Source organism: Nycticebus coucang, chromosome 4 (assembly GCF_027406575.1).
Source record: "Nycticebus coucang isolate mNycCou1 chromosome 4, mNycCou1.pri, whole genome shotgun sequence".
Classification (NCBI taxonomy): domain Eukaryota; kingdom Metazoa; phylum Chordata; class Mammalia; order Primates; family Lorisidae; genus Nycticebus; species Nycticebus coucang.
Window position 1 is genome coordinate 143,055,744 of NC_069783.1, and position 71,765 is coordinate 143,127,508.

Below are 71,765 nucleotides of genomic sequence, written 5' to 3' on the forward strand. Positions count from 1 at the left end.
TGAGGCACGGGTTTGTTTCTAATTACTAGCTTATGATATTTTCCTGCTGAGTGGAGGACAATGATTCACTATGTTCTATAGTTATATAGATCTTGTAGATAGAGATATAGAAACTTCTGAGATAGAAGAGATTTTTTTGATATTTATCCATAGACTAATGTTATATTTATTTGTATTTAATATTCTTAGTATGTTTCATGAGGACAAATTCTATCCATACTTGGCATTTGTAAATAAATATGCCTTGTAATTATTTTTCCCTTCTTAACTGTTTAGGTGGGTGGAGAAAGAATTTTTTTTCTTTTAAAAGATGTTGAAAGGTGGTTGCAAAATGATATGCTTCTGCATTTTACGGTGTCTAGCATATAGTTAGCTAATACGACTGTGTAAACCGAAATAGGGTTTTCTCCAGGGGTCCTCAAACTGTGGCCCACGGGTCACATGAGGCGGTGTGATTGTATTTGTTCCCCTTTTGTTTTTTTACTTCAAAATAAGATATATGCAGTGTGCATAGGAATTTGTTCATAGTTTGTTTTTTTTTAACTATAGTCCGGCCCTCCAACTGTCTAAGGGACAGTGAACTGGCCCCCTGTTTAAAGAGTTTGGGGACTTCTGGAAGGGCAGCTTTTATCCCAGTTGCTCTTAGTCAGGAGGAAATTCTTCTTCAATTATATGGCTTAGAAATATGTGTCCTATTCCTTGGACTCTTCTTGTCTTTCGTATGAAGAAACTATGTGTTCCACTGAACCCCACTGTGTTCTTGTTACATGCACATAAAGTCCTTCACGTTTGTCTAAATAAGCAAGATGTGTCTCTGGCGTCTTGGAGTCTCTGGAGGCCTGGGGTTTGGATTTTCAGGTCACTACTTACAGTACTTCCAGAGAGCAAGAGCAGCGGGGGAGGGGCATAAGGCAATGGACAGTTTATTAATGTTAACATGTTAACATGTCATTATTTAAAAATGAATTAAATACATTTTAAAATTTATGGCATGATTTATAATATACTCAATATAATGAATAACTCAAATAAACAAAGATCTTTGCTCTTTTCAACTATTTTTCAAGAGTCTAATCAGATATTTTTAATTAAAAATAAAATTAAGGTAAAGATATTTTATCCAAGAGTCAAGACTAACAACACTTCCATAGAAGAGGGTTGTGGTTAAAAGACATTTCCACATCTTTCCCAGCTACTCAATATTTTGTGCCCCCAAGTGAAAAGTGCCTATGTCAATAATTATATTCTGAATCAGAGTATTTCTGATTGCAGTCATTACCAAAAAGAACTTCAATACTTACGTAAATTATAGACTATTTTCTTTGGATTCCAGTGAAGTTTTAAGTTTAAAAAAAAATTATCAGTGTTTTTACAGCAAACAATGTGGGGGTATGTAAAACATTCCTAGTCTGACATAATGTTTATGTGTAAATTAATATATTTAGAATTCCATAGCATTATACTTTTCTTGAGTAAAATTAAATATGAACATACTTTAATATAAATAAAAATTAATAATAACTAGTATACCCTGAAATAAAAGGGAATATACATGCTTGAAATCTATAAAAAGCATAACGAGTGCAGTATATTTAAAAAAAAAAAAATTGAGCTTCCCTCTGACTAAAAAGAGATGACCCAAAAGAAAATCGTTGCAATTTGAACTTGTTCACTTACTGAGCAGAAGCTTTCTCAGGGAAGTGCTTGTTGCTGGAATCACTGCTGAAGTGGCTACCCACTTACCCTGTGTGTCAAAACTGGTCTCCCTCTGCCCCCGAGGGTTAGGGCTGCAAGGCGGCTCAGACCCCGCCCTTAGGCTACTTGGTCGCTGGGTTACCAGCTCCCACCCAATTCCAGCTCTGCGACCCTGAGGGCGGAGCTTGCCAGGGCAGATCGCTCACAATGTCTGCCTGTGACCCAGAGCCAAACTCTATTAGCTCCGTCTGGCTCAGCGGCTCAGACTGGGGCCCTGGACAATGGCCAAAGTTCTCCGCACTCCCGCTCAGGCTCTCCCCAAGGCAGTTCAGCTGAGTGCCAAGTCCAAAGACACCAAAACAGTTCACAGGTAAGGCCTTTCTGGTTTGCAGTCTCGCTGCTACTGAACTTACAGTTGCGGGCGGGTTTAGGCGGATTGAACACACGCGACCACTTGCCGGTTTTCCACTGTTTTAGTCCTCCTCTTGGGGTCCAGAAGTCTCTCGCTGACTCCCTGTATCCTCTCAGGGGTGATGATAGGCAGATCCCACCAGCCAGAGATGCCTGGAGTCCTATATCCCCAGACTCACGGTGCCCAGATGCAAGGAAGCTGTTACTCGGCTGCCATCTTGCTCCTAGTCCGAAACCTGTCAAATCGTTGCAATTTGAATGCCACAGACTCCCAGCTGTCCTTTCTGACTTAGTGGGTGACTAACAAGTAGACTAATTTAAGTTTAATATCTCTTCTGTTCATTTATTAGTGGTGTGAAGAAGCATTAAAAAGGCCAAAAGTCAGACAACAGGAGAGAGAAATAATAACATGCTAATAATCTGCTGAGCTGGAGAACTGTGCATATCTGGGAAGCGGGTAGACTCATTATCTTATTCCTGAGAAGGCATTCATAGCGCTTCAATTTTAACCTACCAAGTAATCTAAATCCATGTGCAATTTAGTAACTAAATCTGAGTATGTAACAACCAGAAAGACGCCAACATTTCAGCACACGTTTATTTCCTATTTAATTACTTAGAACTACATGCAATTACATTGCAATGAGGCATTTAGTGGTGTTTCACACCTGTTGGAGATTAATGTCATCATCATTTTATAATCATTCCTAATTGGATGGTGTCATCCTACACAGAAGAACAAAAATGTACGTAAGAAACCTGTAGAAAATGATTAAAACTTTAGGAAAAAAACTCTAATTTTCTGTTTGAAAGAAAACACACTGTGAACTACTAAATTAAATGGCAAAGACAATATTAAATTGAGCAATGTGAAAAAATAAATTGTTCCTAAGGCGTTTTAGTCTAAAGATGGAAATCAGAAGACTTGTTTACACCTTTCAGATGTGAAATGCTAATGAGGAATGACAGCAGCTTCTAGGCAGAAGTTTTTAGAGTATGTTTGTGTCATACAGATGAAAAGAAGGCAACTATAATTAGGCAAGCCGTTCTGATCGCTGGTTTGAAGATCAACAGTCCTTAGCCACTGGTCTGTGATCAGTGATTGTAAGACAACCAGACTACTGAGACGACAGGTGTTGTCAGACTAACTGGAGAAAATGGAGAGAATGCAGAGAGCGTGTGTGAACCAGAGCAGCGTTGAAATGTCAACACTTCCATAGAAGAGGGTTGTGGTTAAAAGATATTACTCATTTTAGATAAAAAAAAAAAGAAGTATCCTAATTGTACGAATGATATGCAATTCTATGAATAAGTACGTGTAAAAGGCTGTGGGACTCTGGTTGTGCCCTCCTCAGGTATAAAAAAGGGGAAAGAATATTTTCCCCTCAAGTTTGCAGTGAGAATAATTTTCTTGAATTATAAGAACAAAATGATAAGAAAGTTTTTCCTTGAGTTACACAAGTTTCCATTGATGCAATGTCTAACTCACTCAAAAATATGTTCTCAACTCTCACACATAAGAGTGTGTCCATGTATAATTTTGGAAATGGCAGAAGACTCTCCTGAAAGTTGGTATCTTTGATTCCAGATGTTCTGTAGACTAATGTTTGGGAAATGTGGCTACAAACACATTTAAGGGGATTCTTTGGTTCAGGACCTTTTCAAAGCCTATAAGATGCCTGTTCCTGGTGACTCTACAAAGTTGTGTGGGAAACAGATTCTGAAGGCTCCTAAGTGACCCAAAAATCTTTCATTCACTGAGTATTTGGGAGATGGACATGCAAAGCTCACTGTGGAGTCTGCTGCTCTTGTTTTCAAACCTGAAAAGCAGTTGCAATGTCTGTGATGTGGGGCAAGGACCATGCAGACAGTTTGCTTGGTTTCATATCCCGGCTCCTCCACTTACCACGTTACTTTCTCTTCAGCCACAGGCTGATGAAGTTTTTGTTTTATTATGTTATGCATGTTATTTATGTAAATCTTGTTATGTTGCATAGTACACATGAAGTTATCTGAATAGCACCTGCAGTCCTTTTAACTCATTTAAAAATAAACCACAGGTAAATTAGTGTATTAATTTTATTACTCACATATATTTTTATGTCAAAAACAATAATATTTCTTTCTCATGAGAATTATTTTTTGGTTCAGTGATCTTAATTATGGGTTTTTCTTCTTTTATTTTCAAAATTCACATTGACCTTCTTCAGTTGACAACATATTTAGAAACTCTAACCTCGAATTGTCCCTTGTTAGCTACCAGCTAAAGCATGATAAAGAATGGTGAAATTTAGTCAACATTGATTAAGGGGTCTTCTGGCTCCAGATAATCTGCTCTTAAATACTGTGCCATGTTCTTTTTATTCTAAGAGGCTTCAGATCCATCGTGACATGGACAAATGTTAATACCTACGCAAGTTTTGAATTTATAGAGAAAATGGACTAGAATAGCAATAATCAGAAGGGTGAATATTACTAGAAAAAGGAAATGTTCAGTTTTTTCATTGTTTAGTAGTGACGAAAAAGTCCTAATTGAAACAAAAAGTTTTTTCTTAATAGACATCCTAAAAGGCGGTATCTCATGGTTATAATTTACATTTTGAGGATCATTACTTATGTAAAGCATCTTATATTTGTCTGCCATCTGTATGTCTTTTTTGAAGTAATTTCTATTCCAGTCCTTTGCCCACATTTCAAATTCTGTGTTAAATCATTGCTAAGTTGTAAGCTGTTGAGCCCACATCACATGTTTCATTTGCAAATATTTTCTCCCATTCTTATAGGTTGCCTTTTCCTTCTGCAAATAGTTTGCTGTACAGAAGCTCTTTACTTTAATAAAATCCCTCATATTTCATTCTGTTTTTGTTGTTTAAGCTTGTGGTGTCATTTTCAAGAAATCATTGTCATACTATGCTTGTGACTGGGAAGAATCAACATAGTTAAAATGTCTATACAACCCAAAGCAATCTACAAATTCAACACAATCCCCCTGAGAAGACCAATGTCATACTTAGAAGAACTGGGTAAAATAGTTTTTCTTTCATATGGAACTAGAAAAAATAAATAAATAAAGAAGTAGCCAATGAAATCTACAAAAATTAACCCATGCTATATAAAAGATTTAAATCCAAGACACAAAACAATGGAAACGCTAGGAAGAAACTATGGGGAAAACTATTTACAATATCTGCCTTGGGGCGGGGGGGAATGGGGAAGAAGACACTATTGGTAATTCCAGCAACAACGAAAGTAAAGACATGGTATCTGAACAAGTTAAAAAGCTTCTGCACAGATAAGGACACCATCATCGAAGCAAACAGACAATCTTACAGTGAGAGAAGATACTGGCATTCTCTCAATTGAACAATGGGCTAGTGGCTTATGCAAGGTTGGTATGACTGTGAACCTTTAGGAAAAAAGTGCCGAGAATCACCAAAGAACTCAAAGTACACTTCCCATTTGATCCTGCAATCCCATGACCAGGTATCTACCCAGAAGAAAAAAATTATTTTATCATAAAGACATTTAAACTCATATGTTTATAGAAGCTCCATACACAATTGCAGAGATGTGGAAGAAGCCCAAGTGCCCGTCCATACATGTCTGGATTAATCAAATGTGGTATGTGTATACCAAGAAGTTCTATGTAGCCACGAAAGATGGAGACTTTGTGTCTTTTATATTTACCTGGATGGATTTGGAAAACATTGTCCTAAGTAAAATATCTTAAAAATGGGAAGGGGAGAGGGCAGGAGGGTGGGGGATTGCCAGACTCTCCCCTCATGGGCGCAATGCAGGGTGCACAGCACACCCCCTGGGGAAAGGGTTTAACTACAGCTTGAATGTTACCTAACAAATGCAAACAGTGGAACCTAATCTTTCGTACCCTCCTTTTAATCTGAGGAAAAAAATGAATGGAAAGCAACCATCCCATGTACCCAATACTATGTTGAAACTAGCCGATCAGTCACTACAGGCCTGATTTAGAAAAACATAATGAACTCAAGAAGAGAGGAGGGGCAGGGAGCAAAGAGGTCCATTAAGTTCCCAGCTGGGGGTACCATGCAGGGGTGTGTCCCATATCCAGGTTCCCAGCTGGGGGTACCATGCAGGGGTGTGTCCCATATCCAGGTTCCCAGCTGTGGTACCATGCAGGGGTGTGTCACATATCCAGGTTCCCAGCTGGGGGTACCACGCAGGGGTGTGTCACATATCCAGGTTCCCAGCTGGGGGTACCACGCAGGGGTGTGTCACATATCCAGGTTCCAAGCTGGGGGTACCACGCAGGGGTGTGTCACATATCCAGGTTCCAAGCTGGGGGTACCACGCAGGGGTGTGTCACATATCCAGGTTCCAAGCTGGGGGTACCACGCAGGGGTGTGTCACATATCCAGGTTCCCAGCTGGGGGTACCACGCAGGGGTGTGTCACATATCCAGGTTCCAAGCTGGGGGTACCACGCAGGGGTGTGTCACATATCCAGGTTCCCAGCTGGGGGTACCACGCAGGGGTGTGTCACATATCCAGGTTCCCAGCTGGGGTACCACACAGGGGTGTGTCACATATCCAGGTTCCCAGCTGGGGGTAACACGCAGGGGTGTGTCACATATCCAGGTTCCCAGCTGGGGTACCACACAGGGGTGTGTCACATATCCAGGTTCCAAGCTGGGGGTACCACATATCCAGGTTCCCAGCTGGGGGTACCACGCAGGGGTGTGTCACATATCCAGGTTCCCAGCTGGGGGTACCACGCAGGGGTGTGTCACATATCCAGGTTCCAAGCTGGGGGTACCACGCAGGGGTGTGTCACATATCCAGGTTCCCAGCTGGGGGTACCACGCAGGGGTGTGTCACATATCCAGGTTCCCAGCTGGGGTACCACACAGGGGTGTGTCACATATCCAGGTTCCCAGCTGGGGGTACCACGCAGGGGTGTGTCACATATCCAGGTTCCCAGCTGGGGTACCACACAGGGGTGTGTCACATATCCAGGTTCCAAGCTGGGGGTACCACATATCCAGGTTCCCAGCTGGGGGTACCACGCAGGGGTGTGTCACATATCCAGGTTCCAAGCTGGGGGTACCACGCAGGGGTGTGTCACATATCCAGGTTCCCAGCTGGGGGTACCACGCAGGGGTGTGTCACATATCCAGGTTCCCAGCTGGGGGTACCACGCAGGGGTGTGTCACATATCCAGGTTCCCAGCTGGGGTACCACACAGGGGTGTGTCACATATCCAGGTTCCCAGCTGGGGGTACCATGCAGGGGTGTGTCACATATCCAGGTTCCCAGCTGAGGGTACCATGCAGAGGTGTATGTCACATATCCAGGCTGAAGGACTCAGCTGGTACTCAGACTTTACAAACACAAATAATATAATCTAATTGCATTTACTCTCATATTAATACAAAATTTTAAAGAAGAAACTTTAATCATTAATTTTTTCCCCAATGTTTCTTCTAGGAGTTTTACAGTCTCAAGTCTTACAGTTAAATCTTTAATCTGTTTTGAGTTGATTTTGGATACCTATTTTCCAACCTCCCTTTGTTGAAGAGAATATCATTTCCCTATTATGTATTCCTGCCAAAGATCAGTTAATTTTATATACATAAATGTATCTCAAATAGCCCCAAATTAAAAGTATTGCTCAAGGGTGGCACCTGTGGCTCAAAGGAGTAGAGCTCCGGTCCCATATACTAGAAGTGGTGGGTTCAAACCTGCCCTCCGGCCAAAAACTGCAAAAAAAAAAAAAGTATTGGTTAAGATGTGGAAAAATTAGAACCTTTGTACATTGTTGGTGGGAATATATATGGTTCAAAGCTGTGGGAAACAGTAAGGACGTTACACAAAGTTAAAAGTAGATTCACTATAGGACCTCTGAATCTCCCTTCTGGGTATATATCCAAAATAATTTTAAAACCCCAGTATCTCAAACAGATCTGTACTCCATGTTTATTGCCAAGATATGGAAAAAAACCTACATGAGTGGATGAACCAATAAAGAAAATGTGGTATATTTTGGAGGGGCAAAAATGCATTTGCATTTTAAGAGATGTTACGTATATATTACTTTTAAAAGTTGAATTGAATTATAGTAGCAATGTGTAGTATGATGCTGGGTCAAAAGATAGGGTCAATCAATTGAACTCTAGTGTAACTATATGACAGGCAGGACAGTCAAATGGCAGAGTGATAGCTGCCCTTGGAGGAGTGCAAGAATTTGGGAGTGGTACTTGAAATCTGAAAACACTGTGAAGGGCAGTGACAATGGAGGCGTGAGTATTCAACACAACCTCTGACACACCTCACTCCTGCTGACACTCCTGATCAGTTTGAGACAAACGGTGTTGTGAAAAGGATTGCCCAGGAATGCAAGTGGAGACTTTGGTCAATGTTGCTCAAGCAGTAGTTCTTGTAACCAGAAGTGTCTGGACACTGACGGTGACCACTTTGAGCACCTCTTGTGACTGCAGAATTCAAACGTGCCTTGTATTCATCTTTTGTTTTTGGCATATACTCGGTCCTTTTCCTTATCACTCTGCAGGTGCCACCATAAGTCAACTTCCCCGCTGAAATTTTAAGCTTGTTTGGTTGTGCCAAATGTGAGTGGGCCTGCAGAGCAAGTGGAACTCTCATATACTACTACTGGGAATATAAAATGGTCCACTTTGCAGAACAGCGTCAGTTTCTTTAAAAGTTCAACATGCACTTATCGTATGACCCAGCTTTTTTACTACTAATTATTTTCTGCCCCCCCAAATGGAAGTGTATGTCCATACAAAGATTTGCAGACTGTTGTTCATCTCAGCTTTTAAAAACAATAGCTTTATTGGGATAAAATTTACCCTTTTAAATTCTACAATTTAGTTTTAGTGTTTTCCCAGTTGTACAACCATCACCACTATCTAATTTTAGAACACTTTCATAATGCCAAAAAGAATCCACGTACCCATTAACTATCATTGCCCAAACCCTTGGTAACCGCTGCTTTACTTTCTGTTTCTATGAATTTGCCTTTTGTGGACACCTGATACAAACAGAATCATAATCTATATGGCCTTCTATGTCCAGCTTCTTTTATTTACCATCATGTTTTCAAAGCTCATATATGTTGTAGCAGGTATCAGTCCTCTATTCCTTTTTATTGCTTAATAATATTGCATTGTATGGAGGCTATGTTAACCAGTTTCATGAAAGTATTTCAAATTATATATAAAACCAGCACGTTGTGCCCCATTAATGTACACAGCTATGATTTAATAGAAAAAAAAACCTTGCATTGTTTTTGGCATATACTGAGTATTATGATTTTAATACAGTTTTTTTTTTTCCTATCTTAAAAGGCATATGCATTTTTGGCACCCTCTGTGCCAAATGGGATGTCATTCAGACTTAAAAAGAAAGACGATGCACCACAGACAACACCACCTACGCACCTGGAGGACATGACGCTAAGTGACACAATGACAAATGATGCGTTATGTCCCTGATAGGATTTGTCTGAACTAGTCATGCTAATAGACCTTGTGGATAGAATGGTGGTTGCCAGGGGATAGGGAGAGGGGAAAATAAGGAGTTTCTGTTCAATGGTCATGAACTTTTAATTACAAAAAATTATCATGTTATAGACACCTATAGAATGACATCATCAGTGTAATTAAGAATACAATATTGTGCACTTAGACATTCATCATGTTAAGTGTTCTTACTGCAAAATAAATATCATTTTTCTTAATTTTTACAAGCATGCCTGGAGCAAAGTTATGGAGTAATGTAAGCTTGCCTTCTTTTTCTATAATTGATACATAACTTTAACAATGCCCAAGCCAGTTTGAGACCCGCCACATCATTATAATGCCAGAGCCCAACTCACGGAAGAATGCGTCCTCCCTACTGCAGGCCCTTAAAATTCAGCTAACTTCCTCCTGGCCTTAAATTTCTGCTAAGTACTGAATTAACTAATGAATAATGAGTCTACATGCTTCACTTTCTGGACCAAACAGGCATTTTGTCATGACTGCCTGGGAAGTACCTTATTTAAAATGATGTTACCGGTCAGATTTCCAGGACTTTAGGTTACTCTTGAGGATATGAAGGTGTTTTTTTTTTTTTTTTTTTTTTTTTTTTTGGCCGGGGCTGGGTTTGAACCCGCCACCTCCAGCATATGGGACCGGCGCCCTACCCGCTGAGCCACAGGCGCCGCCCTGAAGGTGTTTTTTTTTTTTTTGTTTGTTTGTTTGTTTGACATCTAATGATGCTACTGGTCATATTTCCAGGACTTTAGGTTACTCTTGAGGGTATGAAGGTGTTTTTTTTGTTTGTTTGTTTGTTTGACATCTAATGATGCTACTGGTCAGATTTCCAGGACTTTAGGTTACTCTTGAGGGTATGAAGGTGTTTTTTTTGTTTGTTTGTTTGTTTGACATCTAATGATGCTACCGGTCAGATTTCCAGGACTTTAGGTTACTCTTGAGGGTATGAAGGTGTTTTTTTTTTTTGTTGTTTGTTTGTTTGACATCTCTATTCAATGGAGCATTTTGTACCTGTGTGCGCTATGTACCAGGCATTAGTGATACAGAGACTACTATCATCAATTTTAATATGTAGTTGCTTCCTGGATGACACACAGATTAAATAGAAAATAAAGATTGATGGGCGGCGCCTGTGGCTCAGCGGGTAGGGCGCCGGTCCCATATGCCGGAGGTGGTGGGTTCAAACCCAGCCCCGGCCAAATTAAAAAAAAAAAAAAAAAAAAAAAAAGAAAATAAAGATTGATAAAGGATTTACCAAAAAGCCTGTTAGAGTGTTTATTTGATTCATAAACTATTTTAAGGTAGACAAAACATCTGGCTGTCGGTGTCGCTCGGCCGCTGACCAGCAGGGACGAACACACCAACGCAAACAGCTTTCAGCAGGTTTATTATCGGGGGCAAGCAGCTTGTCCGGGGAGAGCAGGATGGAAAAGCCCTTAACCTTGTTTACAGCACTCTATATTTATACTCTAGGACACTTCCTGTTGTCGGTTTCTTGACCTAGATATCTCTCCAATGAACGCAAAGGGCACGGGCAGCAAGGTTGTTGCCAGGGTGCAGCCGGCGAGCAGGTTTCCTAAAGTACGCCTCCGCCATCCTGTTTTTGTGCCTGATCGACACATTGTATAAGGGCCCTCCACATCTGGCAAATTGTTTTTCCTTACTAAATTAAAATGTTGCAATCTTAACATTTTGAATGGATACCACCTGAAACAAAAATCCAATTTACATCACATGATTGAAAATGGTCATGTTTATATCCTTTGCTTGAATACTACTGATAATGCACGAAATAGTTAGATATTAATTCGATATATGGAGTTCAAGGTCTATCTCTTTGATTCGTCTTGCCATTTACTCTGTTTGTGCCTTCTGGAATTAAAAGACAAGACATCTTCTTTCCCATGACAGCCCCTTCAAAACCTTCTACACTTTGATGTTAGGATCAATGATTCCCAGACAACTTGAACAGAAATATTGCGTGTGTTATCAAATAATTATAGAAATAGTTATCGGTGCACTGAATAGTAATGAACTTCAGCAGTGTGAGAATATTAACACTGAGATAATTCCCTTCCCTCACTTTCCTTCTTTGCTTTCTGTTAAATAACTCTAGTTCCAACAGCCTATTTTTTTTTGAGACAGAGTCTCACTATGTCACCCTCACAGCAACCTCACAAACTCCTGGGCTCAAGCAATTCTCTTGCCTCAGCCTCCCAAGCAGCTGGAATTGCAGGTGCCTCCCGTAACACCCACAACATTTTTTTGTTGTTGTTGCAGTTGTTGTTTCTGTCCAGCTGGCCAGGGATGGATTTGAACCCTCCAGCCCAGGTGCATGTGGCTGGCACTCTACCCACTGAGCTACGGGCGCCGTCACCAACACTCTTTTTATATGACAGAGTTTATAACCTTCCCACCATTCTATACCATCTCTCTTGTTTAAGTGTTTCCTGTAATATTTTAGAATTCCTGTTGAAGTGTGCCACTCAGACGCACAGTTACTGAAAATCTTATACAAAAGAGAATAATTCAGATTATCTCCTTTAAGGTCATGGGAATCTAATTGTCCTACCATGAGAGAATAACTGTGATAACTTTTCTGCGTGAACTACCTTCCAACCTGGTTAATACATTTTAAAGTAGTCAATTCATTCTTTCATCCCAGATAAATGGGATTATATTATAATGCATACAGTTTGTATGCATAACTTAATGGCTCATTTCATATTCACTTTCTATTTGATGAAATATCATGAGTATTATTTCTTTTATTCACTCTTTCTTTTCATTCACTCATGAATGCACTGGCTAATACCAATTCAATTTCATCCACAAATTTTAATCCTGCTTTCTGTGATATTTAAGTTAAACAGAGGGTGAGTAGCACAGATACTTTACCTTACTGAAGTAAACCAGTTTTTAAAATTCAATCATGTAAATAGTTATAATTTCACATATTTATTATCAAAATTTTATTAGGCAATCATTCTCACTAGAATAATATGAGAAACGAAAGCCAGAGACCAATTGAACCCAAGACACAACAAAATTCTTATGTTCCCAAAATCTGACACAAACTCTTGAAGCATAAATCTAATCTATTATAAGATGGAGAGAAATGCAGCAATGGAAAGAATATTTAAAACCTCAGGAGGAAAAAAGGAAAAAAAAATCACTTATGTTAACATAAACTGATTTCTTTCACATTATCTCTAAAAAAATAAAATGAAATAGTCTCTAGACCCAACTGTACAGTCTCTATGGAAAGTAGGATGGATGTATCTTCAAAGAACAAAAAGTAGACTCACTTTTGGACCTGCCGATCCCACTGCTGTGTATTTACTCAAAGGAAAACAAAGTCATTCTGTTAAAAAGACATGTGCACTTGAATGGAACTGGACGCCATTCTTCTAAGTGAAATATTGCAAGAATGGAAAAACAAACACATGTGTTCAATCCTAAAAGGGAACTAGTGAATCAATACTTATAAGCACTTACGGAAGTAAAACTCAGTGAAAATCTAACGGGGTATGGGGAGGAGAGGTAGGGTAACCTCACCCCTAACTGGTCAGCACACTTATTCTGGGTAAAGGGCACACTTATAATATCGACTTCAAATGTACAAATGCAAATTATACTCTAAAATTAATAAAAAATTAAAAATAGAACCCAGTAATACTCTAAAAAAATTAAAAATATAATTGAATTAAAATTAAATAATCATTCCACATTTTAGGTTTATTAGAATTATCTAGAAGGCATGCTTGAAATATAAATCACTAGGTCCTTCAAGCTAAAATTATTAAAAGGTAATTTCAAGAAATAGCACACATTTATCGTATTTTTAATAGTTACCAAGTGAGATCTAATTATTTCATCAAGATCTTTAATCACAATTTGAAAAATCAGTTTGAGATGTACTCTCTGGACCCATAGGAATATTTTGGAGACAGATTGAAATACAAGGCTTAAAAATAAGATATACTACCTATGTTGATTTTATTGAAGGGATAAAAAAGCTGAACATAAAGAGATTTGTAAGAAGGGTGTTGATATGATATACATTAATTATTTTACGAAATTAACTATGTAACTGGTGAACAATATGACACAGTCCTTTCAGAGGAAGGAAAAACCATGAATTACAACCAGCGGTCTTCAGAGTGGAAACTTGAGGAGTGCCTGATCATTTCATTTCAATACATTTCTGAAAAATTTCAAGGATCTATGAAATACTTCGCATTGAAAGGAGATGATCTTCTAAAGAGAATGGGATAAGGGATGAGTCCAATTTTCAGAAAGCTAATTTTACACTTGCTCTGCATCCTCTTAGATTTCACATAAATCATTTTCTTTTCATTAGTAGAATTCTTCACATTACATAATAATTGCTTTCCTGTAATTAATTCTGAGGAAAGTTTTGTACTGGAAAAATTGAAACATACAATTCAAAAATCTCAGGGCTTTTCACATCAAATTATTCTCATTATAATAATTGTTTTCATATTGCATGTGATAATTATGCTCTACTCATATTTCGAGGGATTAACAATACTGTCCTGACTAATGTGTTCTCAGGGCTTCTTGTGTTATTAGTTGGTATTATGATTAACTGTCAGTATGCTGCGTATGTAGCTGGCAATTCTAACATGTACCTTATCTTATTTCATTATACCTTTATTGTATGTATAATAATTTATTTCATTATATCTTCATTATTTGAGTACTTATAAAAGTATATTATGCTTACTTATTTTGTAATATTTTATAATAAAAACTTCCACAAGTGTAGCAAAGTTAAAAAGTATTGCAAAAAACACCTATATGTCCACTGCCTAGATTTTATCATTAACATGCCTATCTATCAATTCATTTTATTTTTGGATGCCTTCCAAGGTAAAGTGCAGACATTAGCATATTTTCTTTAAATACTAGAAGTCAGCATTTCATTTCTTTCTTTCGAGATAAAATAAAATCCATAAATCTAAGTGTACTTTGCCTAAATTTTGATAAATGATTCTACTTGTATAATCAAATCCTCTGTCCATAGATAAAATATTACCTTATTCTTGAAAGCAAATCCATGCGCTTTCCACATCAATCCCAATTTTAGTTTTCCACTGTTCTAATATGTGTGTCCATTCTAAAACTTCATGTTAATGGAATTGTACAATGTATGAGCTCTTTTGAGTAAGGCTTCTTACCCATGTCAGATGTCATTGCATTTAAATAGCAGGCACAACTTTCATTATGAAAATATGTACATAGAGCTACTTGGGAGGCTGAGGCAAGAGAATCACTTAAGCCCAAGAGTCTGAGGTTTCTGTGAGCTGTGATGCCATGGCACTCTACCAGGGGATGACATAGTGAGACTCTGTCTCAAAAAGGAAGGAAGGAAGGAAGGAAGGAAGGAGGGAGGGAGGGAGGGAGGAAGGAAGGAAGGAAGGAAGGAAGGAAGGAAGGAAGGAAAAATATGTAAATAGAAACTTCCTGAAAACTCATTACATTCTACTACATTTGTTAAGGCAAAAAAACCTTGAAACTACATGGAAACAAAAATATCCTAAAATTATACTAGTGACAGAAACAATTTTGGGAATAATAGTTTTATTAAATGACAAACATGAAGAAATTGAATTTGAATTTGCAGTTCAACTCATTGTTGGATGGTGTTTCGTTTTCCAAGGTTTTCTTACTGGCAGAATCTTAATTATCAAGAATATATTGTTAAAAAGTCCATGAGCATTTTGAGAGTTAACTGAATAACATAAACTAGACAAACTGTCACAATTGTGTGATTATGAATCTACAGGAAAGCCCGAAGGTATTTGCATATATAACAACACCCAATATCAGATATGTGCACCTCTCAGTGGGCCAGCTGTTTGCTACCATCCCTCCAAACCCCCAGAGCAAACTGAATTTGCTATCTGATAGACCAATATCCCTAGAAAGACAATAACTCTAGTTATAACAGAAGGAATATCTAAACAAGCAAAAAGAAATCATTAATAATAAAATATTTGAATAAAAAAATAAATATATGTAACATGGTAAGAATTATAAGCATTATAGGAGGTTCTAGAATAAACCTGTGATATGAAAGAGTTACAGCTAGATAGCAATAGTCACACGCAGTGTAGATTTAAAATAAACTTTGTTGGGAAAGTACTTCAGTGAAGTTTAAGTAGAGGAACACAACAATATCAAAAGGTTATCCTTGAGCTCACAACTTAGGCTATCACGGATGGGCTGCATCCACGATAGCCGACTTTCCAGTTTATAAGTCCCCACTTTTACAATGATTCACATTATGGGGTCCACAAACAGGGAAGAGTCATGCAAACACGTGAAACTAGAAGTTCTCCGTCTGAGAAAGTGGCCTGAGCAAGAAGGAGTGCTCCAGGAGCAGCCGCCGGGTCAGCCTGTCCCTGCCCGGCTACCCCCGACCTGCTGAATCAGCGGTTTAATAATCTGCCAAGAAGAGAAGAAATGACCCTCCAGGACTGTACAGACCCAGCTGTCCGGAGTCCAGACTTCAGTTCTCATAGAACAATTCCACGTTTCTCTGTTCATCTCTGCTTCATTCCAGATCAAAGAGGTTCTGAGACATTTGGGGGATGTGAGATCAATGATATCTCCTCCAGCGGATAACATGGGCAGTGACATACGTAACATGGTGAGAAGGTAACGGTAGGACCTACATCCTGGGAAGACGACAGGAAGCTGACTGGAGATTTTTGTGCAGACTCGCAAGGAAGGGATACATTTACCCCCTCCCCCAGCCTCCTAACTTCTCCATGATTACATGACGTGCTGTCTCAGGAATGAGACGTGTTATTACTTTGACTTTTTCTGGAGGAGTAAGTTGCACAGAAATACAATCATTATTATGTAGTTCCCATGCTTACCATCTGCAGACCCAGGATATCAGCTGTCACCTAAAGGAAAGTCTGTGTCCTCTGTCATGTTTACCCTGGTGCACACCGTCTGAGCAATGACAGCCAGCTATCTGCTGAGGTTAAAGAAAAAAAAATAATTAAAAAGTTGCCTTGATCCTTCCTTTAACACTCTTGGGTGCCGGGGTGGCGCCTGTGGCTCAGAGGAGTAGGGTGCCGGCCCCATATACCAGAGGTGGTGGGTTCAAACCTGGCCCCAGCCAAAAACTGAAAACAAAAGACAAAAAAACACTCGTGGGTGCCTAAGAACGCAGCAAAGAGTGTATATTCATGTGCATTTTACAATAGCTGAATAGAAGGGACTGGCTGATCTTACATGGTTATCACTGAAAAGGCTGGCCGAGTTGGTAGTTTCGTAAGCCAGAAAAAGAATTATGTTGGTTATTTCAGGGGGTTTTTTTGGTGGTTTCATTACCTTGGTGGTTTACAACGTGGATTTAGTGATTTGCAGAGGAAATGCTGGGTAAGGTGCTTTACTGGCTTTGTCAGTCCAGATGTTTTTCCTTCATACATCACTTCATACAGGCATTTGGAAGTGTCATAGGAAGATCAAATTTGTGAGAAAGTTCTTGCTTGTATTTCTAGAGGAAATGAACCGAATACTTCAGCATATTAGCCCTGGGTAGACCAATAATGTTACTTAGATAAACCATTAGTACCAAATGCCGAACCCTCTAACACACGTTCCACAAAACCCAAAAGCTATGTAAAGATGCATTTTTGTCACTTTTGAAGAGTGATGTTCTGTAGTGGTTGTTCTAAAACGGGGATGATTTTGCTGTAGGGACACATGGCAGTGTCTGGAAATGTTTCTGGTAGTCGCAGTTAGCAGCCCTGAGGAATGCTACCGGCGTCTGGCAGGTAGAGGCCAGGCTGCTGCGGAAGACGTTCTGGTAAGGGAAGTAAGCCAGCACAGAAGAACAAATCTCACATGTTCTCACTCGTGTGTGGGAGCTAAATATTAATGCAACTGATGTTATGATGAAGAGAGTAGAATGCTAGTTACCAGAGGCTGGGAGTGGTGGCAGGGAGTCACAGGGGGATCATTAATAAGCAGAAAAAGTTAGAAAAGCAGAAAAGTTTGTACGATAGGGAGGATGAACAATATTTCATAGCACACACACACATCTAATAGTGTTTTATTCTATATAATCAAAAACAACTTAGGGTACACTTAAAATGAATAAAAGCACGGGACTGGAATGTTCCTAGCACAAAGGAATAAATGCCTGGGGTGACGGACACCCCCATTCCCCTGATTTGATTCATACACATTGTGTGCGTGTATCAAAACTTCCCACTTACAGCCTGAAGCGACACATTCGTCCCAAGGCGGTGGCTGTACAAGAAAGCCTGGGAGGAGGCTGGGCCTGCGCGGTGGCCGTGGCCCGCCCGAGGACCCAGCCCATCCCCACCCTGGCGGGGTCAGCAGGGAGGCCTGCCGGCATTCTGCAAGGAGAGGGAAGCCAAGAGGCTCAGTGCCCGACAGGGGCTCTCGGCCATGGAGTGGACCAAGGTCCGGAGTTCCCTGTTTAAAAGGAGCTCTGGCAGCAGAGAAGCAGGGCGTAAGGGATAGAAGGGCACTTCAGAACAAGGACAAAGGCAGGAAGGCAGATGCAGAGGAGCAAAGCCAGAGCTGGATGAGGACAAGAGGCGGCGAGGGAAGGCTGGAAGCACAGCAGACTGCTGGACACGTGGACGACAGAACGGGCTGCGTGGCCATGGCCCCCGGGAAGGGCCTGCTGCGGGGCTCGCCTCCGTTCCCGTGAAGCTCTGTCCTGCAGCAGAGAAGTGTCAGGCAGAAGTGCCTGAGAAGATTGAAACAAAACAAAACAAAACAAAAGCCTGACCAGAGTTGTCAATGAAACCAGCACCTCCCAAACTCAAAGCATCTGAGCAGCGAAATCCTGTTTTGTTCAATCGTCCTGAAGGTTATTACTTCCTGGCAGGGGGGATTCTGAGCGCTAATGACATTAGTCGGTTTGGGCACTCTTATTTACTGGTAGGTATGGTTTGGTTGTTTTTTGATCCCCAGGTCCCTTGCTCCTCTCAGAAAGTTCTAATAACTACCATGCGGTCTGCCGTGCTCCAGCCCACAGGGGCAGTTGAGGCTCAGGACAGTGGAGCTTTGATCATGGTCAGCCTGTATTTGATCCTGCAGTGTCTGGCCCCAGCAGGTTATTAGGAGTGTTCAGAACAATAAAGCTTTAGGAAACTACAAAAAACTCATGTGCAGCCCTTCAATGTACACAACTACTATCTACCCAAACTAATTTAAAAATAAATAAAAATATTTTAGAAGTATGTAATACCCATAACGGCCCACCCAAAGAAATAATTGTCTATTCCAAAACGTCAGTAGTGCGGAGACTGAGAAACTCCACCTCCTCCTCTCTGTGAAATCCATTGCTGATCCGGTTGGTTTTATAATCCTCCCACGGTCAGCCATAAAGCGCATCTGTTCTTGCAGGAATGCTCTGAACTCCAAATAGTCTGGCCTCCTTTTCTTCTCTCCTGTTCTTCCTACCTGGGGTTTTCATTTGGTAGCAAACACACCTGTTTTTCAACGATCTGCATGCTTTGGAGACATTGCTGAAACCCCCCCCCCCCTTTTCTAATTGCCTCTTGCCTTGGGGTTTTGGTGACTGACAGACTTCTGTGCTGCTGCCCCAGAGTCTGGTCCCTTGGCAGGTCCCCAGCTCTGTAAGGTACGTCTGACTAACTTGTTCTGGAGCTCACAGCCATTGTACATATGCTGTCCTGTTCAGGGTGTGGGGCGGGTTCCTCAACAGCCCTTGTGGAAGATTCCAAGCTGGGGGATTTTCTAGTTGTCACTTGGAAACTAGCAGAAACTCACCACCAGCCTCCTCTATGATCTGCTACAGCCCCTGGAAGGGATGATTTCCTCCAGAGTTTGATGTGTGGGGGTTAAATGGAGACTCTTTTCAAAACCAGGCACATTGAACTGGTCTGTATCCTTGTATTGCCATCACCTGTCCTATTTAGGCGTTACAGCTACTTACAACTAGTGCCATTTGTGCAAATGTAAAGTTTACTGGGGAAAAGTTTCCCAGCAAAAGATATAGTAAGATACCATATTTCCCAAACCTGTATTATTAGGTAGTTTATTCTAATCAGAGATGGACTATCTGGATTGGGGTCCACTTTTCAATTGAAAAAAAAATAAACCTTAATAAACCTTAATAAATAAACCTTACCTATTTATAAAGTTGGTGAATAAAAACTTCCATGTAATTGTGTAATGATGGAAGTTCTCTGATACAGTGAGCCTCTTTCAGAGGGACTTTACCTAACAAATGCACAACGAATCTCCAACAATTAAAAAAAAAAAAAGATTTTAAAATAACAGAATCAGCCTGTCCTACTGAGCTAACTCAAAGCAGATGAACCGAGGTTTTCTAAGTTCCCCAACCCATCGTGTCTGTGTGTTTACGTGTTCGAGGAGGAGGGAAGAGGGAATGAGCTTCCTGAGCATCCAGATCTGTCTCTTCTCAAAAGGCTACAGAAATAAAATATATTTGGAATAATAACCATGTTTAGCAATGTATATTTTTTAGGAGAGAGACCTCTACACCATCACCCATATGACATAATCAATGTGTTCTTCATTGATAATTGAAAAGTTTTACTTGATTGTATGCCAGAGCCATGCTTCCAGAACCATGAAACGTCATGGCTGAATTCAATTTAACTTAATATTGGTGCACCTGTTCTGCTATAAAAGTTTATTGTCTAAATAATAGTGATAAGTGAGGCACACAGGCTTGCGTATATTAACCAGCGTGATGTAAGCATTCCTAATTCTATATGAAATCAGCATGTTGTGCCCCATAAATGCTCTAATGTATATATGATCTATGTGTTTACGATTCAACAAAAAAAGAAAAAAATTACTAGAAAAAAACTAAAAAAATTAAAGAGATGTAGGATAATATTTTCTAAGAGTTCCTTTAGACCTGAAGTATCAGGGTCAGAGATATAAAATAAAATATATTGGCAACATTAAAAAAAATCTGGAACAGTTGGAAGTGCTTGTTTCTTTACCTAGTTTGTGGTCCTTCATGTTTTGAAATTATATCAATCGGTTAAACAAAGTACATGTTGTATATTTACCAACTAGTCAAATTCTTCTGAACTTCCTAAAAAGATATTTCCCAAAATTAATCATCTTATCATTTGAAGTGCATTTCAGTATCATTTATTTACCCACTTAAAAAAAATAAGTTAAACCATGTTAGCCGTTTAGAGGTAGCAGCAGTGAGTCCCTATTTGTGAAAAATTGTCCTAACACCAATGACAGAAACATTTGCATGTGAAAATATCAAACAATTCTATAAAAAATATTCTGCAGTGAGAGTGAGACTGCGTAATACCAAATCTCTAAATTAAACATGACCTGTTGCTGATGGCTTATCTATCTTCCTTCTAATCTCAGATATTTTTATAGTAATGACCATAAAATAAAATCTGAATTTATGTACCAGCAATAGCTTCTTGAAAATCCTGCTAACATGACGTATGTTCAAGAGTCTTCTTATATTATGTTTTTAATTACTATTGTTCTATATAAAAAAAAACTTTCACTAGATTTCCATTAAGTTATAACTATTGATAGATCTATTTTCATGTTCATGAGTATTTCCCATCTGCTTATATATCAATGTACTTCGAATCTCCCTCAGGCTTTGTAAATGACCTATGCTGGTTTTTCCACGGATAACAGATTATACAACATTTCTTTAGAGCAGTCAGGACTCGCCCTACGTGAGGTTGCTTTTTACCGCCTGGAAATACTTGAATATGTTTTACTTCTTCAGTGACTGATTTTTATTTTACTTCTTTATGCAACTCCCACCCCAATTCAGAATTTTAGCTATTTTCTTGAATCACACCTAGCAATTGTGACTAGTATTCAAAGAAATCACTTTTTAGTACTAGTTCAATATTTCAACTTCAGATACCACTGTACATATTTAGGAGACTTCTGCTGTTCCTCATTTCACTACCAGGGAGAGGAATTTTCATTTCATGTAAAATTTGACGCTCCAAAAATTCTTTAAAAACAAATTATATCTATTTTTTCATGACTGCTTTCTAAATTTGTTTGACGTTTTTGTATTTTCCAACATTATCTATAGGTAACCTCTTATTCATTTGTGTACAATTATCTTTGACTTGGCCGTTCAAACTGCCCCATAGATTATAAAAGCATTTACCAGAAATAATATAACTATAGTACCAAATCAAAGAATCCCAGCCATTACTTTTATATAGTGAATTGAGTTGAGAGTGTGCACTGTGCTGATTGAATTTCCTGAGCCCTTTCTTTTGTTGCATTTTGCCTTTTGTTGCCGGGGTTTGTGTTCGTTTTTCTCCAACCACTTGTTGAATGCTCTGAGATCACAATTAAAATTATACACTTTTTCTTGAGTTGGAATATAGGATTGAGTGTGTGAAGAAAATGGTGTGTCAAGTCTGTTGGGTATAATTCAAGAGTTTTGGCGGCGCCTGTGGCTCAAGGAGTAGGGCGCCGGTCCCATATGCCGTAGGTGGTGGGTTCAAACCCAGCCCCAGCCAAAAACCACAAGAAAAAAAAAAAAAAAGAGTTTTGGTTTATCGAGCTGATGACATGAAGCTGTTTTGATTTTCAAAGTCATGCAAGATCTTGACTTTGGTTCTGTATATGAGGGAGTTTTGGAAGTGAATTTTGAGAACTCATGCCCCTGGTGGGGCATGCGATGGGGATGAGGATGGGCTGCGATGCTCTTTTTTTTCCATAAGGTTATTATTGTCAGTATATCCGTATTTCATACATCATATTTTATATGATAAATTCTGTTGGAAGCCAAACACCGTTATTTTTGGTGTTAATTTTTTGTGTACATGGGCAAATGGGATGAGAGACAGGCCCAGTAGCAGAAAGAACTGCTGTGTTTTGTTTAACAAGTCAGGTGGAGTTGTACTCATCTGTACTCTCCTACATTAAATTCAAAGCTGCATTCATGGCTAAGTAGTTTTCTTTTTTATCTCTACAGAGAATGAAGAATTTTGATGTCTTTTATGACAAATAAAATAAAGGTGTAATGAAAGATTGTACATGGTTTATTATTTCTTAGGATTTTGAAGGTTTGAAGTTGCTATCCAAGACCTTGTAAATACTCTGATTTTTTTTTAGACTATATAAATAAGAAGAAATAGTAACAATTTGCTTTAAACGAGGGGACTTTAAGGAAAAAAAAGAAAGATTCATTGATAATTTGATGCATTGTGTGTTTGTGTATATATCTTTAGAAAGAAACAACTATTTTGAATATTTGAATGGTACAATAACCTGTTCATGGCTAATTTAAATTGATGATAGATTTGTCTTTCATTACATCTAAATTGTGGTATAAATTAAGTTTAAAAAAAATACCTGATAACTATTCATTAAAGCAATTAAAATGCACCATGTGTTCTGTTCATTAGAAATGCAGGAGGGATAATTAATTACCATTACAAATAGTTTGCTCACTACCATCTATCATGAAAATCCATTAATTATGTGTTTTATTTTTCATTCATTAAGAACAATTGACTACAGGTTCCGAGTGATTCATAAGTCTAGGTGTCAACAAAAATAATCGTTTAAAAATAAACTTTACCTGTATTATGTCATTAATCCTTAAAAGTATATTTATCAGGAAAAAACAGCAAACAAGGGTCATCAGGCATTCGAAAATTATATAGAGAAGTAAATTAATCATACATTTAATTCCAGTTTACTGAATGGAAATTGGCTACTTGCATGAATGAAACATATGCATATTTTTTCCTTTTCCTTTTCTTTTTGTGTTTTTCTGCTACTTGGGCCTCTGTGTATTGTATCCCAATAGACGGGGTTCATGGCACTAGAGTTGTCCTCCACTTCTCCTTCCCTCTGGATTATGCTCCTTCACCGCTCATGCCCTCTTCTCAGACGCAAACACAAGGAGACGTAGCGCATGTCCTGGAAAAGCGCTGGTGCTCCTCACCCCATCACAGACTGGACCTGGGAGCGGGAAGCCCAGGTACTTAAGCATGTTATGGAAGAATCTGTGTTTCTTTAATGCATCAGTAAAAGAGGAATATTAAATTGTGCTTAATATTAGAGAATGTACTGCACTAATGTTATTTATCAATCATAAGGGATGTTCTCATTGATTTGAGAAGAAAAATACTGCTAAGGTTTATCATTACAAATACAACACTTTGTATTCATTCATAAGCATTATAGTCACAAAAATAATTAAGTCTAGCAATATGTCAGATTATTTTGGGTGCAAGATTTGTTTATTTACACCCAAACTTTGGTATTTCCTAGAAAAGGTTGTTGGTACTCATATATGTGGAAGAAAGTGAATTCTTCTTTTGACTAGATTTTTTCCTCCCTGTAAACGTAACTTTGTGGCTTGTCCTCAAGCATTTTCACATGTGCGTACCACCTTTCCTTTTTTATTATGAGTATACTAGGGAGAACAAGTATTTTAGAAGTTTTCAGTGGAAGGAAATCCCTACAAAAGATAGATTTAGTTGGGTTTTTGTTGTTGTCGTCATTTTCAAAAGCCTTCCTAGGATTTGAGGGTATAAAGATAAAACATCAAAGAGGTTATTGTGAAAACGCAAGTAGGAGAAATGATGGGACAGATGGAGAATCGGAGGAGAATGACGAAGTGTGCTTAGAACGAATGTTCGCAGCAGAACGCAGACTTGCTACAACAAGTGGCACACGTCACAGTGTTAGTAAGTTCTAATGAAGTGTGGTTTGCAGAACAGCCGTGTTAGCTCAGGCTGCAGTTAGAAATGCAGAAACTTGAGCCTCATGCCCAAACATAAAAAAAGGTAATCTCGGTGGAAATGAAACAGGATTTGGAGGTGATTGTAAGAGGAGTTAGAGGCTAGGTATCATGGCTCGTGCCTATAATCCTAGGTCTCTGAGAGGCCACGGCAGGAGCATCACTTGAGCTCAGGAGTTCCAGACTCAAGTAAGAGCAAGATCCTGTCCCAACTAAAAAAAGAAAAAAATTAACCTGACATTGTGGCAGGTGCCTGTAGTCCCAACTCCTTGGGAGCTGAGGCAGGAGGATCGCTTGAACTCAGGAATTTAAGGTTGCCAACTCGGCTGAGGCCATGACACTATAGCCCAGGTAAAAGAGAGAGACTATGTCTCAAAATAATAATAATTAATTAATTAAATTTAATTTAAAAAGAGGAGTTAGAGGTCTCTGAGATTTTTTCTTTATTTACTGTCATGAATACAATGAACAGCTTCATATAATGGCACCAAAAAGGAAAGGAGGGGGAAGAGATTTCCTTAGGAAAATACCCCAGGGTGGGGGATTATTGGGTCTGAGGTTACAAACACGGGAATGGTTCTTGAACAATGTCGGCACAGAACTTAGAAAGAAAGACACCCTTCAAGCATGATTTAAAAGGGGGGGTGGGGGGGTGCTGTGAGTAAACTCAGTCTTGCAGAAGCAGAGGAACCTGTGGGTAAGGCCAGGCCCGCCCCAGACCCAGAACGGTACTGCGGCAATTATGGGGCCACTCAGGCCTGACCAAAGAGGAAAGGACTTGGAGCCCCTCCCCAACTCTAGAGGGAAACAGAAGGTTACGTAGAAGACATTTCTCAGTTAGACTTTATCACTACCAGCTCAGCCAGATTTCCTAAACACGGCAAATTAAAGGGATGTGGTAATTCTAGAAAATGCTCCAGGTTTACAGAAAAGGTGAAATTCCTGGAGTTTCAGTCACTGGCTAACTCCTTGACTAACTGGTCCCACATCCCTCCTCCACTGGGCCCATCCCCTCAAGGCACACTCTAGCCTCAATTCCTGAACCACTGGGGGTGGGGTAAGGAGGGTATGCAGAACCATAGTCCCACCCCAAAGCTGGGACCCGACCGGCCCAGGTCGTTCCCCTCAGAAAGCAGCGTCATACCCAACAGGGTCCCTGTCATATAACCACTCATTTCATCACTGACTTGGCCAACTACGGCCAGCCCCCAGGTCTGTACATGGAAACACCTCCCCATCTCCCCAGAGGGACATCTGAGGTTCACCATTTCCGGGGAATGGCTGGCTCAACCTCCCCTGGCACAGACGGTGGAAGAAAACAGAGATGGGGCTTGTAGCCAGAAACTCCCCTTTCCAAGAACTCCTGCCCTCTTTATCAGTGTCCTGCTACATTCCAGAAAGCTCTACTCACTCCAGTTACAGCAAGAGAACAGTTCCCCTCTCCCACCAACAAGCAGAGGGCTGGACGTGCCCGAGGCATTCATGCAAGGACCTGTTTGCAAGAGAGAAAGTGTGTTGACCCAGACCGACCCAGACCTACGTTCACATCAGCCACAGGGCAGAAGCCAAGAGTCCATCGACTGACAGATGGATTAAAAAAAAAAATGTGCTGCACACATACACTGAACATTTACTCAGCCTTAAAAGGGAAGGAAATTCTAACACATGCTACAAGGTGGATGAACCCCAAAGGGATCACACTTAGTGAAGTAAGTTTGACATGAAAGGAGACGTTCTGTATGATTCCGCTCAGGTGAGGTCTGCAGAGTCATGGCAACAGAAACCAGGAAGGTGGTCACCGGGGGCTAGGGAACGGAGGGGGCAGTTATTGTTTGCTGGTATTGAACTTCAGTTTGGGGAAGATGAAAAGATTCTGGAGACGGACAGCAGTGATGGCTCCCAGCACTGGCAATGTCCTTACACCACTGACTGTACACTCAGAAATGGCTAAAGCGGTAAATTTCACATCATGCACAGTTTCGTTTTTGAAAAAAAGCCAAAGCCCCCACCTAATTTAACCCCTTCCAAAAAAGTTTGGACAACACACACTCAGAGACAGATGCAGGATCCAAGCCCTCTCAGGGCGCCCCACGCTTACTGCCAGAAACAACTCTGAGGGGGAGGCTGACAGCTCCCTGCCCGGCCCACTCCACCTGAGACAAAGGGCCCCTGTCCCTGGAAGGAACATCCTCACAGCTGCCCTGTCCCCGCCGTGGGAGGGCATACGGAGCTTGAGGGAATCAGCCTGAGCAGAGAGAGAGCTGGAAGAAAACGTGGATCCTGTTGGACACAGGACAGGCCAAGGGGCTGAAGGAGGCCTGGGTCAGGACCCCAAGAACAGCAGCAGCTCCCACCTGGGGCCTCAGAGCCCAGCAGGTGGAGTAGGGCCCAGCTTTGTGACCTGTGAGTCCTCTTTCTCTATTTCTCATGCTAGGATATCATCTAAAGTATCAATCGAAAAGAAGAGTTCTACCCTTAAAACAAAACCCTATGGAAAAAATCACTGCCTGGAAATGGACACACTGGGCTTTTCCACCTTGGGTGGAAAAAAGCGGCTTTTCATCTTTCACTTCAGCCTCTTAAAACAAAACAAAACAAACATCCAGCCAGCTCATGAAGCAGCCAACATCCTCTCCCGCTATCTGTCATAACAGCAACTATGATAACAACAATAAAATGAGGATGAAAAGAGTGATTAAGCACTCAGGGCGTGCCAGGAGCTGTGCTAAGTGCTTTTGCCGCACGTACCGGCTCATTTAATCTCTGTGGCAAGGCCCCGAGTCAAGGACTACTCAGGTTTTTATTTTACAGAGGAGGGAACTTACCGTATCTCATCCATTCTCAGACATGCATTTCCCCCAAATTCAATGTAATTCAAAACGGGATTTCGCATCTCTGCCTCATACAATGATAACTGGGATTGTGAGGGGACCTTGCCTGACAAGCGAGTCTTAGAGTGAGGGAAATGTACAGAGCACAGTCTGGAACCCAGCTTTGTCCCCTAGAAGTAGGACCCCTGAATCCCTGTGCCCAACCATTCTTCAAGGGAAGAGCTCCTCACACCTCTCGGCCCAGCCGCTGGCCTCCTGCACTGTGCTCACTTGGAACCATCAGGCAGGAGCACAGGTCAACATCAGTGTCATTCACGGCCTAGCCAGCGCCCAGGCTGGCAGGCTGAGTCCTGGAGATTCCTGCTGACGATGGCCATACCCAGGGCCGGGAGTGTTCCCCACAGAGGAACTACAGGACGCTTGGCAGTCTGTAGGGGTCAGCTGTCTAGAGGGAGGGCTGCCACAAAACCCAGGTGAGCAAGGACAGCCAGGCAGGTGAGCCCAACGGTCAGAACGAAACCTGACAAAGGAAGTTTCCTTGGGAAGTTTCCCTTTCACCAAGAAGCCTGAAAGCCTCCCAGTTAGAGAGAACACTCACCGTTCTGCCAGTCCTTGTCCCTCCTGAGGTCGGCGCCATCCTAGCAATTCAGATAAATGCCATTCCTCACATGTCCAAGCGCTCTACGAACAAGATCCTGATTTATGACAATATAATTCACACCCCTGGTCCAGTAACTATTCAGAACAGGGCATGCAGCATGCAGCTGTCACATCTCTTGGCCAAAAAGCAGGTGCACATATTTTCCTCTTCAATGAGGAAACACACCAAAGGACAAAGTCACAAATGCCCCTCTCTGCCAGGACGAGAGCAGGTGGCCCAGGGAGATTACGTGTATCAGGAGACACAGAGCCGTGCTCACAGAAGGTCACGATCCACAGAGGCAAGTCTGTGGTGCTCATTCCAAAAGCTCCCTGTGTGTCTAGGACAAGAACTGTGCTTCCACTGGAGAGACTGGCAGCCCTGCTACAGAGAGGCTGGCCCAGATGGCAAAAGGCCCAGAGGGAACTTACTCTAGGCCCTGGCAGGCCTGAGGGTTTTCTGCATCTACACTGCAACAAATGTATGGAGCTTCCCAGACACTCCTGCACTCCCTGCTAAGGCCCTGGAGTCCACAGCAAGGTAGGTGTGTCCCTACAGATGCCAAATATCACAGCAGTTCCCAGGGATACCTGTCAGCAGTTTTCAGCCCAAGGACTAGGAACAGTGAAGGAATCCATCTCTGAACAGAACCTACCCTGTGAGGTCTTGACCCTGTACAAGCCAAAGCACCTGCCAATCCTATCGTAGCTCAGATTCCAGGCTGTAAGTGACCTTTGACCATGTGCCCTGAAGGTTTCTCTTCTTCAGCTCCCTTCCCAGGCCTGGTCATACCAGTAAAGGAGAACCAGGGATGAGAAAAGAGAGCCGTGTTTGGGAAAGTGGCAGGCTCCCTTCAGAGACAGGAGGGTCAGGCCTCCCATCCACGCTTCCTCTCTGGGCTCCAAATCCCTGGGGGAGGCGAAGGGCAGAACCCTGATCACAGGGCAGGGAGGAGAACCAGAAGACAGGGGGGGTTGTTCCCTGGTACTGAGAAGAGGAGCCCAAACCTGGAGGTGAGGACCCTTGAGCCAGTCTAGGGATGCACTGGACAAGAACTGCTCCACGACCCCCATCCCAAGGACCCGGTGTGGCCTGGAAGGTGGGACTGCAGTAAGAAACTCTAAGAAAAGGACAATGTCGGGTGGCACCTGTGTCTCAAGGAGTAGGGCGCTGGCCCCATATACCGGAGGTGGCGGGTTCAAACACAGCCCTGGCCAAAACTGCAAAAAAAAAAAAAAAAAGGAACAATGTCCACCAAAAGCCACATGCCATGTGATCCCTTTGTAGGAAATGTCTAGAAAAGTCCAATCCAGAGACAGAAAGCAGATCGGGGGTATTGGGACTAGGGTTGGGGATGGTGCACACTGCAGCAGGCAGAGGGTCTTTCTAAGGGGGTGATGGGAATTTCTAGATCAGACAGTGGTGAGGGCTGCACAAGTCGGTGGCTACACTGACCCCCACGGGGTGGTGCATGTTAGATGGTGAGCTATACAGTGTGTGAGTCCAACCTCAACAAAGCTGTTAATAGAGGACACGAAAGGACAGGACAGGACTGACCTCTCTGGGGATGAAATGAAACATGCCATCCAGGATTAGTACACACAATGGGGGTAAATGCCACATACACTGTCCAAGTGACAGAGGCCAAAATCATACATAATGCACGATTCCATTCACACAACGTCCAGGGACAGGCAAAAGCAAAAAGAGAGACAGCGCATCCGTGGCTGCCACGGGCTGCAGGTGGGAAGGTGTTCGACAAGGAACACGGGCCAGGGAAGGTTTGGACCTGCTGTCTATTTTTTTTCCTTTTCTGAGACAGAGTCTCACTCTGTTGCATTGGGTACAGTGCTCTCAGTCAGAGCTCACAGCAACGTCAAACTCTTCAGCAATCCTCTTGCCTCAGCCTCCCCAGTACCTGGGACTCCAGGTATGTACCATCATGCCCACCTAATTTTTCTATTTTTAGTAGAGACAGGGTCTCGCTCGTGCTCAGGCTGGCCCCTAAACTCCTGAGCTCAAGCAATCCTCCCACTTTGGCCTCCCAGAGGCCTGGGATTACAGGCGTGAGCCGCTATGCCCGGCCATCTGCTACGTATTTTGACTACAGTTGCACAACTCTGTCATAACTCACTGAGCAGACCCGTATAACAAAAAGAGTGACTTTCACGGTCTGTAAATGACACTTTCACATATGTGTACATACACACACACACAAACCTAAAATGACATTATGACATCTTTCAAGTCTTTAATATTTTTCAAAAGGAACAAATAATTTACAAGAAATGCATATGTATTTCTCACCTTTGACGCTAAATTTCTTTTTCCTAATGTGGACAGAAATTCCTATAATTGAAAATCTGTGGCGGTGCCTATAGCTCAGTGGGTAGGGCGCTGGCCATATACACCGAGAGTGGCGGGTTCAACCCCGCCCCAGGCCAGCTAAAACACCAATGACAACTGCAACAATAAAATAGCTGGGCGTTGTGGCGGGCACCTGTGGTCCCAGCTACTTGGGAGGCTGAGGCAAGAGGATCGTTTAAGCCCAAGAGTTTGAGGTTGCTGTGAGCTGTGACACCACAGCACTCTACTGAGGGCGACATAGTGAGACTCTGTCTCAAAAAAAAAAAGGGGGTGGTGCCTGTGGCTCAGTGAGTAGGGCACCAGCCCCATATACCGAGGGTGGCGGGTTCAAACCTGGCCTCGGCCAAACTGCAACCAAAAAATAGCCGGGCGTTGTGGCAGGTGCCTATAGTCCCAGCTGCTCGGGAGTCTGAGGCAAGAGAATTGCATAAGCCCAAAAGCTGGAGGTTGCTGTGAGCCGTGTGACGTCATGGCACTCTACCGAGGGCGGTAAAGTGAGACTCTGTCTCTACAAAAAAAAAAAAAAAAAAAGAAAAGAAAAGAAAATCTGTTAAAAAGAGGAAGGAGAGTTGTTTGGAAAACAAATAGCTAGAGGTGGGAGAGGGGAAATAAATGTAAAACTCTGATGTTAAAAAAAAAAAAAAATCACTGAATTTGTAGACCCATGTTCCTCATACTCACGATGCCAATGATACCAAACAAAGGTGGGGCAATCTCAGTGTCCATCAGCAGATGGACCGATAAACAAAATGTGGTGTTTACACATATAAAGGAATGTTACTCAGTCGTAAAAAGAAAGGAATTCTGACACATGGTACAACATGAATGAATGATGAATGAATGATGCATCTTGGGGACATTTTGCTATGTAAAGTAAGCCAGATGCTAAAAAGACAAACGCTGTCTATTCCACTCACACGAGGTCCTGAACATAGTCAGGTCCACAGAGACAGAAAGTGGAACTGAGGTTTCCAGGGGCTGGGGGAAGGGAAAAGAGAGGGGGTAGTTAACAGATCCGAGTGTTGATCACACAAGATGAAAAATTCTAGAGATGGGTGTTTGTGATGACTGCACGACAACGTGAAGGGACTTCACACCACTGAACTGTATATTTAAATTGGTCAAGAGAGCAAATTTTACGGTATGTGTATCTTACCACACACACAACAAAACCAAAACAAACAAACAAAGCCCCAGTGACTCTTTCCCAGTCTGCCATGTGCACTCTGGGCTGACGAGCCCAGCCCACAGCCTTCAACCCACAACCTTCAACCCACAGCCTTCAACCCATAGCCTTCGACCCACAGCCTTCCACCCACAACCTTCAGCCCACAGCTTTCGACCCACAGCCTTTGACTCATAGCCTTTAACCCACAGCAGACTGAGGCTCTCTGCCCTGCCAGCCAACAGGTTCCAGCCCCACGTTCTCACGAATTCCAGAGGGCCTGATGGAGGTTTCTGGACAGCCGCCCCCATGTGCCTTGCAAAGAGCTGGCTGACATATGAAGCTCCACTGACACTGAAGTTCTAGCATGTCTGTTTTGCATGCAGACCCAAAATACCACGCCATCTGGATAGGTGCTTGCCAACAAGAGGCTGGGAGCCAGGGATCCAGGCAAAGGTGAGCAATGGCAGGTTGTCTGCTGCCCAGCTGGGGGAGGAGCTGTTCAGAAAGTGCCCATGAGCCATGAGATGTCACAAACATACAGTGTGGGGTGCACAGAGCAGGGCTTTTGGCAGCTACATAGCCCACGATCCTTCCATTCTCCACGCCAAGCCCTCTCAGTCCCGTGGGGTGGGGCACACTAGACCACTCCACTTCACTGCCAGCAGTCTCACCCTGAGCTATGTGCCAGCTATCCCAGCCTATAGAACCCTGTGGCAGGCCAGGCCATTACACTACCCCGCTCCTGTGTGCTGCCTCTGCTCAGAAAGCCTCTCCCCCTCCCCCACAATGGTCTAACACACTCCTTTCCATCTGAGTCCATTCAAGACACAACTCATGGGCCACTCCTATCAAGAAACCCTCCTCACACTGACCCAGCAGTCAGTCCCTTCTCAGGGTCTGCTTGGTTCTGACCTTCATTCCCAGCCCCCATTTATCAGTTGCTATGTGTCTATGGATTCCCGTGGGGTTAAAGATGAAGTGAAGGTCTCAGCGTCCAGCTTAGACCCCAGCAGGTGCTACATAAACTTCAAATGAACAGATGGAGAGTTGGAGGATGGATAAGTGGTTGACTGGATGTTATACCGATAGAGAAATGAATGGACAGATGGATGGATGATGAACAGGTTATGGATGGATGGATGGATGGATGGATGGATGGATGGATGGATGGATGGCCGAATGGATGGATGGATAAAGAGTAGATGAATGGGGGCGGCACCTGTGGCTCAGCGGAGTAAGGCACCAGCCCCATATACTGGAGGTGGTGGGTTCAAACCTAGCCCCGGCCAAAAACTGAAAAAAAAAAAAAAAAAAGAGTAGATGAATGGATGGCTGGTTGCATGGATGGATGGATAAAGAGTAGATGAATGGATAGATGGTTGGATGGATGGATGAAGAATAGATGAATGGATGTATGGTTGGATGGATGGATAAAGAGTAGATGGATGGATGGATGGATAAAGAGTAGATGAATGGATGGCTAATTGGATGGATGAATCGATAAAGAATAGATGAATGGATAGCTGGTTGGATGGATGGATAGATAAAGAGTAGATGAATGGATGGCTGGTCGGATGGATAAATGGATAAAGAGTAGATGAATGGATGGCTGGTTGGATGGATAGATGGATAAAGAATAGATGAATGGATAGCTGGTTGGATGGATGGATAAAGAGTAGAATAATGGATGGCTTGTTGGACGGATGGATAGATAAAGAGTAGATGAATGGATGGCTGGTTGGATAGATGAATGGATAAAGAGTAGATGAATGGATAGCTGGTTGGATGGATGGATAAAGAGTAGATGAAAGGATGGCTGGTTGGATGGATGGATGGATAAAGAGTAGATGAATGACGGCTGGTTGGATGGATGAATGGATAAAGAGTAGATGAATGAATGGCTTGTTGGATGGATGGATAAAGAGTAGATGAATGGATAGCTGGTTGGATGGATAGATAAAGAGTAGATGAATGGATGGCTTGTTGGATGGATGGATAGATAAAAGAGTAGATGAATGGATGGCTGGTTGGATGGATGGATGGATGGATAAAGAGATGAATGGATGGCTGGTTGGATGGATGGATAAAGAATAGATGACTAGATGGCTGGTTGGATGGATGGATAAAGAATAGATGAATGGATGGCTGGTTGGATGGATAGATGAATAAAGAGCAGATGAATGGATGGCTGGTTGGATGGATGGATGGTTAAAGAGTAGATGAATGGATGGCTGGTTGGATGGATGACTGGATGTTAGATGGATGGATGGATTATGGACAGATATTTAGATGAATGATAGATGAATAAAGAATAGACGAATGGATGGATAGTTGACTGTATATTATACAAACAGACAAATGAATGGATAGATGGATGATGGACAAATGAGTGGATGATGACAGATAAAGAATAGATGAATGGCTGGCTGGCTGGCTGGCTGGATGACTGATGTTAGACAGATGGATTGGTGGATGGATGATGGACAGAAGTTTGGATGAACGGTGTATGAATGACAGATGAGTGGACGGCTAGATGGATGATGGAGGGATGAATAAAGAATAGATGAACGTGGCTCAGCGCCCGTAGCTCAGTGGTTATGGCACCAGCCACATACACTGAGGCTGGTAGGTTCTAACCTGGCCTGGGCCAGCTAAGCAACAATGACAACTGCAACAAAAGAACAGCCGGATGTTGTGGTGGCACCTTGGGAGGCTGAGGCCAGAGAATCACTTAAGCCCAAGAGTTGGAGGTTGCTGTGAGCTGTGACGTCACAGCACTCTACTGAGAGCGACATAGTAAAACTCCGTTTCAAAAAATAGAAAAATAAAAAAAAAGAACAAATGAACGGATGGCTGGCTGGATGAATGAAGAATAGATGAATGGACAGCTGGAATGACGGATGGATGATTAGATGTCAGAGGGATGGATGGATGAATTATGGACAATTTGGATGAATGGCAGACAAATAAAGAATAGAGGAATGGGAGGCTGGACTGCTGGCTGGCTGGATAACGGAACACCTCAGGCATGGCTGCCACTTTCTCAGGAACAGCTCAGGAAACAGAGGAGTGAGAGTTTACTCATCTTGGGGCTTATGAAAGATTCAGGATTCCAACACCCTGTTCTCTCAGATGTGGAGGATTTCTTTCTTTCTTTTTTTTTTTAATTCCTTTGACCAATAAATGATTATTTCCTTAACTTTCTATCCTGGAAAATGTCAAACAAATACAAAAGTAGAGAACAGTATCATAAATGCCCACGAAGCCCCATCGTTTAGCTTCAAGGATTGTTAAACTCATGGCCGGCCTGGTTTTAGGGAGTGAATGGCAGACCTGGGAAGCAGCAGGAAACAGGGCAGAGAAGTGGGAGCTGGAAACCAAGCAACCGTCTCCCATCTCTGCTTTTCTACCTTCAGCAATTTCACTGAGGAAAGAGTCCTCATGGGGACCAGGAAGGCCAAACCTACCGGCCTCCCAGGTTCCAGTAGAGAAGCTTGTGCAAGGTCCTGAACACAGGCGTGAAATGCCCACACACAGCTTTGTCATCCATTTCCTAATCCCCAGGCATTAGAAGGCAGCCCTCTGTAGAACACAGTTGGTCAAATGCAGCCCACAGGCTAAATCTGCCCACTGCCCCACCTGTTATCATGTGACCCAGGATCTCAGAATGGTTTTTACAGTTTTAAATGATTATAGTCTAAATGGTTACATAAGTACCTACAAAGTAGCCTCCATTTGGCCTCTCCAGCCTCAAAGACAAGATTAGTTATAACCCGGCCCTTTGAGAAAAGGTCGGCCAACCCCAATACCGCGGAGTAAAGAGCAGAGGCTTAAATAGCCACCCTGGGTTCAGATCCAGGCTCTGCTGCGGTTTCTTCGTATCCTCCCCACAGTGGGGAACACAGGCAAACTCAGGGTGGTGGAGGTCCGCCTCAGGCCAAGGCTGCCAAACAAGACATCTCTACAGGAGAGTGGTGACTTCCATGGAAGCTCCTGCACCCTATGGAGTGCTGTCCCTCCTGCCCTCACACCTCTGGACGGACCAGCTCACCCACAGGGCTGTCAATTCAATTCTGGGACAGCCCCCATGCCAGCTGGTACTGAGAATGCTCACAAAAGTCTAACAGGGCCCAGACAGAGAGCTTTCCCTGCAGGAAGGGAGCCTTAGGTTCCGATCCCAGGTGGGGTCCACACGATGAAGGGAAACGATGGCCCCAAAGTACCTGCTGTGCCTCCCACACTCTGGGGTCGAGATGGGGACCCCACACACGCGCACTCTGGGGTTGAGATCGGGGCCCCACATGCGCCCTCTGGGGTCGAGATGGGGGCCCCAGATGCGCCCTCTGGGGTCGAGATGGGGGCCCCACACACACGCCCTCTGGGGTCGAGATGGGGGCCCCACACATGCGCCCTCTGGGGTCGAGATGGGGGCCCCACACACGCGCACTCTGGGGTCGAGATGGGGGCCCCACACACGCGCACTCTGGGGTCGAGATGGGGGCCCCACACACGCGCACTCTGGGGTCGAGATGGGGGCCCACACATGCGCGTCTACCCATCTCAGTGCTGGCCTTTCTCATGAGCATTCCCGACCACACGGAGTCATGCTCCAGCTGGCAAGACACCAGCTGGCACGACCAGGCTTCCCGCTGCCGACCACCTGCCAGACGCCATTGCCTCTGCCCTGCCAAACACCCCCATGCTGCCCTCCCCCCCTCCTATACTGCCGGTGGGGCCTCCCTGCTGCTCACACTCTACATTTCAGCACCCTGGTCCAAGTGACACCTGCAGGCCTCAGAACACCTGTTCCAGTCCTGGCAGTTGAGTCACTGACTATCCAGTGGGCAGTGAGGGAAGATAACACAACGTCCGGCAAAGAAGCCCCTGGATCCTGTTAAACCTGCACAGAGAGCCAAAACTACCCCTGACCCGCCGTGGGCTCTCCTGACCCGCCCTGGGCTCTCCTGACCCACTGTGGGCACTGAAGGAAGCCAGCTGCAACCAGGATCTTACACAGAAGCTGCTTCGGGATACCCACCAATGGGAGTTTCCAAATAATTTGCAGGGAACTCTGAGAAGCACGACTTAATTTTACTTGGACTCACCAAACTAAAGGGATCCTAAAGCTGCTCCCATTCAGCTTCCTCCCTTACAGTCGGCAACTGAGAGGCCCCACAAGTTTCAGGGCCTTCTCAGAATCAGAACAGCAGCCACCGATGCCGCTAAGATGGGCGAGGCGGAGGAGGAAAGCAAGGGCGAGACCCAGCTCTATAAGCCTCGAGCCAGGACAGCTGAACCTGAGCTGCGAGCTCTCGGCTGCAGCGAGGTCCGAAACAAGACAGAGTGCCCTCCACGGTGCGGGTCCACCAGCCGGTGCTGAGAAGTGGCCGTTCCGTCCCTTTCCTCCCCAAACCCCTGTCACCATGCTGTGCTCCCTCCTAATACGGCCTCACTGTACCTGCCCCTCCCCAGTCCGAGTTCTGCAGGACCCTGTGAACCCCCACGAGTGCTCACACAGGCAGGTGTCTACCCTGCTGCCCAGTTCATGCACAGCCACGCTTGTTTCTCTCCCTTTGTAAAATCCCTTTTCTACCACACTGTTCTGTTTCCTTGGAGCTTTAATTAAAGCCAAGCAGGAACTCCATAAGCCAGAATTAACTGGACAGTAGGTCTCTGGCAGACCTATCCCACTGCCGGGGCTCACAGAAGAGATGCCAAATTGCTTTTCAGAGTCAGTGACACTCAGTCCAGAACAGCAATAAACTAGCAAGTTTTACAACGGACAAGGGGACGGCGAGTTCTTTCCCTGCCATGGACCATGGAGCTGACAATTAAGTGCCAGCGGCCTCAGTGAGGCCCCTGCTCAGGGTCCCTCCCTATCCAGGACTGGCTGTTTATAAAGGTCATCAAGAAATCAGGAGTTACTGCGAGGCCCAGCCTAGCACAGACTCCCTGTGACCTAAAGCAAACCCTAACCTCAGATTCTGCTTCCACGATGAAAGCCCCACATCACAATTTTGCATTATTAGAGGCCAAGGACCCACCCAGCTGGGCCTCTTACCATCCAATGGAACTGCTTCAGTAAAATCCTGGAAAAAGAATAAGCACAAGAAAGAAGTTAAAGGAGAGTAGACCATTAACCTCAAAGCCAAGGGCAAACTGAACAGCATTTCTAGACGGTAATCTGGCAGCAGATATCAAGAGTCTTAAAACCATCCACATCCTCTGACCTGGCAAACCCAGTAACAGGTGTCTACCCTGTCATGGTGGAATCCCACACACAAAAAGATACTTACCGTATGTGGTAACGTGACAGAACTTTAAAATGGCTAAAGTGGCCGGGCATGGTGGCTCGCACTTGTAACCCTCACACTTTGAGAGGCTAAGGTGGGAGGACTGATTGAGACCATGAGTTCAAGGCCAGCCTGGACAACAAAGCAAGACCCTGTCTCAGAGCATACGAAAAAATTAGCCAGTGTAGCAGTGTACATCTGTAGTCCCATTTGCTTGGGAGGCTGAGGCAGAAGGATCACTTGTTTTATTTTTTTTTTAAGAGACATAGTCTCACTTTGTCGCCCTTGGTAGAGTGCCATGGCATCACAGCTCACAGCAACCTCTAGCTTTTGGGCTTAGGTGATTCTCTTGCCTCAGCCTCCCAAGTAGCTGGGACTACAGGCGCCCGCCACAATGCCTGGCTATTGTTGTTGTTGTTGCAGTTTGGCCGGGGCTGGGTTCAAACCTGCCACCGTCGGTATATGGGGCTGCTGCCTTACTCACTGAGCCATAGGTGCCACCCAGGAGGACACTTATGCCTGGGAGTTTGAGGTTGCTGACAGCTATGTTAATGCCACTGCACTCTAGCCCAGGTGACAAAGTGAAAACCTATCTTTAAAAAAAAATGGTTATGGTGGTGGGCACCTGTAGTCCCAGCTGCTCGGGAGGCTGAGGCAAGAGAATCACGTAAGCCCAAGAGTTAGAGGTTACTGTGAGCCGTGTGACGCCACGACACTCTACCCGAGGGCAGTACAGTGAGACTCTGTCTCTACAAAAAAAAAAAAAAAATGGTTAAAAGACCCAAGTGCCCATCAACAGGTGGATGGATAAAAAGAATGTGTTAAAGGGCGGCGCCTGTGGCTCAGTGAGCAGGGCGCCGGCCCCATATACCGAGGGTGGCGGGTTCAGACCCAGCCCCGGCCAAACTGCAACAACAAAAAAAAAATAGCTGGGCGTTGTGGCGGGCGCCTGTAGTCCCAGCTGCTTGGGAGGCTGAGGCAAGAGAATCACGTAAGCCCAAGAGCTAGAGGTTGCTGTGAGCCGTGTGACTACCTGAGGGCGGTACAGTGAGACTCTGTCTCTACAAAAAAAATAAAATAAAATAAAAAGAATGTGTTATATACAAACAATGGAATATTATTCAGCCTTAGAAAGGAAATTCTAACATACTAAAACACGAATGATCCTTGAGGGGATTATATGGAAAAAAAAATCAGTCACTAAAAGACAAAAACTGTGTGATTCTAGTTATTGAGGTACCCAGACTAGTTAAATTCCTAAAGACAGAAAGTAGAAAGGTGAATGCCAGGGGCTAGAGGGCGGGGAATGGATAGTTATTGTTGAATGTGAATATATGAGCACAGAATTTCAGTTCTGCAAGATGAAACAGTTTTGGAAATGGATGGTGATGACAGTTGCCCAATTAAGTGAATATACTCAATACCACTCAACTGTATACTAAAAAATGACTAAAATGATAAATTTTATGTTACGTGTATTTCACTGCAATTCCTTGAAAAAAAAATTTTTTTTTTTTTGCAGTTTTTGGCTGGGGCTGGGCTTGAACCCGCCACCTCTGGCCTATGGGGCCGGCGCCCTACTCCTTTGAGCCACAGGCGCCACCCTTAAAATGTTTTTCAATGTCAAAATTTTAAACATAATATACCAAAATAATAATGTAACATACCAGAAGTTAACAATGTAATTGTTTACTTGAAATGAGTTAATTATATGGTATAGGAATTATATCTCAATCAAGCTGTTAAAAAAAAACAAAAGATGTTCACTGAAACATTCTAACAACTAGCTACATACAGTAACCACTATTAGTCCAAAGTTCATTAAAATTATATAAATTAAATCATAGCCCTATTACAGAGCCCTTAAAAATAAAGGTTACAAAACAGCAATATGAGAGAATATATTCACTAACAAAGGTAGGACACCCAACCGCACACCCAAATCTCAGCTCTATAAAAGAATTTTAAACACAATTATACACATATAAAGTTAGAAAGAAAATTAAATCTTCTTAACACCAAGCAGAGACCTGTCTCCTGAACCTTCCAGACCCTGAAAAACCTAGTGTCCTGACAAGCCAGGACAAACCTTACAGCTTATGCGTGTGGATTCCAAGAGGGCTGCAGAGCCTGAATCTACACAGTAAAATGACCCACGGAGCTTTTCAAAAAACCCAGACCCACTGGGAGGAGCGAGGTAAGCGGTGGAGTGTGAACTGCCCATGAAAAGGGGGGGCTCTGGGAGTAGCCCTCAGCTGATGCTAGAAAGGAAACAGAACCTTGGTCCTACAACCACCAGGAAACAACTTCTGCCAACAACCCGGGTGAGTTGGGAGGATCCGAGCCCCAGATGGGAATCAGCCCTGGCCAGCAGCCTGACTCCAGCTTTAGGAGAACCTGGACGGAGGAGCCAACGCCATGTCCAGAAACCGTGACATCAAAAAAGAGAACAAAGTCAAGAATCAGACTCTGGGGGCGACAAGCTGTGTGTAGGTGAGAGAGCGCGAAGCTTTTTAACTACACAGGCAGCCAGGGTGGGAACCTACTACCCCAGCTCACCACTGGGCTAAATGCCCTCATTTTTTGCAACCACTCTGGGCATTGTGGCATTGACTTGAGGATGTCCTGGCCAAATGAAAACCCCCAGACCTTTTCCAAATGAACCACAGCCTGCCTTGAAAAGGCACCCTTGGACCTTCAAACCAAAACAGCTCTGGAAAGGGAATAGCCAGGGACAGAACACCTGCTCTGGGCCAGCGTGGGCGCCTGCAGATGCGAGGATGTTCCCCACGGGAAGTCCCCTTTGATGTCCAAGGTCTCGATCACAACCATGCCTGTCATGCCTGGTCTTAAAATTCATTAAGCATGAAGTGACTCTCCTCCCTTAGGAACGAGTGATTAATCCCCATATCTGAGTGAGTTGGGGGGCAGGGAGAAAGGACAGAGGATAGAAACATCCATTTTTCACTGTACTCTCGGATTTATGAGCAAGATGGTTTCCAGCCCTGGATTAGGGAACAGACCCCTGCCTGGCCTTCTGGGGGCCCAGCCCAAAGCAGCAGACGTTTCCTGGAGGAGCCCCGTGCTTCCTGAGTAGTCAGGACAAAGTGCTTCTCCCAGACGGATGGCAGGCCAAGTCCCAGCCCATGTACCTTCCGCGACTTCCTTGCCAGTTTCTGGAACCTGAGAGTGCAGCAGACTGGGAGGGACAAACAAGCAACCACGGGGCTGATGCGGCCAGGGAAGCCCAGTGACGACACAGGCGTGCCATACCCGACTGGGTCTCCAACATTTCCTCCGACTCCCCCGGCCCCTCCAACAGCAGCGTCTGCCACTGAGACTCACACCATCTGGCCGCTGAAGAAATGGCCACAGAGGAGGACCAGATTCAGGTTAATAACCACAACCTGTATTTGTTAAAGCATCTCCTCAGCTGGTCTGGGGCACAAGAGTGGGCTTGTCTAAATGCTTCCCGACAAGATGCCAGTGGGCACAGGCCTGGCGGGCACCACAGTCCCAGACCCCACAGCTGTACCCCAACTGCACGGCACCGTGAGGCCAGACTGCACCCTCAGCGCTGGGCACATTCTTCCCCACACGCCCTCAGCCACCAGCTACGGGGATTGGCGGCCACCCTTTCACTCCCTTTCACTCGCCTCTCACCAGGCCAACATCTTCAAGCCACTACCACATGCACACCAGGCCCTTAGACCCAAGACCGCTGTTCTGTCGCAGCTTGGCCATTTCTCTGCGGGAGCTACCGACCTCCCCACAGCCCCCACTCAGACCACCGTCTCCCTGGGGCTCTGGCCCAGGCCTCTCCTCAGCATACAGACAGTGTCGTGGCCCCTGGGCATTCAGGGAGCACTCAGACCCCAATCCTCACACACTAATCACACAAACACCCCTCTCCTCCCTGCCGCTGGGTGTCTGGACACAGCTGGCCACACGCAGCACTGGCTACTTCTCACCCACTGCAACCTGGCCTCTGCGCTTACCACCATGACTTCCTAGTGGTCTCTTCCTTTTAGCCTTTCTGGAACACAAGCTCCCCCACCTCTCTCTTGTGTGACCCCCAAATACAGAAAGCCTCTGGGCCTGCTCGGGGCCACCTGTCTCCACCCCTGCTGTGTTCCTATCCTTCCTCTCCAGTCTTGGCTTCTCTCTCCAAGACCCAGCACAGCCCCCTCCCATGCTCAAACAGCCTCACCTCTTCTGTCACCCCCACCCCACAGTCAGCTCACTCTCCTGGTCAGCTCCAGCCCTCTCCTCCCATCTCCCTTCAAGACGACGAGCCCAGGTTCCTAACTCCCACTGGACAATCACACACACTATGCCAAATTCCCCTTCCTTGGGTAAAACTCCAAAGGCATCCCCTCCCCTGCTCAATGACCTTCAGTGATGTCCTACACAGCGCCCTCAGCTGTCTTCTGAACGCTACACTGGATGATCCCAAGCCTCCTACCCACCCTCACCTTCTCTGTTGTCTACATCATACACCAATTCTCCAACCACAGTCTGCTATCTTTTATTCTTTTCTTTTTTTCTTTTTTTTTTGGGGGGGGGGAGGGTCTCACTCTGTCACCCTGGGCAGAGTGCCATGGCGTCATGATAGCTCACAGCAACCTCAAACTCCTGGGCTCAAGCGATCCTCTGGTCTCAGCCTCCCAAGAGGTTAGGACTACAGGTGCCCGCCACAACGCCAGGTTAGTTTTTCTATTTTTAGTAGAGATGGGGTTTTGCTCTTGCTCAAGCTGGTCTCAAACTCCTGAGCTCAAGTATCCACACACCTGGGCCTCCCAGAGTTAGCCACCGTGCCGGGCCTCGGGGTCTATTCTTTTCTGAGCACACATATAGTTCTACACATGTAGATTCAACCTTGAATCAAAACTATTGGGAAAAAATAACAATCAGCAATTAAAAAAAAAAATACCAATAACACAATGTAACAACTATTTATGTAGCATTTACATTGTATTAGATACAGTCAATAACAGGATTATGTTCTGAGAAATTCGTAAATTCGTCATTAGGAACACCACGGCATGTGCTGCTGCCTACTAGGCTGTATGGGGTGGCCTACTGCTCCTGGGCGATAAGCCCGTACATTATTGAATGTACTGTATTGAATACTGTAGGCAACTGTAACACACTGTTAAATATCTGCATATCTAAACAGAGAAAAGAACAGTAAAAATACAGTCTTAATGGAATCACTTTTATATATGCGGTCTGTCAACCAACAGAAACATTGTTCTGGGTCACTCAACTACATTAAGTAATCTAGAGTGCTAGATTACTTAAAGTAATCTACTTTAATTATTTAAAGTACATGGGGAGCTGAGAGGAGAGGGTCACCTGAGGCCAAGAGTTCGAGACCAGCTTGGGCAATACCAAAAGACCCAATCTCTAAAAAAATAAAAATAAAAAATTTAACAATTAGCCAGGCATGGTGGTGTACACCTACAGTCTCGGCAACTTGGGGAGCTGAGGCAGGAGGATCACTTGAGCTCCGGAGTTCCAGGAGCAGTGAGCTTGAGCTGTGATTGTGCGACCGTACTCTGCCCTGGGTAGAGTAAGACCTTGTCTCTAGAAAAAATAAAGTAGAGGGTGGAGCCTGTGGCTCAAAGGGGTAGGGCGCCAGCCCCATATGCCTGAGGTGGTGGGTTCAAACACAGCCCCAGGCAAAAAAAACTGCAAAATAAATAAATAAATAAATAAAATAAAATAAATAAATAAAGTAGATAGAAGGGTATACATTATGCAGATACAACACCATTTGATGTAAGGGACTTGAGCAACCAAAGATTTTGGTATCCATGGGGGCTGAGGGAGGGTCCTGGAACCAGTCCCCCACAGACACAGAGCAACGACTGTCAGGGGGCAGCTGGCTGACCCTCCACAGCCCCTTCCCCTAAGAAGCAGGACAGACAGGAGGTTTCCCATGTTCCACGGCACTGACCCCTCCACAGAGCCTCAAAATCTGCCCAGTTAAGATTATTTTAGGTACCTGTATGTCCCTGTTCTCACCCAGGGCTACAGGCTCCTCACGCCCCGGTCAAGGGCTGAGTCTGAACCATCCTCCTATCTCCCTGGATATCTGGTAGGACGTCAGCACTGGACAAACTCCTCCTGAAGAAAAGCAGTGTTTTCTCATCAGTTCTGTCTTTTTATTGTTGTCATTGCTGTTGTTGTTGAGACAGAGTCCCATTATGTCACCCAGGCTAGAGTGCCACGGTGCTACCATAGCTCACAGCAACCTCAGTCTTTCAGGCTCAAGAGATTCTCTTGCCTCAGCCTCCCAAGTAGCTGGGATCATAGGCACCCACTACAATGTCCAGATAGTTTTTCTATTTTTAGTAGAGATGGGGCTTCCCTTTGGATCAGGCTGGTCTTGAACACCTGAGCTCAAGTGATCCACCTGTCTTGGCCTTCCAGAGTGTTAGGATTATAGGCATGAGCCACTGAGCCCAGCCCAATTCTGCCTTTAAAAAAAAACAATAGATGGGGCAGCGCCTGTGGCTCAAAGGAGTAGGGCGCTGGCCTCATATGCCAGAGGTGGGAGGTTCAGACCCAGCCCCAGCCAAAAACTGCAAAAAAAAAAAAAAACAAACAAACAATAGATGCCGAGCACTGCTGAACTGTACACTTACAAGTGGTTAAGGCGGGGCATGGTGGTGCACATCTGTAATACTAGCACTCTGGGAGGCTGATGTGGGTGGACTGCTTGAGCTCAAAAGTTTGAGATCAGCCTGAGTAAGAGCCAGAACCCATCTCTAAAAATAGCTGGGTGTTGTGGCGGGCACCTATAGTCTCAGCTACTTGGGAGGCTGAGATGAGAGGATCACTTGAGCCCAAGAATTTGAGGTTGCTGTGAGCTATGATGCCATGGCACTCTACCAAGGGCGACAAAGTAAGACTCTCTCTCCAAAAAATAAAAAATAGGCTTGGCGCCTGTAGCACAGTGGTTACAGTGCTGGCCATGTACACCCAGGCTGCCGGGTCCGAACCCAGCCTGGGTCAGCGAAACAATGACAACTGCAACAGCAACAACAAAAAAATAGCAGGGCGTTATGGCAGGTGCCTGTAGTCCCAGCTACTTGGGAGGCTGAGGCAAGAGAATCCCTTGAGCCCAGGAGTTTGAGGTTGCTGTGAGCTGTGACACCACAGCACTCTCCCGAGGGCGACATAGTGAGACTGTCTCCAAAAAAAAAAAACGTGGCTAAGAAAGGAAATTTTATGTTGTGGATTTTCGCACAATTAAAAAAAAAAAGTGAAAACGAGGGAGAGAGAAGAGACCCTGCTGAGTGCAGAACACAGCTGAGCAGCAGGTGGGCTCATTGTCTACATCTTTCCACATCCATGAAGTCTCAAAAAACAAAATAAATAAAATGTAAGCACTCCACGAAAAGTCCAGGACGAGGACAGGCAAGAGAGAAGGGAGGCGGTGAGAGGCCCACGGCAGCCCCATGGGACTCCCCGGAGCTCCCACTGGGCAGGCACTGGCCGTAGGTGAAATGTCTACACGAAATTAGGCTTCTCCTTAAAATGTCTTGCTAAATGGTGTTATCAACTGACGTTAGACGTGTGAGCAGAAGACTCCGTGAGACCTGGCAAGAGGCGGCTAAGGCCTGACGCTCACTGCTCCCACGAAGCCCCCCAAGGAGGGAGCCGTCCTCTCCAGCTTACAGAGGCCAAGGGAGGGCCAAGCCCCTTTGCAAGCCCATGTGGCAGCAAGAGCCGGGACTCCCAGGCAAGCCCAGATCGGTTGCCTTCAGAGTCTACGTTCCTTCCCCAGACTGGGTCAACCTATGTTGCCTCTAGGCTGAGTCAAGAATGTTCACTGGTGCCTTGCTGAGTGCAGAGAATCTGCCTCTACTCTACAGGCTGACCAACTGTGCAGAGAATCTCCCTCTACTCTACAGGCTGACCAGGTGACCACAGCAGCACTTTCAGAGAGGGAACGTGTCAGGCCTTCGGAGTGAAGTGAATCTTCAAAAGCTCTTCTCTGGCCAACAGCCAGTGAATCCAGAAGGCCCTCGGGCTGCTCTGTTCCTGGCTCCCCTAGCTGCCTCCCACTGTGACTGCTGCCCAGTCTCCCTCTCTTCTTCCCGGGTACCCTCAGCTATCTCCCGGCCTGCCTAGAGATGGCTCCTTCCTGATACTCCCTGGTCACACACCTGGCTCCCAGGGCACACAGCTGACTGTCTCTATGCATCCCCACAGCATCTCCCCAGCCAGACCTCAACCTCCCAGAACCTGTTCACGCCAGACCACAGTCAGCAGCAGGTCGACATTCGCGGCCCTTGATTGTTGGATGGGAAAAGGTGGATAGGCAGGTAGTGCCCTTCCAAGGTCTGTCTTCTTGGGCCCCGGACGCACAGCTTGCTGGAGGAGCTTCAGCAAAATGCCCCAGAAACAGGTATCAGGAGTTAGGAAATCTGTGTCTCGGGAGATTTGCAAAAAAAGGAAAAGGAGTTCAAGTCCCTAGATGGCTGAAGCTTTCCAGGACCTGCATAAAGTCTGGGATCAGTGGGTGGTGCCTGTGGCTCAGTGGATAGGGCATGGGCCCCATATACCAAAGGTGGCAGGTTCGAACCCGGCCTCGGCCAAACTGCAACAAAAAATAGCCGGGCGTTGTGGCGGGTGCCTGTAGTTCCAGCTACTTGGGAGGCTGAGGCAAGGGAATCGCCTAAGCCTAGGAGTTGGTGGTTGCTGTGAGCTGTGACGCCACCGCACTCTACCGAGGGCAATAAAGTAAGACTCTGTCTCAAAAAAAAAAAAAAAAAAAGACTGGGATCAGATGATTCTCGTGGCACTTAGGCTTACGTGGCTGTCTCCTGTCAGACTGAAGATGACAGGCTGGGAGGGCTGTGTCATGGTACTTACTCAGCACCGTCTTGTGCCTGACACAGCAGGTGCCTAAAACGTGTGTGCTGAGCCACTGACTGAGGTCTTCTTTACCTCTGCAAGTCACGCCGTCTGCTCTCGTGAATCGGCTCAGTCTGAAGAGTGAGGCCAGCGCTGCTTCCTCTGCGTCCTGCCCTTGGGTGGGTTATCCTAGGCCTGTGTGTTTGTCTCAGACCCCATCAGTAGAGAGCATGTGATTACAACAATAATCTTGCCCCAGGGACTTTACAAGAATGTTTTGAGGGCCCACAAAGTTACCTCCACGGAAGTCCTATTTACCACACATTTTTTTTTTTTTTTTTTTTCAGATAGAGCCTCAAGCTATCGCCCTGGGTAGAGTGCCATGGTGTCACAGCTCTACCTGTTGGGGTCAAGCGATCTTCCTGCCTCAGTTTTATTTTCTATTTTTAGTACAGATGGGGTCTCGCTTTTCCCCAGGCTGGTCTCGAACTTGTGAGCTCAGCAATCCACCTGCCTTGGCCTCCCAGAGTGGTAGGTTTACAGGCGTGAGCCAGCACGGCTGGCCTGTTTTTTGTTGTTGTTGTTGTTCATTTTTTGAGGCAGAGTCTCACTTTGTCATTCCCTGTCATTCCATGGCATCTCTTGGGCTCAAGTGATTCTCTTGCCTCAGCTTCCCAAGTAGCTGGGACTACAGGCGCTGGCCACACACCCCACTGTTTTTAGAGACGAGGTCTCGCTCTGGCTCAGGCTGATCTCGAACCTGTGAGCTGAGGCAATCCACCCACCTCGGCTTCCCAGAGTGCTGGGATTACAGGTTTGAGCCACCTCACCCGGCTGACCACACATTAGTTATGGGGTGTCCCAGGCTCCCCACCCAGGCCCTGGCAGGCACATCACTCCTAGCTGCCCTTCCCTCAGGCACCAGCCACTATCTGCATCACAGTCATTTTGCAAGGGCACAGCAGCAAGCTCTACAAGCTAAGAGAGCAACTTGCAGGCCCCAGTCTGAGAATGGACAAGCTCTCTGAGGCTGAGATGATCAACCCTTAGCAAAAAAGGAAACATAACCAGGTGTCGCTGGGCCCCAGAAGCCACTGCCCCTTAGTAGATGGGATTCAATGGGCCAGAGCAGGGACGCCCGAGTCTAAGCAAATTAAAACCTCAGAGGTGGTTTCACATCCCATCTTCAACCCACCAACACCCACAGGGCCTGAGACACTGACAGACCCACATGGGCTCAGATGCATCATCATCACATCAAATACTGCTGAAGCCACACAGCCCACAGGACGCCACAGCAGGACACACTGTGCTTGCTTTAAGGATCCCATCATCCTGAAGAAGGAAGCCAGACAGACACAGGATTAACAGGAAATAGCTGCAAACACAGCGTTAAAGAAGGCAGCTATACGGTTAGGTTTAAAAGACGCCTCGAGTTACTAAGGTTTGTTTTTTTTTTTGGTTGTTTTTCAAAAGACAAGGCCTTTGGAGACAAATCCATGAATAAAGGCAAGAGAAAAATTTCCATGGAGCCCGTGCCTGGCACATAGGAGACGCTCAACAAATACCCCTGAATGATCAGACAGGGAGGAGAGGTGGTGGCCTGGTAAAAAAAAAAAGGGAGGCATAAACCAGGGTAAAGAGAAAAGAGATGGGAAAAGTTGTGTTAATAATAATTTTTAAGGCTCAGTGCCTGTAGCTCAGCGGCTAGGGCGCCAGCCACACACACCGGAGCTGGCAGGTTCGAACCCGGCCCGGGCCTGCCAAACAACAATGGCAAATACAACCAAAAAATAAAAAAATATCCAGGCGTTGTGGCGGGTGCCTTCAGTCCCAGTTACTTGGGAGGCTGAGGCAAGAGAATCGCTTAAGCCCAAGAGTTTGAGGTTGCTGTGAGCCATGACGTCATGGCACTCTACTGAGGGCAACATGGTGAAAATCTGTCTTAAATAATAAATAAATAAATAAAATAATAATTTTTCATAGCCTGGTATTGTGGCTGGCACCTATAGTCCCAGCTACCTGGGAGGCGGAGGCAAGTGAATCGCTTATCCCCAAGAGTTTGCTGTAAGCTGTGACACCACAGCACTCTACTGAGGGTGACATAATAAGACTCTATCTCAAAAAATAATAATAATAATAATAATGGTAACAATAATTTTTAAGTATAAAGAAAAAAATGAAAGAATCAAAACAAAGAGCTTCAGCAGGGACCCAGTCTAACCCCTGACTTTTTGGATGAGGACAGTGACATGTCAGTGAAGCATTTGACACCTGGCTTGGCTTCAGTGTCAGCAAAAGATTGCCCTGGGACATTTCAAAACTGTGGGTGTGTAAGCCAAGGAGATAGAGCCGTCACTAACAGGTGTTTTCCTAAAGAGAAGACACCTGTTAAGGATCAGAGATGGGGCATTCAGAATTAGAGTGCTGCTCCAAGGAATTTCAAAAACCTACTTGAGACTGGGCTTAGTGGCTCACACCTATAATCCCAGCACTCTGGGAGGCCCAGGACGGAAGATTGCTTGAGGTCAGGAGAAAGAGGGCAACTCTGTCTCTACTACAAAATAGAAAAACAAGCTGGGTGTTGTGGCCAGCATCTGTAGTCTCATCGACTTGGGAGGCTGAGGCAGGAGGATCACCTGAATCCAGAAGTTGGAGGCTATAGTGAGCTCTGAAGATACCACTGCACTCCAGCCCAGGTGACAGAGTGAGACTCTGTCTCAGGAAACAAACAGGCAAACAAACAAACCCTACTTGAGTGAAATAAGCCAAAGAAAGACAAATACTATATGATTTCATCTATATGAAATACTATTCACGGAGACAAAAAGTTGAATGGTGGCGGCTCCCAGGGCTGGGAGTGAGGGGCAATGGGGAGTGTAGGATAGGTGCCGAGGTTTGGTTTGGGGAAGAAGAAGGTAAAAGCTGTAGAAATCAACAGTGATATGATGGGTGCACCACCATGTGACGTAGTTAATGCCACACTGAACTGCACACCTAAAAAAGAATAAAATGGCAAAATTTTCTACTCTACAGGGTGGCTGTAAAGTTCGTGTGCAATTTGAAAGGCAGGCAAACAAACTACACCCAAACTTCATGGCCACCCAGTATATATAGTATTTTACCACAATAAAAATGACTGCCTATAACATGTTATGTCGATAACGTATTTTAATTAAAATAACTACGTTTTTCAAAGGGAAAAAAACCCTCTTTGAACCACAACAGCTGCATTCCAGTCAGGGTCAAGAACTCCTCGGGGGTTCAGTTAATTTAATCCACCACCACCCCGAGCCTTGATCCAAAAAGCAGCAGTCTCAGCCAAAATCCAGACCTATTGTTTGGCAACCTGAGAAGGCTTCTAAAATGCCCATTCATCCACTCTGGATGGGGAACCCTCTCAACCCCAGGGCAGACCCGCAGGCCGGGACATCTCAAGCTGCTGTTACCTCCTCCCAGAAGGGTGAGAACTTACAACTTAACTGCAGTCCCATACACAGGCCCTCCTGGCCGCAGGACTCCAGACTAAGGAAAGGAAGTGACTATTAAGGCCAGAAGCAGATACCACAATCCCATTATTCGGCACCTACCCAGAAGAAAAAAATCATTTTATTATAAGGACATTTGCACTAGACTGTTTACAGCAGCTCAATTCACAATTGCCAAGATGTGGAAACAACCTAAATGTCCACTGACCCAGGAAGGGACCAACAAACTGTGATGTGTATATATGCCATGGAATACTATTCAGCCATAAAAAGACAGAGACTTTACATCTTTTGTATTAACCTGAATGGAGCTGAAACACATTCTTCTCAGTAAAGTATCACAAGAACAGAAAAGCGGGTGGCGCCTGTGGCTCAGTGGGTAGGGCGCCAGCCCCATATACCGAGGGTGGCAGGTTCAAACCCGGCCACGGCCAAACTGCAGCAAAAAAAAAAAAAAAAAAAAAAATAGCCAGGCGTTGTGGCAGGTGCCTGTAGTCCCGGCTACTTGGGAGGCTGAGGCAAGAGAGTCGTCTAAGCCTGGGAGTTGGAGGTTGCTGTGAGCTGAGATGCCACAGCACTCTACTGAGGGTGATAAAGTGAGACTCTGTCTCTACAAAAAAAAATTAAATTAAATTAAAAAAAAAACCAGAAAAGCAAGTATCCAATGTACTCAATCCTCAAATGAAGCCAGTAGATGATCTAATGACACACACCCACATAAGGGAAAAACTCAAGTCAATTTGGGGGGAAGAAGAAAGAAGGGGGTGAGAGGGGAGGAGGGAGGGGGAGGGGTGTGCTCCTACCTAATGGGAACAATGTAAGGGTATATGGCACGCCTCCTGAGTGTAGACAGGACACAGAGGACTCTGTGTAACAAATGCAAACCCTGTAACCTAGTTGTTTATACCCTCACATTAATCTGAAAAAAAAAAAAAAAAAAGAAGCCAGAAGAAAAAAGGCGGCATAGGGAAGGGATGTCCCTCTACTGGACCCACTCAAATCACTAGCACTCCCACCCAGCTTTCTTTCCTTTTTTTTTTTTTTTTTTTTTGAGACAGAGTCTCACTATGTCGCCCTGGGTAGAGTGCCCTGGCATTACAGCTCACAACCACCTCAAACTCTTGGGCTTAAGCAATTCTCTTGCCTCAGCCTCCCAAGCAACAGGGACTATAGGCACCCGCCACAACGCCCAGCTGTTTTTAGAGACGAAGTCTTGCTCTGGCTCAGGCTGGTCTCAGACTCATGAGCTCAGGCCATCTACCCACCTCGGCCTCCCAAAGGCTAGGATTACAGGCGGGAGCGATCCCAGCAGGCCTCAGGTCCTTCTTTAGTGAAATGTTTCGGGATGCTTCCTTCTGTTCCCCAAACTAGACAACCTCCCTGAGCTGGGGAAGCCTCGTAGAATGTGATCTAGACTCTGCTGCCATCCCACTGGTGACGTCAGCGGTCTTGGGCCCCACCCAGATCTGCCCACTCTGCCTCTGTTCCCGCAGAGGTGCCTGTGTTCATTATAGAGGCAGCCACAGGGCTCTGGTCTATAGAGATGACTGAGGAGCTGACGCTGGCCCTGGGTGACCTTTCACTGCCCAGTTACTCACTCAAACTGGCTGCCAGTCCAGTCCGTCACCCAAGGGGAAAACAAAGCAATGGTCATTCTGGCACCAACACACCGCCAGACTCCAAAGGGCAAATTAAGCTGCTTAATAAAATGCGAAAACACAGGGCATGAAGCAACAGAAGATGTGAAGGTCACATCTCACAGCTGATGCTGGAGAAGGACAGAGGGGCACACAGTCCACACATCTGGACTGAGAATTCCTCAAACCGCCAACACAAAGGCCGGGCACAATGGCTCACGCCTGTGATCCTAGCACTCTAGAAGGCTGAAGCAGGAGGAGCCCGTGAGCTCAGGAGTTCCAGACCAGCCTGAACAAGTGCAAGACCCTGTCTCTTTAAAACACAAAGAAACGACAAATGTTTGAGGTGAGAAATATGCTAAAATATCCCACTTTGATCATTATATGTTACACGTATGTATCTAAATATCATACTGTTACCTCCACAAATACACATGATTATTATGGGTGCCAACTAAAAATAATAATAGAAGGAGGAGAAATGTCTGGTGCATTGCCTGACCCCCAAGCCAAGTACAGGACAAATGTATAGGAGAGCCCCCCACCCCTCACCAAACAGCCTATCATCAGAGAATATGGGAGTGAGGCTTCCCTATGCTACAGTTTCACCCAAGTCAGCTCAGATCAGAACTGCCTAGCCAACCGGAGAACTGTGAGAAATAATAAATAGCTGTTGTCTGAAGCCTCTTGAAAAAAAAGAGAGAGAGACAGAGAAAGGATCTTGGGTTGTCTAGCTTTCTCCCCCCCAAAAAGGCTCACGGAGGTCCTATGAAAGGAAAATTAAAATACAGGGATAAAATTGGGAGGAGTTGACAAGTCACTTCCCAGAGACCAGCACAATTTTCCAGTCCTGACCCCATGAGCCTTGAAAAGGAAAAGGAGGAAGGGACCTTCCTGTATATGCTGTGTGTGGGGCTTGGAGCCAGGCTCCGTGGGAGACCTGGAAGTGAACCAGAGATTCCTGCCTTCAAAAAGCACACTGTCCAGGCTACCACTGGCAGGAAGTTTGAAGACATGAGTACGGGGAAATTAACCAACCACAAAGAGACAAATCCTGTAGGATTCCACTTAGGTGAATACCCAGAGGAATCAAAAACTCAGAGACAGAAAGAAGAATGGTGGCTGTCAAGGGCTCGGAAGTTACTGTTTAATGAGTTCAGCTGGGGAAGATGAAAAAGTTTTAGAGAGGGATGAGGATGATGGCTGCACAACTCTGTGAATGTTTAAAAATGGTTAAAATGGGGCGCCGGCCCCATATACCGAGGGTGGCAGGTTCAAACCCGGCCCCAGCTGAACTGCAACAAAAAAATAGCCGGGTGTTGTGGCGGGTGCCTATAGCACAGTGGTTACAGTGCTGGCCACGTACACCCAGGCTGGCGGGTCCGAACCCAGCCTGGGTCAGCTAAACAATGACAACTGCAACAGCAACAACAAAAAAAAAATAGCTGGGCATTGTGGCAGGTGCCTGTAGTCCCAGCTACTTGGGAGGCTGAGGCAAGAGAATCACCTAAGACCAGGAACTGGAGGTTGCTGTGAGCTGGGGGATGCCATAGCACTCTACCGAGGGCAATAAAGTGAGACTCTGTCTCTAACAAAAAAAAAAAAAAAAAAAAAAGGTTAAAATGGGAAATCATATGTGTAAAAAAAAAAAAAAATACAATTCAGAATCACAGGGAAGATGGGGGTGCCCCCAAGCCTTTGCTGATACTGCTCCTCAGGGCGGAAGGCTCACCCCAATTTCTGACTTTGGACTTATGCTGGTTGATCAAGGGTCTTTCTTGTCCAGTCCTGATGCTTCCAGAAGCCCCCCAGGTTTCACTCCCCTCTGAACATGAATACACGCATCCCTCCCATTAACTTATAAGCTCCCAAGAGGCAAGGACCACACTTTCCCTTCAAGGGGCCCACACGATCCAAAGAGAAGGGCTTGCACATACCAGGGCTCATAGCCAAATGTCTTACCCCATAGGCAAGCCCTGGGTGCAAGGAGCTGGAAGGATCCCTGGACGGTGCAGGGAAGAGAGCTTGCACAACCACCACATTCCAAAAAGAATGGCTCTATATTCACACAGGGCCTGGGAATCCCAGCTGTCACATCATAGTTTTGTCTCCACTTTGTCAGCAGGCATCCTGTGAAAGACCGTGCATCAGGCACCCACACCTAGCAAAGAGCAGCATATGATGGTTTTACCTCCTTTCCTTCAATATCAGGGGCCCTCAACTCAGAAACAGGACAGCTCACTCATGACACGGATTAACTATGAAGTGATTGGAGCCAGGCTGCCAGGTCTGCCACTGCAAAGCGTTAGGCTGACTTCCACCCCCTCACCCCAGCGGGATTTTCCTCACTGTTCCTTTTCGGCCTAGCAGGCTCCACAGCCATCTAAAGAACATCAGTAAATAGTTGGACAGAGACAGATGGCTGAGCCGGCGCGGGAACCCTCTTTTCCTGCCAGCCACACATGGTCAAACATCAGAGGAGATGGCTGGGCAGAGTGTAAAGGCTCCCAGGGCTAAAACCACTAGGAGCTTAAAAACCTAACAGGATCCAAACTGGGGCGGAATTGTACAATGGTGAGCCAGAATGTCAACTATGGACTTGAAGTGATAATGATGGGTCAAAGCAGGTTCATGAGCTCTAACAAACGCACCTCTCTGGTGGCTGTGCGGTTGTCAATTTTGCTGTGAACCTGTAAGTGCCCTCGAAACATTATGCCTTTATAAAAAAACTGAGGGGAAAAATGTAATCTCTTTTAAATGATGTTTAAATAACCTTAATCCTCAAGTGTCTTAGGGAAAAGACAAAACCTATTAGGAAAGAGAACATGGAACCTTCGGGATATTCAGCGAAGGATCCAGAAAGTCCTGCAATTGGGTCCAAGGGGTAAAATTAACCCCTCAGTGAGCTCCCGAGAACCTGTGTGACTCCTGAGAACCTGTGTGACTCCAGGCTCCAGGCCACCTTTCCTTCTAATTCAGTGGTTCTCAACCTGTGGGTCGCTACTCCTTTGGGGGTCAAACAACCCTTTCACAGGGGTCGCCTAAAACCATCACAAATACATCACCAGTACAAATACAGGTGTACGAAAATAATTTTGTGGCTGGGAGTCACCACAACATGAGGAACTGTATTAAAGGGTCTCAGCATTAGGAAGGTTGAGAACCACGGTTCCTATTTTCACCTGCTGACTTGCATTGGGGTCTGATGAAGTGGTGGGCAGCATGGCCACATCTATGGAGGAAAGGCCGGGCCCCAACTTTCTGGAAACCCAGAATTCCCACCAGCAAGAGAATACCATTTCAGATCGCAGGTCTCCACGAAAACCTCTCATTTTATTCTTTATTAACAACATTCTCTCACACCATGGGGCTGAGGGGTCAGTTCAAGCTGGCCCACAGTTGGCCGGACAAGGCTGGTGCCCAGAAACCACAAGGCAGTCCTCCAGCCCCCCAAATGAGCTGATGTACCAGCAAAGCAGGCTGCTGAACATGACAACCATCTCCGCCCACTAGGGACTTAGGGAATGAGGCTGCAGGTCTGAGCCCAGCCAACCCCAGCTACAAACTGGAAGTACCTAATACAAACAGGACAGAGTGCTGGTCGCTAAAAGGCAGCTCCACACAGCCAAAAACAGCCCCACTTGTTTCAAGAGGATTCTGACAAACAGAGCACATCCAACTTCATCAGCAGAAAAAGAAAAATCAATGGAGCAGAAAACCAGATCAGCCCAACAGGGGCCAGGACTCCAAGGGATTCCCAACTGCCTCACACACCCCAGCCTGCCCACCCTTTTCTTACCCCAAACACAAACGGTGCCTGCACTCCAGACAGACAAATGCTGTCTGTATGCACCCGAGGTTTAATCCTAGGGCCAGGGCCTGATCATGGATTGGGAGCCCCAAATAAGCACCTGTGGGTGATCATTTTGAAGCACACTGGAGACTCAGCAAACAGGGCTGGGTTAACATGTATGGAGGAACCTGTGGGTGAGTAAGTGATGGGGAGAGACGACTCCCATCAAAGAAAGCCAAGGAGAATCACAACGGGTGTGGCTCTGCTTCAGCTCTGGATAAAATCTTTACCCCCCTGAAGCTCCGGGTACCACTGAGTCAGAACTGCCTGTCACCTCACTTCCTTCTAATTTCTATTTTCACCTGTGATGACTTGCTTTCTGGGCTGGCAGCTAGCAAGAGAGCCTGACCCTTTCATGACCTAGAAGCAGCTATCGAGGAAAGGAATTGTTGGGTGGTGGGGGACTGCCCAGGATACCAATCAGGATCTCCTAAAAGCAACCAATCCAAGCAGCAGAGATGACTCCAGCTTTACACCATCCTCACTGCTTACAGGGCAGGGAGATTACCACCCAGGGCATTCTACCTAACTCACAGGCTGTACCTGCAAGAAGCAGACGCCCTCCTCGGACTAAAGGAACAAGCCATTTCCCATCTTCCCCCTCCAACCCAATGCCATTCCAAGTACTGAGAATCTGCATTCAGGAGGGAAGAGGTGCTGAAGTTCCATCAGGCGCAGACCAGCACTTGAACAAAAATCACTCCCCAAAGTACCACCCACTCCTCTCTCCACCACTTCCCCTTTCGCGCCCCCACCCCCAGGTGGTTTTCTGCCCTGGTACAGGTGCGCCCGTACATGGCGGCCCGAGTACCCACCTGCCTCTCCATGGAAGGCGCCGTCTCCATCGCTGGGCCAGATCTGCCCGGTCTTGCGGACGCCCACGATGGTGGCCTCCGACACGACAATCTGGCAGAGCCGGTGTCGCTTGTGGCACTGCGGCGTCGGGGGGCTGCTGCTGTCAAAGGACTGCTGCGAGTTCTGCGAGGGTGAGCGGCTCTTGTCCCGGAACATGCGGTAGGTGGTGGGGCTGGAAGACACGCGGCTGGACTGGCCGGAGGAGAAGTCCTCCTCGCTGGACGTGAGGTTCTCGTTGGAGCTGCAGTCCGGGGTGTAGCCGCCTCCACAGTCCTCAAAGCTCCGGGGGGAGTAGGACCTGCGCGGCCAGGTGAGGCGCTTCTCCTGCTCCGAGGTGCTCTGGCTGCGCAGGAGGGGGCCCCTGCCCTCCCCATCCCCCATCAGGCCCCCGACGTAGATGCTCTGGTAGGGCTGGTACTCCAGGGGCGGCCAAGGGGGTCTGCCTCCGCCATTGGCGTTGATCAGGTTGTCCTTCAGGAAGCGAGGGTTCAACTCGGCGTCCTCGTAGTCGCCGTCGACGCCGCAACCGCTCTCCGAGGCGCGCCCCCGGTACGCGGGCCTGGGCGTGTCCCCCGCGCCCTGCCCGGGGCCCTGCTGGGACTTCTTGCGCTCCAGCTGCATGGCCTGGGTGCCCAGGGAGCTGATCCGGTCCGACACCTCTTTGTCGTTGACCTTCACCAGGCCGCGCTCGTGGTGAAACTCCACGTTGACGTAGAAGGGCTTGTCGGCGTCCGTCGCCGCGGGCTGGCCGTGGCCCTTGCGGATCCTCTCGAAGTTGGACCTGAGCGCCGCCACGCTGGTGGGGGGCCCCCTGTCGTCCCGGTCCGCCGACGCGGCGGCCCCGGGCCTGCGGGCTGCGCCGGGCCTGGCCTTGCCCGGGGAGCCCTCTCCGTCGGGCCGGGCCTCCGGCTCTTCGGCGGGCGGCGGGTCCGCTCCGTCCGCGGGCGCGGGCTGCGGGCGCGGCAGGGGCGCGCGGGGCTCGGCGGCGCCGTCGGGGGGCTGCGCCGCGCGCCGGAAGCCCCAGCGCTGCCGGTCGTAGCTCTTCCTCTCCTTGGCCAGCAGCGTCTGCAGGCAGATCATGCGGAAGCGCTCCTGGTTCACCTCCTGCTCCAGGCGCCGGATGGAGGCCTTGCAGCGCTCCAGCTCCTGCTCGATGTCGCCCACCGACATGCGCGGCGGCTCCATGTGCGGCGGCTCCATGCGCGGCGGTTCCGAGTCCGGGAACTGCGCCTTCCACGCCTCCGCGAAGCCCACGGAGTCCACCATGGCGGGGCCGGCCTCACCTGCGCGCTCAGCGGCGGCGCGGCGGGCCTCGCCAGGCCAGGCCCCGGGTGCCCGGCGGCCCCCATGGCCCGGCGCAGCGGTGGCGGCAGCAGCGGCGGCGGCGGCAGCGAACAATGCCCGCCCCCTCCCGGGCGGCAGGTGAGGCGGCGCGGGGCGGGGCGGGGCGGGGCGCGCGCAGGGGGCGGGGCGCGCAGGGGGAAGGGCGCGGGGCTGCGCGCGCCGCTATTGTGTGCGGTCTCCGCGGCGCGGGGCGGCGCTGTCCCAGGCTCGGGGCCGCAGCGCTACCCCGCGGCGGCGGCCCGCGCTCCGTTCCTCTCGCTCCCGCGACGCCCCCCCAGCCCCGCGGCCGCCGCCTCCCCCGGCGCTACGGTCGGCCCGACCGCTCTCGCAGCGCTGCCGCCCGGCCCGCACTCCGCGCCGCAGGAAGGGGTGGGCCGGGGGGCGGTGGCCGCGGCGCGACTGGCGGAGCCGGCGGGCCTCTTAAAGGGGCCGCGCCGCGGGAACCGCGAGGGCGCCGCGGAGGCCGCTCCCCCACCGACCTGCTGCCTTCTCTCCATCCCTGCGCGCTTGGGGAAACTGAGGCCCCGACGGCGGCGACACCGACTCTCCAACTCGCAGCCCAGGAATCCACCATATAAAATAAAACCGGCTCCTCTGGTACAGAGAGACCTTCCCAGGCCAGAGGTCCTGGCAACAGGAACACCTGGCTCCTCATTTCCGTCAGAGGTGGGCACGCTAGGGGCCGGGACCCGGCAGGTTGGATCACCAACGCCAGCAGCCTCTGTGTCCAACAGACCTTTGGTGATATGGATTGGATCCCTGGTTGGATGATGAAGCAACCACCGCCTCAAGGGATTGTCGTAGAGACACGACATGCTGGATAACAAATAGGAATTTCTCCCGAGGTCACCCTACACCCACCCCTGCCTACCTGCGTCCTGAGCTGTGTGTTTATGCCCTGGCCTCTCGTAAGCTCAGAAACCAGCGTAGCTTTTCCAGGGACTGCCCAAGTCAGAACTTACCGGGTTAGTCTCCCTCTAAGGGAATCACCAGCCTTCACCCTGACCCACAGGACTGAGTGGGAGACTTGGACACCCCCAGTGACAGGGAGTGAAATAATTGGTCATTCTCTAGGGACATCCAGAGATCTGAGACACATGGGAGACAGCACTGTGTAGGGAGCCCCAAAGGGCAAAAATTGAAAATACCCAAACCAGGCTGCTGAGTGAAGGGGAAGAACGGAAACAGGATTTGGCAATAGAACTGGGCTTGAGTCTCCTGACTACCTTTCTTTCTCTGCCTTGGTTTCCTGGGAATTAAAATGAGAATAGGACCATCCACCTCCCAGGCCTGTTGTCCCTGCGTGGATGTAAAAGGTTCATTTCCTGCCCTCAATTCCAGTGCCACCCAGAGCACAGGCTTTTTTACACAGCCTAAAGGAACAGATCCCAGGGCTAGGCTTGGAATCAGTCTGTGACCTGTGATGGGACTCACTATGTTGTCCAGTCTGGTCTCAAGTGACCCTCCTGTCTCAGCCTCCTGAAGTTCTGGGATTACAGGCATGAGCCACTGCTCCTGGTCGGTTTTTATTTTGTAATATAGCAGCTTTATTGAGATATAATTCAAAAGCCACGCAGTTCACCAATTTCAAGTTTGTGAGCCTCGGTTCTGTCCTCCTCTGTAAAATGTGAGTGCCATGTTTAAAATGGCACACACAGAACACAGTCCAATAAGGTGGCCTGTTAATGTTAGCACCCTAGGAGAAGGTGAGTGCTGCTGAAACGCTGAGGCCTGGCTTCTAGGCAGGGTGGCCTCTGCACAGCTCACTGCTGCCCTCTGCAGGCCTTTCCCACCTGCTGCCACTTTGTCTTGGAGCAAGCAATCCTCTTCCCTGCCAGGGCAGGCTGTAAAATGCCCATTTTGCAGAGGAGGATACTGAGATGAGGATACTGACTTTGGGGCAGTGGGGCAGAAAGCACTGTGATTCTGAGCAGAGCTCTCATCCTCAGTGGCCTGTTCTTTAAAGTGGGTATAATAAATCCTGACTTCACAGGGTCATGGTTAGTATTAGCTGCCTTCTCCCAGTGACCTGCTGAGGTCCCCTAGTGAGTGGTCCAGGCAAAGCAAAAACCCAGGCTTCCAGAACCCCCATTTGCTGGCCATTAGCAGAAAGAATCCTAAAAACACAAACTGTTTTATTCCCTTGCTGACCAGGCCTCTTAGTTTTCAGGGGGATTTGGGGACTCATCGGGGCTCACAGTACCACCAAATGCCTGGGAAAGAAAGGGGCATACTCTGGAGGGGTGGTTCATCTGTCAGTGAGAAGTCACTTTCTCTGGTTCATAGAGTCCAGCTCAGCCACACTTTAAATATTTTATACTATACACAAGCAAAGTCACTTCAGAAACTCTGAAGTTGTTTGGTTTGAGTTTACAGGCTCTGTTCTCTTGTCATAACAAATGGCTGGTTGTTGGGTGCAAGGACATGTCCAGACAATGGCTTTTTCTCCCTTGGGGCATCCTCTTCTGGTCCCAAGGACGTTACTCCATCCTTAGGACTCCTCAGAAAGAGCTCCCACCCTAAGCCTCTGGCCCATTCCTGCAGAGCTGTCTTATCATCTACCCCACTCCCAGAGGAGCAAGAAGAGTCACAAGGTCCACAGACATACATTGAACTCTGTAATCCTACATTTGGTGTCTGTCTTAGCTAGATCTAAACTCTGCAAGGACACAGACCTATTTGTCTCATTCCTGCATGTCCCCCAAGTGCTACAAGGTGCAAGGGCACCGGAGCAAACCCGTGTGTGGCCTGGAGGGCGCACAGCCCAAGGAGGGAGACACAGGTGGGGGAAGGGAATGATAAGGCAGTCAGAGCCAGGCCACAGCAGAGGTGTGTGTGCCGTGCTGCGGATGAGGGGGGTGCTGCAGTGACACTTAAGCTGGTTCTGAGGATAAGAAACAGACAGGGCGGCGCCTGTGGCTCAGTCGGTAGGGCTCCGGCCCCATATACCGAGGGTGGTGGGTTCAAACCCGGCCCCGGCCAAACTGCAACCAAAAAATAGCCAGGCGTTGTGGCGGGTGCCTGTAGTCCCAGCAGTCCCAGCTACTCGGGAGGCTGAGGCAAGAGAATCGCTTAAGCCCAGGAGTTGGAGGTTGCTGTGAGCCGTGTGAGGCCACGGCACTCTACCGAGGGCCATAAAGTGAGACTCTGTCTCTACAAAAAAAAGAAGCAGTGAGACAGGCTCAGCATCTGTAGCTCAGAAGATAGGGCACCAGCCATATACACCAGAGCTGGCAGGTTCGAACCCAGCCCAGGCCTGCCAAACAACGACGACAACTGAACCAAAAAAAATAGCTGGGCGTTGTGGTGGGTGCCTATATTCCCAACTACTTAGGAGGCTGAGGCAAGACAATCGTTTAAACCCAAGAGTTTGAGGTTGCTGTGAGCTGTGATGACACAGCACTCTACCCAGGGGGACAGCTTAAGACTGTCTCAGAAAAAGAAAAGGGGCAGCGCCTGTGGCTCAAAGGAGTAGGGGACTGGCCCCATATGCCAGAGGTGGCTGGTTCAAACCCAGCCCCGGCCAAAAACTGCAAAAAAAAAAGGAACAAAAAAGGAAAGAAACAGGGAGACTAAAGGACAAGGAGACTTCAAGGTTGTAGGAGTGTTTGAAGGACAGTGTGTGTGCTTGGAAGTGAGATCAGAGGTGAGGCAGGGCCCTGTAGCCCTGTAAGAAGCTTGGGTTTTATTCTTAATGCATGGGAAAGCCCAAGCCTACACGATCAGATAGAACTTTCCAGCATGATGGGTGTGTTCTGTAATGTGCACAACCACCCCTGCAGCCATGAGCTGCCCCGTGGGATCACCCAGCACCTAAGATGTGGCTAGGGCAACTGAAGAAATGAATTTAAATTTAAATAGCCATGCTGGCTGCTGGGTGGGGCTGTGTGGGAGGCAGTGGGAGCCTGCTGGGCTCTGGGGAGGTGGAGATGAGAGGCAGGAGCAAGGGAAGAGCTGGGGGCTGTGGCAGCTGTCCAGGTAGCAGGTGTTGGTGACCCAGAGTTGAGTAGAAGCAAGGTGCCTGAAAGAAAGGGTTGAGTTGGGCAGCGCCTGTGGCTCAGCAGGTAGGGCGCCAGTCCCATATGCCGGAGGTGGTGGGTTCAAACCCAGCCCCGGCCAAATTAAAAAAAAAAAAAAAAAGAAAGGGTTGAGTTCCAGGACCATTCTGGAAGTAGAGCTGTGGGGCTTACAGATGGAGAGGGTGTCGAGAACGAGGGAGGGCCAGCTACAGGGCTGACCATGGGTTGCGGACTGCCCTGGATGAGGAGGTGTGCCCACGCGAGGCTGCAGGTACCTAGGGCTCACCCAGAAGCAATCAGACCACACACAGAAACTGAAGTGTCGCCAGTGAATAGCTGTTCATAGCCACAGGGCAGGAGATTCTTCCCTGCCTGCAAGAGGATGGTAGAGAAAGGGCAGAGGCTGGACTAAGAGGGAAGTAGCAGCAGAGAGACAGAGAAGGGACTGGCCAGGGAGGTGACAGGGATCCAGGAGTCTGAGGGGACTTAGTGAGGAGGGCAGAGCCCTGAGCTGACACTGCTGTGCCCGCAGATGGAAGGACACTGGGTGCTTCTGGCATCAGATGGGTGGCCCCAGAGTTTCACTGTGGAGGCGGGAGGCAGTACGGTCCTGAGGCTGCCCCGGGTTCAGCAGGTGGAGGGGGTTCACCAAGGGCTCCACGGCTATCTCCAAGCAGTGGGTGGCATTTATTTTCTTGATCATTATGCTTTTCTTAATTCTCTATAATGAAAATGTCTATCTTACAATTTAGAACAACCAATAGCTGTTATTTTTGTTTTTATTTTTTACAGCTTTGTGGAGGTATAATTCAAGTGTACATATTTAAAGGGTGCAATTTGATGAGTTTTAGCATCTGTACACACTTAGTTTTGTTTTCTTTTTTTGTTTTGAGACAGAGTCTTACTTTGTTGCCCCTGGTAGAGTGCAGTGGGGTCATAGCTCACAGCAACCTCAGACTCCTGGGTTCAAGTGATTCTCTTGCCTCAGTCTCCCGAGTAACCGGGACTACAGACACCCACCACAACTCTCGGCTATTTTTAGAGATGGGTCTTGCTGTAGCTCAGGCTGGTCTTGAACTTGTGAGCTCAAGTGATCCGCCTGCCTCAGCCTCCCAGAGTGCTGGGATTACAGGCATGAGCCTGTATACACTTTGAAACCATTACTACAATTAGGTAATAAACATTTCCATCTCCCCCAATAGATGCTAATATTTTAAAATCTTGAACCTAAAATAGGACAGGCAAGTGGGATTTATCTGGATGATGTTCCCCCTCAATTTTCCTCATTTTCTGAGTATGGTTCTAAGGGTCTATACATTTATTTAAAAACTGAAACAATGGGAGGCGCCTGTGGCTCAAAGGAGTTGAGTGCCGGCCCCATATACCGGAGGTGGCGGGTTCTAACCCAGCCCCGGCCAAAAAAACAAAAAACCGAAACAACACATACACACACCCGTTCAGCAACAGCCCAGGTGACTCCTAAAGGCCAGGCCACGTTCCAGTAAACCTTCCCCAAGGCAGCCCTTTCCCCATATAGGCAGGAGGGGCTGGGACCCAACAGTCCCCTCTGCTGGAGAGAACCTGATGCCTCAAAACCCTGGACATGGGAATGAACACCCCCAACAGGTGACAGGATAAATAGAAAGTTGTATATCCTGTCTTGGCGCCCGTAGCACAATGGTTACAGCACCAGCCACATACACCAAGGCTGGCGGGTTTGAACCTGGCTGGGGCCAACTGCAGCAACAAAAAAATAGCCGGGCGTTGTGGCAGGCGCCTGTAGTCCCAGCTACTGGGAGGCTGAGGCAAGAGAATCGCTTAAGCCCAGGAGTTGGAGGTTGCTGTGACCTGTGACGCCACCGTAGTCTACCGAGGGCAACATAGTGAGACTCTGTCTCAAAAAAAAAAAAAAAAAGAAAAAAAGAAAGGACGAAAGTTGTACATGTCATCGACATTCATCCAAACCCATAGAATGTAAGCTATGGACTTTGGGTGATGATGAGTCAATGTAGGTTCATCCACTATCACAAATGTCCCCCCCGGTGTCCCCTGACACTGAGCCCCAGTAGCTATTGCTTAAATAGACTTGGGGCTCAGTGCCTGTAGCATAGTGGTTACGGTGCCAGCCACATATACCAAGGCTGGCAGTTTTGAACCAGCCCAGCCCAGCTAAAAACAACAATGACAGCGGCAACAAAAAATAGCCGGGTGTTGTGGTAGCCTCCCAGCTACTTGGGAGGCTGAGGCAAGAGAATCGCTTAAGTCCAAGAGTTTGAGGTTGCTGTGAGCTGTGATGCCACAGCACTCTACTGAGGGTGACATAGGGAGACTCTGTCTCAACAACAACAACAACAAATTAGACTTGGATGGGCACCTATAGCTCACTGATTAGGGTGCCAGCCACATATTCCGGGGCTGCTAAACAAACAATAATAATAAAAATTAAAAAAAAAAAGAAATTAAAAAATAGACTTTAGGACAATCCATTGAGACAGAAAGGAGATGGTGGTTGCCTGGGGCAGGGAGGAGAGGTTGAGGAGTTCATGCTAATGAGTATGGAATTTCTTGGAGGGTTATGAAATGTTCTTGAACTGGATTGTAGGAATGGGTGTACAACCTTGTGAATATACTAAAATCCATTCAGTTGTACATTTGAAATTGTACACTATTTGAATTATGTCTGAATAAAGCTGTTATATTTAAAAAACAAACGCAATAGCTCACACCTATAATCTCAGCATTTTGAGAGGCCAAGGCAGGGGGACTGCTTGAGGCCAGGAGTTCAAGACCAGCCTGGGAAACATAGTGAGACTCTGTTTCTACAAAAATAATCATAAATTAGCTGAGTGTGGTGGTGCGCGTCTGTGTCCCAGCTACTAGGGAGGTGAGGTGGGAGGATGACTTGAACCTAGAGGTTCTCAAGTTCCAGTGAGTGATGATCACACCAATATACTCCAGCCTGGGTGACAAAATAAGACCTTAAAACATACACATATGCACAAAGCCCCACCTACACTATGGTACTTTGCTACAGAAGCTAAAACTAATTATAATAAAACACTGTGCTTGTTGAGTCCCTGTTTTCAATTCTTTTGGAACTAGATCTCAGAATGGAATGAATGGAATTTGTGGGTTATAATAAGGCAATTCCACGTTTTCATAAAGAATGGCATTATTATTATTATTATTATTTTTAAGACAGACTCCTTTCTGTCACCCCATCTAGGGTGCAGGGCGCCATCATAGCTCACCACAACCTCAAACTCCTGAGCTCAAGTGATCCCACTGCCTCAGCTGCCCTAAGCTGGAACTATAGGCATGTATCTGGCTAATTTTCCTATTTTTAGTAGAGATGGAGTCTTGCTCTTGTTCAGGCTGGTCTTGAACTCCTGAGCTCAAGTGATTCTTCCTTCTTGGCCTTCCTGAGTGCTAGGACTACAGGTATGAGCCACCATGGTCAGCTTGGGTGCCTTTTTCTATTAATAATTCATCCAAAGGCGCTGTACAGGTGGGCACAGTAGCCCTGCCATGAGGGTGCCCCATCTTCCTACCTTCCATCCACCTAGCCCTTGCCAGGTACCCAGCCATAACCCCAGCAAGAGACAGGGGTTATGTCACACAGCAGGAAGTGGGGGGCCAGACTGGAGCCCAGCCTCCCGGGTTCTCACTCGGTGCTCTCGGATGTTGTGAGGTCTCTCGGATGTTGTGAGGTCAGGCAGGACCATTGGACATGGCTCTATGCAGGCAGCCGGGTTTCTTGCCTCAGACTTCCAGGAGGCCGGCTCAGATTCTGGGGCTGTTTCTTGTTCCTTTTTTGCCCTGCCTGCACCCGCATCCCCACCAGCCTGGGAGGCTGGACGAGGGCTCCCTTCAACCAGGAGGTGGCCATGTGACCTCCATCCATCATCTGTCATCTGTTACCCGTCATCTGTCAGCCACAGGGAGCTGGGGGCAAGATCAGAGAACTGGGCCATCAGTACAGCTGTTCTCCAGCCCTGCTCCAGCCCAGAGTGGGGCATGGGGATCTGTGGGTGAGAAACCTTTGAGTGAGAAACCTGCCTTTCACTGTGGCCGTGGGAAGAGGGTTCCAAACAAGTGGGGTGTGGGCCTTTCCTCTCAGGCCTGGGGCCCTCTGCAGCAGTAATTCCGCCCGCCTTCCACTCGATCCATTATTGATGAGGCCACTGCGGTGGGGGCTATCCCAGCGGAGTCTCCTGGCTGCTGTAGCCAGCTTTCCCAGAGAGCGAAGGGCCTAGGACAAAATGTGCTTGTTCCCAAGAGCTGCCCAGTGAGACAGGCCAGGCTATGGCCTCCAGTGCTCAGAGGTCCAGGGCACCCTCAGGCCAGGGGTGCTATCCATCCAATGGGGAAGAGAGAGCCCAGGGCCTGCTTTGCTCTGACACACTCCATGTGTCCTAAAAGACTCGGGGGGAGACTGCTGACAGCAGCCCAGGGGCGCAGGCTCAGAAAAGTGGCTGGTGGCCCTGCATGCTGGGGAGGCACTGAATGAAGGGGAAGAGGCCAGGAAGGGTCTGCATTGCCTGTTAGGAGGTGTGTGCCCGCACACATCCCAACTGTCCATCAGCTTCCCTCAGGGGAAGGCCTGACATATGGGAGGTGACATTGGGAGACCACAGCAGATGGCAGAGGAGGCTGGGAGCTGCTGGGGAGTGATCTCATCTCACGCTGTGCCCCAAGCCATGGGGTCTGGGGAATGGGGTGACCCAGGGCCCACCCAATGTCCAAAAGGCAAAGCAGGTCCAGGAGCCACTTCTCTGGCAGGAGAGGAGGAATCCCTCTCCAAGCTGAATGCTTCTTCTTCTGAAAGCCCCTCCCTGCGTGCCTTCTGTCACCCCTGCCCTGGGCCCCTCCATTACCATGTCCCCTCTGAAGTGCCCTACAGCCCCCAATTCCTTGTCTACCTGCCAGCATCTCCAGGGGCTTGGGGCTACCAGAGCTGGGGAGAACTGCCTCCCAGTCCAGCCTCACCCACATAGCCCCAAGGCTTATGCTGCTTGTCCAACACACTGGCACCTATGTGGACTGTAGAAGGAATACCTGGGGAAAGGCAGAGGGCCAGGCTGGAAAGGGGCCTCTGGTAAAGCAGAGGGCACGAAGGAGTTAGAATTAGTGAATGATGAAAATCTGAAATTTTTTTTTTGAGACAGAGTCTTATTCTGTCACCCGGGATAAAATGCAGTGGCATCATCGTCGCTTGCTGTAGCCTCATACTCCTGGGTTCAAGCCATCCCCCTGCCTCAGCCTCCCAAGTAGTTGGGACTACAGGCACCTGCCACAACACCTGGCTAGTTTTTCTATTGTTTATAGAGACAGGGTCTCACTCTTGCTCAGGCTTGTCTCAAACTCCTGGGTTCAAGTGATCCTCCTGCCTCAGCCTCCCAGAGTTCTGGGATTACAGGTGTGGGCCACCAAGCTGGGTCTGAACTGGGCTCAAGTGATCCTCCTGCCTCGGCCTCCCAGAGTTCTGGGATTACAGGTGTGGGCCACCAAGCTGGGTCTGAACTGGGCTCAAGTGATCCTCCTGCCTCGGCCTCCCAGAGTTCTGGGATTACAGGTGTGGGCCACCAAGCAGGGTCTGAACTGGGTTCATGTGATCCTCCTGCCTCGGCCTCCCAGAGTTCTGGGATTACAGGTGTGGGCCACCAAGCTGGGTCTGAACTGGGTTCAAGTGATCCTCCTGCCTCGGCCTCCCAGAGTTCTGGGATTACAGGTGTGGGCCACCAAGCTGGGTCTGAACAGGTGCCTTTCACCAGTTGTCTGTCCACTGCTCTGTTCAGTTACCTAGGTCATCGGTGACCTTAGCTCTCCTGGCTTAAGATGCCCCACATCCCTTCAGAGAGATGTTCATCTAGGAGGGGTCCCCGACACACCCCCATGGGCTCAAATGGATCCTGGGGGCCTGCCCTTCCCCGCAGGGGCCAGCAGCAGGGCTGGGAGGAGGGTGAGGTGGGGGCACCCGGAGCACAAAGGTGAAGGAGACTGGGTCATGGGCCCTGCTGTCGTCTCTGTGAAGCTGCAGCAATGGGCTGGGAAGGAGTCAGGAAGTGCAGGGAGCCGGCCACTAGAGAGAGGGCTCGGCCGGGGACCCTGAGGACAGTTGCGAGTAGGGGCCATGGAAATAAACTCCTTTTCAGGGTTACAACCCTGGGCATGGGGCTGGGATCAACTGAGGGACACAGAGATCCAAGGGTGAGGTGAGCCTGAGCAGGATTCTCAGGGGTCAGACCACAGAGGTGGGAGCAGAAGAGAAGGTGCTCGGGAGTGTCCTGCCTTTCAGCTCTCTGCACCTGGGTCTCCTCACCTGTTAGACAGGGACAGGGCAGTTGTGACACTCAGCCCAGAGCACGGCTGTGATTAAATGAGCTTCCCTTCGAGCACTTTGCTGAACACAGAACCGACCCAGAGTGAGTGCCCCGTAAGTTGGGGGGGTGTCTCGCTACTTCCCTAGGAGGCACCCCACTTTTGGGTGACCTCTGCTTTGGGGAATGGGGGCCATGATTTTCACCACACGTGTGTTTGAACTGATGCCGGTGCTCACTGGGGTCAGAGTCAGGGTGCGCCCAGCTCTGGACTCTCCTTCTCAGGGAACCCAAGTGTAAAATACCAGCTATGAGCAACGTCATGAGAGGCTGCATTGTGTGACGAGCTGCTTGTTCGTTCAGATGCCTCTCGGTGGGCCAGGACGGAAGGGAGAATTATAACTTCAGTGATGCCTCACAGGAGACCGAGATAGGGACAAAGGTGACCTGACCCAGCTGGAGAGCCCAAAGCAGGCTTTCCCGAGGAAGCACCCCCATGTGAGTGCAAGTGTCAAAGGTTGGGGCAAGGAGCTGTTTCATGACAAGAAAGCCCTACCCTTGCTTCAGGACAAAAGGGAAGTGGTAGTTCCCTCTGGTGGCCCCCAAAGCATCAGGCTTTGGGGTTGTTCACCCTCGTATGGAGTCCCTTCCCACGCTGACTCTGTGGGATGTTTTTGCCCAGTGGGACGTTTGGCCAAAATGTCCCATTGTAGCAAATACGATGTAAATGGAGGCTTGATAAATGTTTACATATTGGGGCTTATCTTTTGAAATATCCCTTCTTGGAAACCAGCCACCATGCTGTGAGGGAGCCCAAGCTACCACGTGGCAAGGCCCTGCCAAGCACCCAGGCTGAGGCCAGGACCAACTGCCAGTCATGTGAGTTGGGCCATTTTGGACCCTGGGACAGTCATCCCAGTACCCCAGCCGCTAACCATGGAGCAGAACAGTCAAATCATAAGCTCAGAAGAGATGATAAATGGTTATTACTTTAAAAAATGGAATTCCTGTTATGCAGCATGAAATAACCCAAACCCTCAGTCCTGCCCTCTACATCCCAGCTCTGATTCTTTCCTGTGCCCAGACCGTCTCTGCCTGGCATGAGGGTCTTTCTGCAGACCTGCCCAGCTTTGACCTGGGATTTTTCTGTTGCTGGCTCCTACCAGGTTCCTTCCAAGACGAGAACAAACCCTCGGGCCCCAAACAGCCTTCACTGGCTGATGCCTTGTGAGGGTTTTGGGGTCAGATAGGACTTCCGGAGCGTGTGACAGTGATGAGGCACGACTGTCTCTGGCCACCAGGAGAACTAAGCACAGGATTGTCCTCTAGGTGGGTCTACGGTTCGAGCAGGGGGCCCTTGGATCAGAGTGCTTCCTGTCTGCTGGGAGCATGTCTGGCTGCAGCAACCTTCCTGCGTCCCTGTCTGCTGGGAGCATGTCTGGCTCCAGCAACCTTCCTGCGTCCCTGTCTGCTGGGAGCATTCTGGCTCCAGCAACCTTCCTCCCTTGCCTTCCTCACCTCCCTTCGAGCACTTTGCTGAACACAGGCCTGATCCAGAGTGAGCACCTCATAAGTGGTGGGGGGTCTCGCTACTTCCCCAGGAGGCACCCCGCTTCTGGGTGATCTCTGCTTTGGGGACTGGGGGCCATAATTTTCACCACAAGTGAAAATTCCTCACACATCTACTGAGCCCCTACTGCAGGGCCTTCCTCCTGGAGGTGCTGGGGAGATAGCAGAGGTGACAAGGTCGCCACCCTTCCTTGGGGTCCCACAGAAGGGTGGGGCACAAAGCGTGGACATGGCTAATCACACCCAGAGTGACAAGTGCTCTGACAATCTTGGGGGTGTCCCTAAAGGCCTTCTGGAGAAGGGCATCCAGCTTTGGGGCACAGAAGTGGGCTAGAGCACTCCAGGCAGAGAACCTGGCACCTGCAGAGACCCCCTTGTGATCTGGGAAGAAGGCTGGGGCACAGGGGGTTACTGGGGCAGGCCAGGGATTTATGGGAATGTCTCCAGCAGAGGAGAAAGACAAGTGAAGGAAGAGGTAAGGTAAAAGTGAAGGAGGTGTAAACACACAGGTGGTCAGAGAGCAGGGAAGGGGCCAGGGACTCGGGGAAGAGGAAAAGATGTTTCTAAAGCAGTTGGCCGTGGTCACTGTGGTCACTTGCTGTGCCCTGGCTGCAGGGGTCTGCTTGTTTAGGCCCACAGGACCAGACCAATCTGCCCAACTTTCTGCCCAGAAATTTCCTGCCAGGTGTTGACAATGGAGGGAACGTTTCTGTTGACTCCTTGTATCAGAGTGGGGGTGTGGGAACCGTACTGAAGCAATCCTGACAGAAAAGATGCTACGTCAGCTCAGCGCAGGGGACAGTGCAGCCCTTGCGTTTCCCTGGAGAGCTTCCTCTCTTCAATCTTCAAAGATTGAAACCACAGAGGCCATTACTGTGCCCTTCAGGGCCTGCAGGGACCAGCTGTCTCTCATGGGCAACATGGGGGAGAGTTCCAGAAAGGACCAGGTACAGAGGCGTGGAGAGTTCCAGAAAGGACCAGGTACAGAGGCGTGGAGAGTTCCAGAAAGGACCAGGTATGGGCATGCACGTAACAGTGCAGTTCTAGCTCAGGGTGATCACAGCAGGACCACATATCCCCTTCTACCACATCCTCGGGCCTGAAGGGGTAAGGGAGGGAGCCGTGGAGAACACCCGCCCCTCGTGGCCTGGCTCTCCTAACCTGTGAAGCTGTTAGGCCAGTTCCTCCCTAATGCACCCCCAGTGCCCTCTCCACCTCCTTGGGCTGCATCTAGTGGATGAGGCTGGGGCTGCAGTCCAGAGAAGGGCCCAGCAAGGCCTTTTTTCAGAATCCAGTGTGTACGGCTTCAAGGATGGCCACTGCGGCACCCTTGGTAAAAGTGAAAGCTGGACAGAAGCTGGATCACCCACATATAGGGCAGGCCAGATGACGGTGACCTTCCATCCACATGAAGAAAAACAGGCCGCTGCTAAGGGAACGTGCAGGCTGGGCGTGTGCTGAGACAGGGCCTGCTGCAGCTGCCTGTCAGTGTGCCTCACATCGTGTCACCCTGGTGGAACAAGGAACGTGCCAGCAACACTGGGGGTGAGGGGTCCGCTGTATTTTACATGCTTTGTACCACCTTCTTTTGTTTCACACCAAGCACAGAACACCTTTAAAAGTGATTTGCATAAAGAAGTGTTTTATATAGGTAAAAAAACAAAGCTAAAAATACGGTAAGGAGGGAATGAACAGGAAAAGATGCCAGTGTTTTCCCCTAACTGATGATTTGGCAATCTCTGTGAGTCGATGAACACACTTGGGGCACCTGCAGTGTGCCGGGCACCAGGAACCTGTAAATGCTCACCACTACGGGAAACCAACGGGGACGCTGGATGCACCCCTGCTGCCTACGGCACAAGGTGGGTGCAGAGCAGGCACAGCCAAGGTGACAGGACCAGGGGCTGGTTTCCAGGGGTGAGACCCATGGAAGTGCTCTGGGCTGGAGGGTATGTGGGTGTGGGGTGCTCCTGCCTGCCCTGGGTTTGCAAGAGGAAGCAGTTGAGAGAACATGCTGGACTGTGGAGGGCCTCCGAAGCCTTCCAAAGACATGTGGACACCATCGCACAGGGCCTAAGA

The 71,765-nt window shown here is 47.3% G+C and overlaps 2 protein-coding genes across 4 annotated transcripts in view; both read right to left on the reverse strand.

The window, feature by feature from the left end:
- Positions 1-16,088: 16,088 nt before the first annotated feature.
- Positions 16,089-57,794, reverse strand: LOC128584223 (breakpoint cluster region protein-like). 3 transcript variants are annotated; one of them, XM_053589274.1, is made up of 3 exons: positions 56,395-57,794; positions 16,549-16,652; positions 16,089-16,344 (listed from the first exon to the last, which is right to left on the reverse strand). In XM_053589274.1, exons 1-2 carry the CDS (start codon positions 57,698-57,700, stop codon positions 16,609-16,611), a joined length of 1,350 nt encoding a protein of 449 aa, XP_053445249.1. In that variant the 5' UTR covers positions 57,701-57,794; the 3' UTR covers positions 16,089-16,344; positions 16,549-16,608. The 3 variants fall into 3 exon arrangements, with proteins under 3 accessions (XP_053445249.1, XP_053445250.1, XP_053445251.1); XM_053589275.1 differs by lacking the exon at positions 16,089-16,344 and adding an exon at positions 17,012-17,177 and having other exon boundaries at positions 16,590-16,652; positions 56,395-57,793; XM_053589276.1 differs by lacking the exon at positions 16,089-16,344 and adding an exon at positions 17,012-17,177 and having other exon boundaries at positions 16,595-16,649; positions 56,395-57,793.
- Positions 57,795-71,314: 13,520 nt separating this feature from the next.
- The window catches only part of LOC128584482 (ras-related protein Rab-36-like), a 17,787-nt gene continuing 17,336 nt past the window's right edge, over positions 71,315-71,765 (reverse strand). Inside the window, exon 10 of the mRNA XM_053589407.1 lies at positions 71,315-71,765. This exon is cut by the window's right edge and continues 941 nt beyond it. The gene's annotated coding sequence lies outside the window, so the exon portion shown is untranslated.

Bases quoted from the DNA above. Each gene is read 5' to 3' on its own strand.
- LOC128584223 (XM_053589274.1), bottom strand. From the start codon at position 57,700: ATGGTGGACTCCGTGGGCTTCGCGGAGGCGTGGAAGGCGCAGTTCCCG. The intron at 16,653-56,394 runs GTGGGTACTCGG...CTTTAACCTCAG, and splicing joins CGCCTTCCATGGAGAGGCAG to CAGATAGCTGGCTGTCATTG.